This window comes from Ictidomys tridecemlineatus, chromosome 3 (genome assembly GCF_052094955.1).
Source record: "Ictidomys tridecemlineatus isolate mIctTri1 chromosome 3, mIctTri1.hap1, whole genome shotgun sequence".
NCBI lineage: Eukaryota > Metazoa > Chordata > Mammalia > Rodentia > Sciuridae > Ictidomys > Ictidomys tridecemlineatus.
Window position 1 is genome coordinate 171,255,423 of NC_135479.1, and position 72,089 is coordinate 171,327,511.

General features: G+C 36.1%; 2 pseudogenes; both read left to right on the top strand.

The window, feature by feature from the left end:
* Positions 1 to 1,366: 1,366 nt before the first annotated feature.
* On the top strand, positions 1,367 to 4,744 carry LOC101967696 (RNA cytidine acetyltransferase-like; annotated as a pseudogene).
* Positions 4,745 to 46,189: 41,445 nt separating this feature from the next.
* LOC144375752 (gametocyte-specific factor 1-like) lies at positions 46,190 to 58,133 on the top strand (annotated as a pseudogene).
* Positions 58,134 to 72,089: the final 13,956 nt, after the last annotated feature.

Below are 72,089 nucleotides of genomic sequence, written 5' to 3' on the forward strand. Positions count from 1 at the left end.
TATGCATGTTTTAATATGAAATATTTTAATTTCCCATTCCAATTTTCAGTAAGAATACAGATCAGAGTCATAAATAAAGTGATATGTTCATGTAATCACAAACACATACACACACACACACACACACACACACAAACACACACAAACCTCTTTTTTCCCCCTTGGACATTAGCATTAGCAGCAATTAAATGTGTTTGTTGATATAAATAAATAAGCTGATTTTGGTCTACTACCTAGGTCTTTGAGTTGAATTTTGTACAAGGTGAGAGATAGAGGTTAAATTTCATTCTAATACACAATGACTTCCAGTTTCCTCAGTACCATTTGTTGAAGAGGCTATTTTTTCTCAATGTATGTTTTTGGTGCCTTTCTCTACTATGAGATAACTGTATTTATGTGAGTTAGACTCTGTATCTTCTATTCCATTCCATTGGTCTTCATGCCTGCTTTGGTGACAACACTGTGCTGTTTTTGTTACTATAGCTTTGTAATATAATTTAAAGTCTGGTCTTGTGATGCCTCCTGCTTGGCTTTTTTCATAGGCCCAACTCTTCAACATGTTGGCTTGGGAAGTGACTTCCTGCCACAGTCTGGCTGGGCACAAAAATCACGAGCCACTCACAGCCTTGTAGATTCAAACAGCAATTCTTTACTCCTGAACTCTCACCGGCACTCTACACGCACGTTCTGGGGAAAATTCCACACCTCCACCAGGCTCTGCATCCCAAATACTCTCTGAATCGGCGAGAACCCAACGGGAACTCAAGGAGCAGGCGCCTGGAGGCAGCAGGATACGCCCTATTCCCAGCAGGATACACCTTAAACCCGGATCCACCCTAAACCCGGATCCGCCCTGGTCCTTGAGCAGGGTCACCTTTCTCAAACATTCATGCAATGTCACTGCAAATGACCTGGGTCCAAGGCAAGCCCATTTCCACAATGGAGAGTCCTCCCTCTAAGCAACATGGAGTAGGCTGACAAGGAAATCGCCATGCATCATTCCTACTTGGCTATGACTCTCAGCAACTTCCTTAACAAGACTCCAAAAGCACAAGAAAGAAAATCAAAAATTAATAAATGGGATGGCATCAAACTACAAAGCTTATTATAGCAAAGGAAACAATCAAGAGCCTGAAGAGAGAGCCTATAGAATGAGAGAAAATCTTTGCCACCCACACCTCAGATAGGGTGTTAATTTCCAGGATATACAAAGAAGTCAAAAAACTTAAGACCTAAAAAGTAACAACCCGGGAGTTGTTCCGTTTCCCCACGTGCTTCAGCTTCACGCTGGGCTCCCGGCGCAGCCTAGGCTTTGAATGGAAGCTCTCTGATCCAGGATTCTCCAGTGCTCTGATAGTTTTTCACCATGCATGGGAAGAAGGTGGATAATTGAATCCAGATTCTCATTGAGAATGGGGTAGCTCTACAACAAAGGTCTCTCTTTGTTGTACTTGGGGATCATGGAAAAGATCAGGTGGTAATCCTCCATCACATGTTGTCCAAAGCAACTGTGAAGGCTCGGCCTTCAGTGCTGTGGTGCTATAAGAAAGAATTGGGATTTAGCAGTCACCGGAAGAAGAGAATTCGACAGCTGCAGAAGAAAATTAAGAATGGGACCTTGAACATAAAGCAAGATGACCCCTTTGAGCTCTTTGCAGTGGCCACAAACATTCGCTATTGCCACTACAATGAGACCCACAAGATCTTGGGCAATACCTTCGGCATGTGTGTCCTCCAGGATTTTGAAGTCTTAACTCCAAACTTGTTGGCCAGGACTGTAGAAACAGTGGAAGGTGGCGGACTAGCGATTATCCTGCTCTGAACCATGAACTCACTCAAGCAGTTGTACATGATGACATGGATGTGCATTCCAGGTACAGGACTGAGGCCCATCAGGATATCGTGGGACAATTTAATGAGAGGTTTATCTTCTCTCTGGCATCTTGTAAAAAGTTCCTTGTCATGAATGACCAGCTCAACATCCTGCCCATCTCCTCCCACATTGCCAGCATCGAGGCCTTACCTCCAAAGGCTCCAGATGAGAATCAGTCCTTCTGCTCTGGAGCTGCAGGAGTTGAAAGAGAGCTTGCAGGACACCTAGCCTGTGAGTGTGTTGGTGGACCGCTGCAAAACCCTAGACCAGGCCAAAGCCATCTTGAAATTCATCGAGAGGATCTCGGAGAAGATCCTGAGGAGTACTTTTGCCTTCACTGCCACCTGTGGGCGGGGAAAATCTGAAGCCCTGGGATTGGCTTTTGCTGGGGTGGTAGCATTTGGGTACTCCAATATTTTTGTTACCTCTCCAAGCCCTGATAATCTCCACACACTGTTTAAATTTGTATTTAAAGGATTTGATGCTCTGCAGTATCAGGAACATCTGGATTATGAGATTATTCAGTCTCTAAACCCTGAGTTCAATAAAGCAGTGATCAGAGTGAATGTCTTCCAGGAACACAGGCAGACCATTTAGTACATACACCCTGCAGATACTGTGAAACTGGGCCAGGCTGAGCTGGTTGTGATAGATGAAGCTGCCGCCATCCCGTTGCCCCTGGTGAAGAGCCTGCTCGGGCCCTACCTTGTTTTCATGGCATCCACCATCAATGGCTATGAGGGCACTGGCCAGTCACTGTCCCTCAAGTTAATTCAACAGCTCCGTCAGCAGAGTTTCCAGAGCCAGGTCAACACCACCGCCGAGAACAAGACCACGATGACAGCCAGACTGGCATCAGCACGAACACTGCACAAGGTTTCCCTCCAGGAGTCAATCCGATACACCCCGGGGACGCTGTGGGAAAGTGGCTGAATGATTTGCTGTGCCTGGATTGCCTCGACATGGTCTCTGGCTGCCCCTTACCTGAAGCCTGTGAGCAGTACTATGTTAACAGGGATACCCTCTTCTGCTATCACAAGGCCTCTGAAGTTTTCCTCCAGTGGCTTATGGCCCTCTAGGTGGCTTCACATTACAAGAACTCTCCCAATGATCTCCAGGTGCTCTCTGATGCGCCAGCTCATCTCCTCTTCTGCCTTCTGCCTCCTGCCTCCCGTGCCCCCCACCCAGAATGCCCGTCCTGAAGTGCTTGCTGTTGTCCAGGTGTGCCTTGAGGGGGAGATTTGTCGTCAGTCCATCTTGAATAGCCTGTCTCGAGGCAAGAAGGCTTCAGGGGACCTGATTCCATGAACAGTGTCAGAACAGTTACAAGATCCAGACTTTGGTGGCCTTTCTGGTGGAAAGGTCGTTCATATTGCTGTTCACCCAGATTATCAAGGGATGGGCTATGGCAGCCGAGCTCTGCAGCTGCTGCAGATGTACCACGAAGGCAGGTTCCCTTGTCTGGAGGAAAAAGTCATCGAGACATCCCAAGAAGTCCACACCGTAAACAGTGAGGCTGTCAGGGCTGGGGATGTGGCTCAAGCGGTAGCGCGCTCGTCTGGCATGCGTGCTGCCCGGGTTCGAGCCTCAGCACCACATACCAACAAAGATGTTGTGTCCACCGAGAACTAAAAAATAAATATTAAAAAAAAAAATTCTCTCTCTCTTCTCCTCTCTCACTCTTTCTTTAAAAAAAAAAAAAAAACAGTGAGGCTGTCAGCTTGTTGGAGGAAGTTATCACTCCCCGGAAGGACCTGCCTCCCTTACTCCTCAAACTGAAGGAGAGGACCGCTGAGCGCCTGGATTACCTGGGTGTGTCCTATGGCCTGACCCCTAGGCTCCTCAAGTTTTGGAAACGAGCTGGATTTGTTCCCATCTATTTGAGACAGACCCTGAATGACCTGACTGGAGAACACTCTTGCATCATGCTGAAGACTTTGACTGACGAGGACAAGGCTGATCGGGAACCTGGCTGTCAACCTTTTGGAAAGATTTCTGAAGGCAATTCCTTGCCCTGTCCTACCAGTTCAGCACCTTCTCTCCTTCCCTGGCTCTGAACATCATTCAGAACAGGAAGATGGGGAAGCCAGCCCAACCTGCCCTAGGCCGGGGGGAGCTGGAGGCACTCTTCCTCCCCTATGACCTGAAGCGACTAGAGATGTATTCATGGAACATGGTTGACTATCACCTCATCATGGACCTGATCCTGGCCATCTCCCGCTTGTATTTCCTGAACCAACTGGGGGACCTGGCCCTGTCTGCTGCCCAGTCAGCTCTCCTCTTGGGGATTGGCCTACAGCATAAGTCTGTGGACTAGCTGGAAAAGAAGATTGAGCTGCACTCGGGCCAATTAATGGGACTTTTCAACCAGATCATCTGCAAAGTGGTGAAGCTGTTTAATGAGGTGCAGGAAAAGGCCATTGAAGAGCAGATGGTGGCAGTGAAGGATGTGGTCATGGAGCCCACGATGAAGATCCTGAATGATGACTTGGATGTAGCAGCAAAGGAATTCCAGGAGAAACACAAGAAAGAAGTGCGGAAGCTGAAGAACATGGACCTCTCTCAGTACATAATCCGTGGGGATGATGAAGAGTGGAATGAAGTTTTGAACAAAGCTGGGCAGAATGCCTCGATAGTCAACCTGAAGAGTGACAAGAAAAGGAAGTTGGAAACCAAACAAAACCTAAACAGAACAAGAAGTTGAAGAAAAACAGAGATCTAAAGAACAAAAACAGATATGAAACTGAAGCGGAAGAAATAGTGAAGAAAAACTTGGGTCTCAGTGGCCGCCTGTGAGGAGGTACCTGACTTCCTGAGCCATCTCTGGGTGGCAGCCTGGACGATTAGAAACAATCGGGGCCCCAACAAACGCACAGGTGGGCTGTGATGAAGTCTGTAGGCCTGACTGTGCCCCCCTGTGGGCCCTACTGACTGAAGACCCAGTGACTCCCACACAGTTCTGCTTCCAGCGTGGTGGCTGGGCCGCCTCTGGCACCACCAGGGGTACATCTCTCTCAGCCTCCTTCCTGTCCCTCCTTTCCCATAGGTTTGGATTTCACTGTGGCCAGCTTCTCAGCCTGGTTCCCACATGTGGGAAGGCCATGCTGACTGTCCCTTCCCAGGCCCTTAAGTATACAGCTTCCTGGTGATGTTCAGGAGGATGCTCAGTGGCTGCTGGGTCTCATCTTGGACTTGTCCCAGTGCCCTGAGGCCTGGAAAAAATGGACTCTAGTGCACCCAGTGGCCGCTGTTGTGTGCACTAGGGTTTGTGGATGCCATATCCTGTTCCACTCCTGCCTTAGGCCTGCTGCCCTTAGAGTCTCAGAAGAGCTCGAGCCCTTAATTTAAGTCATATGTGACGTCTGAGTCCTCAAACCTGTTATATCATCATTTGGGAAAAAATGTTGGGCAAGGCCCTTTTGCTAGCAGGGTTGAGGGGAGGGATAGACAATCTATTTTTAATAAATAACATCCTAGCAAGACTAAAATAAAACTAATAACCCAATCAATAAATAAGCAAAGGAACTAAACAGATACTTTCAAAAGAATATGAACAGTCAACAAATATATGAAACAAATGTTCAACATCATTGGCAATTAAAGAAAGGAAATGTAAAACTACACTGTGACTTTATCTTATTCCAATCAAAATGGCAATTATTAAGAATACGAGTAACAATAAATGCTGGTGAGGATGTGGGGAAAAGTGTATACTCGTACATTGTTGGTGAGATTATAAATTAGTGCAAGCACTCTGGAAAGCAGTATGGAGATTCCTCAAAAAAACTAAGAATGGAACCACCATTTGACCCAGTTATCCCACTCCTCAGTATACAGAAAGAATTTAAATTCAGCATACTAGAAAGATGAAGCCACATCTATGTTTATAGCCGCACAATTCACAATAGCTAAGCTATGGAGCCAACCTAAATGCCCACCAATGGATGAATGGATAAAGAAATTGGGGTATATATACAAAATGGAACATTACTCAGCTATAAAGAAGAATGACTTTATGACATTTACGAGTAAATGAATAGATATGGAAAATATCATGTTAAGTGAAATAAGCCAATCCCAAGAAATCGAAGGTCAAATGTTTTCACTGATATGTAGAAGCTAACCCACAATAAAGAGGAGTGGGGAGAAAAAAAAGTTCAGAGAATTACACAAAGAGGGGCAGGTAGAAGAGAGAGATAGGAATAGGAAATACAGTGAAATCTAACATAACTTTCCTTTGTACATATATGAATACACCACAATGAATCCCACCATCATGTATATCCCCAAGATTACAACACTAATTAGAACATGATATATTTTGCATATCTATAATTGTATCAAAATAGACTCTACTATCATGTATAATTAAAAAGAACCAACAAAAAATACAAAAAAAAGAGCTGATTTTAGTGGTTCAAATCTTCAATACCTTCTCTTATGAGATAAGCAAAGCCTGAAATTTTATACACACAAACACACACACACACACACACACACAGAGATACAGATAGATCAATGTCCTGATTAACACATATTTGTGGCACATAAGAGTTACACCAGCAAGAAACACATGTAGTCTACTTGCCAGCTTTAGGGGAGGTTGGCCTTGTGACTACATTCATGTTTAGGTGATTTCTTTCCTGTTGACATGGATCTCTTCAGGTGCAAGAGACTTGAAGAGCCTGTCCATGCATGACAAGGGTACATGTGTTTCATTTCATGCAATCAGGTAGCTTGTTCTAGAGTCTAAGTCCTCTTATTACCCTTTTCTCTCTTGTTTCATTTCTTTCAAATTTTTGTTCAATTAACTTATCAGAGAAAACTTTCCCTGACCATTCTACATGAGCAAATCACCTTCACATCCACATTTCCACAGACCTTCAGTATCCCACTATTACCATGATGACCCTCCATCCCAAGTATACTGCTTTATTTTCCTCTAAAAATGTCATATCAGTATCTAACTTGTTATACTTACATGTTATCACTCCCCTCAATAGAACAAAAGCATCATTGCAATAAGAACATTTTTCTTATTTGTTCACCGCCAAATCGTTAGTTGCCTAAATGCCTACCATGTAGTAGATAAATATTTCATGGTTAAATGAAAAATTAAATAAAAGCTGGATTTTTTTCTAACTAAAACTTATCATTACAGATTAATGAATTGAAACTACAATAGGTGTTTCCAAAGCATATTCTTTCACTGGCCTAATGAAAGCTACTAACCCACCAGGTATGGTCATTCCTCAACATATGCAAGTTTCAGTTCTGAAATAGCACTCCCTGATGCTACATCTTGTTCTGTAATCATGAGATATGTCCCTGGTGGTTTATTTACCTTTACTCTTTCCACACTCTTTTAGGCACAACTGAAATACAAAATCTTAAACTCCTTAAATAAACTGTTCCTCATCTTCATAACTATACATCTAGATATAGATATCTAAAGATATAAATTATGTCTATATAGATTATATCTATCTATATATATTTTGTTGTTGTTGCTTCTGGGTTTGTCTTCCTTTTATTTTTACTTTCATTTCTGGTACAGATAATTATTTCTTTAACATATTTTTTTATATTTTCCCCACAGAGAGTGTGAATCAGAAAAGACAAGTATGTTCTAAGTCTACTAAAATCAACTATAGTGTGAGTGGATTTTATCCATCTCCATCTCCTTCAGCATAATAGTAGATAATTGCCTGGACCTTAGAGCCAGACCACCTGCATCCCTGTTCTAGCTCTACAATTAACTGCATTTCCTGGAAAAAGTAACTTAAACTTCCTATGCCTTAATTTCCACAGAGTAAAACAAAAATAATGGTACCTTATCTGTCATATAGGATTATTATAAGGATTAACTGACTACACACACACACACACACACAAATATATATATATATATATATATATATATATATTATATATATATATATATATAAATATATATATATATATACAACATATGCTTGGAAGAGGCCGCTGAATGTGGTAAGAATTCTATAAAAATTACCTAAGTTTTGCAATTTTATGCAGGAGATGTTATAGAAAACATCTTTCCCAGTCCTATATCTCATCTTTACTGTACCTTCCTTATAATATTCTTTCTCAAAGTATGTTCTCTGAGTTAAAAGCATCAACTCTATCTGGAACCTATTTGAAACTCAGATCTTGGTCTTTACTTTAGATTTATGGATTGGAAACTCTAAACTCTAGGGGTGGAGCCAATTTGTTTTAACCACCTCTAAATATCATTATGATAAGTTTTAAAATCACTGCCTTTGATTTTTTTTGTGTGTGTGTGGCGTGGTGCTGGAAATTGTATTTAGGGCCTCCTGTATGACTGGCAAATGTTCTGCCACTGAGGTACAATCCCATTCTCTACTGCCTTTGATTCAAATTCAATAAATTTCTTAACTATGTCCTTTCATTGAATGTGCAATAACCTTATTATAACTTCATTACTTTGAAAATTGTGCTTTTTTTCTCTCTCATATGTTTATCTTCTTGGTCTTTCACTTTCAAATCTGCTCTGAAACACTTGGTATGGCTGTTGCAATCTTCCTTGAGGTAGTTCCCCCATTATTCTGACACTTGTGTCCCACTTCAGAGATTACGATTTAATTGCTCTAGGTGTGCCATGGCCATTAGAATTTTTAAATGAGGATTTCTAACATACAGCCATTGTTAAGAGCACTGATATATTCTGATTTAGTCACAAATGAGTCTGAATTTTCATTTTCTGGATCTTAATATTATAACAATGTATCCCATCCATCTCTGCTGATTTAAATTATTTAAGTTCTTAAAAGTACAAATGCCTAGATTCCTCCACTCATAACTTACAGAGAAAGCCATGGGAAGTGGTATTTTTAATAAGTACCCAGAGTGATTCTTCTCATTATGGAAAAATTTAGGAAAGAGTGATATATCATAACTAGATAAATATGTATGATTCTTTCCACTTCTAATTGTGGGACAAGAATATTGTTTAGATAGGTGCAATGCAACCCCTTAGTTTTGACATATTTTAATTTTTTACTCATCAATTATAATGTCATACACCAAATGATTTTTCTATTTAGTATCCCTAGAGGAGAAAGTATGTGACTTGGATTATGCTTTATGAAAAAAAAAAAAAGAAGAAGAAGAAGAGGAAATTCAAAGCAGTTTTTGGCAACCTAGATTTTTTTGTTGACTATGAAAGGAGATTATTTGCTTACTCACTTAGGAAGAATGACCAAGTTCAATATCCTATGGGAAAAATTCTCACTGATACTACTCTAACATTTTTTAATTAAAATAAAATAAAACTTTATTTGGAGATTTTAATCTTATTGATTATATGAGAATTAAATATTAATTAATTATTACAAAACTAGCATTTGTAAGATTAAGTAACTATTTTGCAAGAAAGATTACAAAATCCAAATTAAAACACTAAGAAATTTAATTTGTCAAAATTACCATAAAACTTGCAGTGTCTCTTTAGAATTAATGAGACAGAACTCTGGGTGATAGTGACATTACAGGATAACTTTATGTATTTCTAATGCAATCAATGGCTTTTATGAATTAAATACACAGCTTTGAGTATTTAGCTTGTAACAGTTATCTTGCTAAGTGACAAGTAATATATTCATTAGGTTATGTGATTTAATTTATTATCATAGAATTTATTCTACGATGCTTAAAATAGCTGAACTCATTTCACTAGATTTAGGACTCATTCAGAGAATATAGTTGGTATGTTTTGCTTGAAACTTCAGTGCTAATTGAGATTATTTGGCTCAGGCAGAATGCATCTGTAGCAAGGCTTAAAGATCATGACTACCTGAGGAATATAAGATATTTTCTCCTTGAATTATCCAACACCTATAACTGTGCCAATCTGCACACATTTTCATAACAAGGAGAGCTCAGAAAGTGAACCCTCAACTTTCTATCTGTTCTAACCATCAAATTTAATACATAATGAATCAACCAAAACAATAGTGTATCAAAATGACTTTATGAAAAATCTAAAGTGTGAATGAGTTATTATTACATGAGAGTCTTTGTTAGGGGCACTAGGGATTGAACTCAAGGGCATTCAACCACTGAGCCACAACCCCAGCCCTATTTTGTATTTTATTTAGATACAGGGTCTCACTGAGTTTCCAAGTGCCTTGATAAATTACTGAGTTTGGCTTTGAACTTGTGATTCTCCTGCCTCAGCCTCCCAAGCTGCTGGGATTACAGGTGTGCACCAATACACCCGGTTACATAAGAACATTTTTAAACAAATGAAAAGCAAAACAGCTTAACACTTTTTAAAACTGAGCTAAAGTGCCCCTGGAATCATTATAAAATCTGGTCCTGCTTGCCCTAATGAGGTCACCAAAGTGCCTGAAGTCTTTCACCACCTTCCCAACTAATGCACACACTTCCACCCAAACTTTCCCCACCCGTGCTCTACTCTCCCTTCTGTCTTCACAGTGACAGTGAATCTAATGAACTATGAGGACATAACTAAATCCAATGTGTTTGCTATATTAATCATCCTAGGATCTTGTCAAAATGCAAATTCTGACTCAATAGATAGGTTGGTATTGTGATTTTGCATTCTATCTTGCTCCCAGGAGACACTAACATCCTGCTGGCCAACAGTTTACACTTGGAGTAGAACGAGGCTAAAAGATAGCTTTTGTGAAGTTAGAGCAGTGTCTTTCCAGTCCAGTCAAGTCCAAGGACTCAGTGTTTCAGAAAAATGTGGATTGCTAGGCTTCATTCCTGACCTACTGAGTCTGAATCTGTGAGGGCTAAACCCAGGAATCCTCAGCTTTAATAATCTCTGCAGGTGATCACCGTACATCCCAAAGCTCAACTGCAGATTCATTTTCAACTGTTCACAGCTGCTCACTTTGTGAATTGCTCGATACAGAAGATGCCCTAATGCAAAGGAGCCAACCACACAGTGGAAACAGCAAATAAAATGACAAATTAGGCGAGAAACAATTTTGAAAGAGTAGGATGTTCAAATCATCAACGAAGCCACATCTTCATTCCAAACAAAAAACAGCCCTTTAGTTTCTCTGGTGCAGAGCACCTTGAAGAGAAATGTTTTCATTTCTTGTACATAAAATTCTTTTCTGCCATAATATGTGAATCTCTGAGTTATCTCACTTGACCATCTCCAGCTTGCCAATCTTCCATTTTGACATTGCTTCCATTTGCCATTACGTGGCACCACATGGCAGGTGTTAAGTCATCTCTGGTAATTACATGCTTCAGTAGAAACTTAGATCCTGCATGCTCAGGAGAGTGTAAAAGCTGTCATGAAAATTTAAAAATAGTCTAAAGCTGGTGACCTCTCAAAAGATCTGCATGCAGCTTTCAGCAGGAACATTTCAACAGGAATGTACATGCCCCAAATTGAGCAGTTTCCTCCTAAAAATGTAAAAATTAAATGTATCCTGGTTACTATTTTATAAAAACATCTCTCAAAAAAGAAATCCATAAATGAAATTACTTTCTGAAAGAACAGCTGCTGAAAATACCCCACAAGTATGTAAAGATGAACCTCACATAGCATTTACCCTCCATTCATATGGCACCCTCTTCCCAAAAAGAAGGGGCAGCTAATATCAATTTCATTCACTTGCACAGCTTAGAAGTTTGCTGCTTTGTAGATAGGCATATTGAGTATATTGAGATATTTCTGAGAGGAAATTATATTCTGAGTGGCATTTCTTTCAGACATTAGTTTGTGTTCTTCAAATGAACTCAATTTTAAACATGGTATGTTTTGTTGCTCAAAGCAGAATCTGGAAGTAAGTCAAGTTTTTACAAATCCTGTACAGAGGTACACAATTTAAAACTTTGACATTTTCAGAAATGGGTTAGGATTCAAGTCAAGTTTAGTTTATTCTAAATTACTCTGCCTAACCCTAGGGAAAATCTAATAGAGGAAAAATTCTTCGACATCAGGAAAGAGAAATAGTCATTGCTCAGTCTCCATGAAGATATGTACAGCAAAAACAAAAGGAAGAAAAAGGTTAAAAGAAAAAGAAAAAATGTATCTGACTATAGCAACTTCAGGAAATTAAATAGTTGAACAGCAAATCTTCTTAGTATATTTGGTACCAACTAAATAGCTTTTTAACTTCTGTGTATTTCAACTTTTTAATCCATTTTATAAATGGACTATTTTTTTAATGTATGTCAATAAATGAAAATCCAATTCCATTTCTACAAAAAAAATAGTGAATCCAATTATAAGATACAAAATTAGGCATGGTTGAGGATGGAATTATAAATAAGAAACTACTCACAAAATGATCATCAAATAGTGCTTGGAGATGGGGATAGTGTTGTTAATAATATAAGCCCACAAACATATATATTAATAATCAGGTTATAGTTGATGAAAGACAGTAGAGAATGTTAATGTGGCTCAGAGGAGTGACTTCATCAGATTTGAAACATTGAGAACTGCTTCCTGAAGTAGATGCTTTATAGATGGAACCCTGATGCTTGTGTAAGATTTTGTAAGGATGAATTAAGAAACCAAGATATTGAAGAAAATATAATAGAAACACAAAATTTGAAATGCAGAGAATTTGTTTGGGTTTGACTTCTTTGGGTCCACATAAGGAAAAAATTGAGATGTTGCCAATGAAGTGTTGGGGTGGATATTATAGTGGCATTTTAGCAAGCAGAGGATTTTTTTTATTGATTTGACCATGGAAAAATCTTTCAGTGTATTACAGTACAGAAATGGCATAAATAATCTCTAATATGAATGGCATGAGAAGACTTATGAGAAGTTATTATGAAGGACTGACTTGACAGAAATAAACAATGAGGAATCAGATAGGTATTGAAGAATTGCAAACTATTGAGATAGAAACTACAGAGATGAGCAATTTAGTAGAGAAATTAGCAGGAGATGTGGTAAAGGAAACTCAAAACTGCTGCAACAGTTTCAAGTTTATTTAACTAAGAAAATAGACTGTTTTCTCTTAAACTATGAAAAATTACAAAGTAAAATATATAATTTTTTTCTATTTCAATTCAGATTTTAAAAATTTTCCTCATGTGGCCACTTGCTTTGCTTTGACCATCTACATAAACGTTTCAATTGTCTACTTCTTTAGAAAGCATGCATGTATTTTTTTAAAGATATGAATTGATTCATTGTAAAGCACATAAATAAATTTAAAATAAGGCAATATCATGATAGATGTTATTTTTACATTTATTGGTTAAGTTATTCAATGATTTGTACTTTTTAATTATCAATGTACAAATCAACCAAAAATATACATGGTATTAAACTTGCTTCTCTGATTTTGCTTTAACAAATAAGACCAAAAAAATAGGAACTGAGCTGATACACAAACAGAATATATAAGAGATCAATATTCCCCAAAAATGTCTAGACTAAATTTAGTTATATAATTTCAGTTCTGAGACAGTACTAGATATATAGTAATCTACATTATCATTGGGTGTGTGTGTGTGTGTGTGTGTGTGTGTGTGTGTGTGTGTGTGTGTGTGTGCGTGCGCGCGCGTGTGTGTGTTGCTAGGGATTGAACCCAGGGCCTTGTGTATATGAAGCAAGCACTCTACTAACTGAGCTATATCCCTGGCCCTACATTATCATTTTATATATGAGGATTTTATCACTGAAATGACCATTTTATAGGAATAAGTAAAATTGTACAGTAATTAGAATACTTAAAAGTATTAATAATAACTTCTTCCTAAAATGTTTATGCACTGTCAAGCAGTGTTTAGAACTAGAGGCATCACCATTGGAAAGGAAGCAGTCACACCCTGAAGGAAGTTATTATCTATAAGAGTTTCTAGAAAAGTCATTCAACTCCACTTGGTTTAGGAACTCAAGACACAGTGGATGGATGAAGGACAGCACCTAAGCCAAGTTTGATGTATCAGAGAAGACATATCAACCGATAAAAGAAACAAGCATAAATGGAAGCATTTACTAGGCAGAAGAGAAGGCAGGAAGGAGACATGGAGGCAAGAATCCTGGTTATTAATGACTGGAGTGCTGAACCATGGATAGGGTAAAAGAGGAGGTTGTAAAGGTGAGAAGAGGAGGGCAATGGGGAAAAGGCAGATAGGGAAAGGTCTGTATGCCTATTAGAGTTTGATATTTAACTCAGAAGAAAAGGAGTCATTGCATTTTCAAATAGTAAAGTGACATAATAAGATGCATGTAGTATAAAATCACTTCAGGTGTTATGAACAGAAACAAATACTAGGTTGAAAAGAGAGATAGGCTTTGAGGACAATATAAAATATAGAGAAATATGGGCAGTTAATTAAGGTAATTAACTGTGGACAAAAAATAAGATAATACTAGGAGGAAATTTTGGTGAATAATTAAATGTGACTGATAAAGGAAAGGGGAAAGTCTAACAGAAAGTTAATATAAGGTGATATCAGACTCCTTTAATTGGCTAAGTAGAGAGATAATGGTGAAATTCACTAAAATGGAGAGTGTAGGAAAAGACGAAATCTGGAAAGAAAGAATAAATTAATCTTTATGTATATTGAATTAAAGTTGCCTATTGGCCACTTTATATTGGCCACTGGATATACAGATTTGAAACAAAGAAGAAAGGTCTGGCTTTTAGATTGATTTTCAGCATATATACATGGCAACTGAAATAAAGAGGGTGATGACATTGTTCTAGGAGAATATTTACAAGGGAAAAAAAAGGGACAAAGATAGAGCCTTGAATAACCAAAATTTCATAAAAATAGAACAGTCATGGAAGAAACAGGAAAATGAGAATAAAATGTGATGAAAGCTAAAGAAATTGTTGTTTGCAAAGAGAAGGTGTTAATGTTACTGAGGAATCAAAAGTGATAGCAAAAAAATATGTTTGTTGGACTCAAAGAAGAATGTTGTGGGCAAACATGTCAATAATGTTCCTGTGGATTAGTAGGAGCAAGCTAGTCTGCAGTGAAGTAGAGAAGATGAATTCAAGAAAGCAATTATAGATAACAACTCTTTGAGATAAAGCTAAGGAGACATGTAAAGGAGGACAAGAAATAGACACAGGACTGTCTTAGAGAAGAGGATGCCTGGCCTGGTTAACTATTCACTAGAGTCAAGATCATAGAAAGAGGTTAAAGACACAGTAGAATCAAAACACTCTTGTGTGAAATAGTTAACTTTAAGGAGAGGAAATATTTTTCTTTATAGAAAAAAGAAAATGAATTCATTTTTTTTTTTAGTCACATGTTCTCGTTTTCTTTTACTATAAAACAGACCACTATAGATGTAGAGGTTTACCATAAACAGATGTATTCTCTCACAGTTCCAGGAGTCTGGACACTGGGTGTCTGAGTCATCTTCTCAGGCCTGACAGTGAAATCAATGTGTTGGCTGGTGTATGTTCTCATCTGAGATTCCGGCTCTTCCTCTATGCTTATTGTTTGCTGGTAGAATTCAGTTCTTTGCAGCTGTAAACCTGAAGTCCCTGTTCTATTGCTGGCTGTTCTGCTTTGCCCTGTCTATGTGGTGGCATTTTGCTTCTTCAGGGCCAAGAGAACATCACTGCTGCTCCAAGTCTCTCTAATTATCAGGAAGGACTCAGATTCTACTAATGGCTCATCAGACTCAAGTAATAACTCACCTGAAGAATGTTCATTCTGATTAAGTCAAGGTCACCTGATCTGCAGTCTTAATCCCATCAGTAAGATTCTTCCACTTTTGTCATGTAACAACCTTGTCAGGAGTGACAGTAACAACATTCTGTTCACACTAAAGGGGAATAGACTACACAAGTTATATACTACAGGGAATGGAGAATTTCAAGGAAAACCAGGATTCTGCCTGGCATGCCAAAAAAAAAAATTGCCTGAATTTAAACATTTTTCTTTTCTTTCCCAAAGAGAGATTTATCTACTATTCACTTAATATTTGTATTCTCATGTCTCAAATAATAAAAAAATTGAAAGCAATAATTAAATTCTCTATGAAAACTCCCCCCTCCTTTCTTTTATGTATTTATTCATGCTCTTTTATTTTGGGGTATCAAGGATTGAAACCAGGGGTGCTCTAACCTTAAGCCCTTTTTTTTTTTTTTGAGACAGAGTCTCACTAAGTTGCTCAGGGCCTTGCCAAGCTGCTGAGTCTGGCTTTGAAGTTGAGATCCCCCTGCCTCAGCCTCCTGAGTTTCTGGGATTATAGACATGTGCCACCATTCCTGGCCTTGTTTAGTTTTCTGATGGTGGAGATCCAACCTAGAGTCCTAAGCATGCTAGACAAGTGCTATATCACTGAGGGGTACCCCTAATTCTCTCTCCTTTCTTAAAGACACAGTCTTTGGAGAACTTTTGCTTCAGGTTTATACAATTGCTGCCCCACTTTTGAGCAATATAAGTCTGATACTTGAGGCAGCTCTAACTCTCCCCATTCTCTAAAGGTTACGGCTTCTATAAGTACATGTGAAGTCTGACACCATCACAATCCATTGCTCTTTGGATTCTGTATTTCTTTCTGAAGCTAGTGGAGATCAAGCACTTGCAAATTAACCTAATAGGTTATAACTATGACCTGTTCACAACAGAAACTGATTTCACCCTGGCACATAAACAAAATAATTTTCAAAACATTGGTGATTGGGCTGGGAATATAGCTCAATGGTAGAACCCCTGCTTAGATTAAACAAGACCACAGGTTTGATCCCCAGCTAACACAAAAGCAAACAAAATTTTAAAACATAATGGCATAAATCAATTCTTATTTACTTTATTATCAGAGTCTTATAAAAATTCAACTTTAGGCTAGGGATGTGGCTCAAGCGGTAGCGCGCTCGCCTGGCATGCGTGCGGCCTGGGTTCGATCCTCAGCACCACATACAAACAAAGATATTGTGTCCACCAAAAACTAAAAAAAATAAATATTAAAATATTCTCTCTCTCTCTCCCTCTCTCCCTCTCTCTTTAAAAAAAATTCAACTTTAATAAAATTCAAATATCAAAATGGAGAAACAATTCAGTTAATTTCTTTTTTTGAATGCAATGCATAGTAGATATTACAATATTAAAAAAAAAAAAAAAAAAAAAAAAAAAAGCACAATGCAGTCTCACACCATACTAAATACAATGTTAGTAGCTTATGTAGAAGAAAGTTCAGGCACCTCTGGCTCTTTGATCACTAGTCTCTTTCCCTGGCCTCCTGTGGCATGTCGTCCCTAAGCTTCCTTTTCCCATGGAAGCAAGATGGTTGCAGTGGCATCCATTGCATGCATTAGAACTACATGCTCCTCATTCATACTCAGTAGCCACTTTCTAGACTCTCTGGACCCTTCCTGAAGCTTCCTATATCGTAGGTTAGAATTTGGTTATAGGCCCATTTCTAAAAAAAATTACTGGCAGAGAAAGTAGAATGACCATGACTGATGTAGACTAATTCTGATCTTTGCAGATGTCATCAAACCCATAATCTACCTTGCTACCACTCAGTGGGCAAAGGTGGAATAAGTGTAAAATTTGAAAGCCATACCACCTTGTTTAAGAAAAGGAGGATTTACCCTGAATTTAATTTTTGAGTGGAATTAAGCAAATGGGGTTCTCTCATCATAAAACTTTTCAGTTTTTTTTTTTTTCCTTTTTGTCAACATTTTGTTTAGGAACCTTATTCTAAGATAACGCTATAAACTCCAGACTTGAAAGTATTTTTAATATGTAAGAAAACATCAAAGAGAAAGGTTTTGTTACTTAGTGAAGGTTGTATTAGGATGTATAATTAACTGTGTCACATGCATGTTACACTCCGATTGCTCTTTTCAGTGACTTTCATTATTGACACTGCTTGTGTCAGAGACCAGCTTACAGTTACATGAGTTTTGGGGGAACATTCCAGATCCAAATCATAACAATCACATTATCTCTGGTAGGAATAAATGCCAGTGAGGTGCCTGATGTCATAAGTCTCCAGAGCACTGGAGCAATACTTGCAACAAGACCTTTAGATGCTTGTGGTTACTTACAACCTTGCATTTTTTTACAAAGTACATAAAATATAATCTGAATATGTCCTATAACTCTCCATATGATGAGATTATGTCCTTTAAACTAGTTTATTTTTATAATATTTCTTAGTAACAGATTTTTTATAAAAGCTTACCCATAAAAATCTTTTGCATCCGAAGTTTCATGGCTGATTAAATTCTTGGATTTAGTCATTTCTTTTTTTCTTGTTAAAAACAAAACAAAAAGACCTCAACTAAATAATGCTCTGAATAAATAATTCTCAATACCTCCATTTCTCAGCTTGCTTCCTACGTCTCAGCTTGTATAAATGTGTACTACTCTTCTTGGAAAACAAATTACTTGGGCACAAGAAAGAAACACACTACTTCAGTAACATAGATATGAGTACAGGGAGCAATTCTATAGCTGTTGTATTATTATATATTGATCTAATTGCTGTTTCCTCTAGTGTTTCTCTCCTTCCCCATTGAGAAGCCAAAGTACGAGACTTCTGCCTGCATGTCCAGAGCCAAAAACTCATTATGATAGCAGCCCTGCAAAGCAGTGCTGGGAACCAAACTGTGAAATTGTGATTCCTCCTGTGGAGTGTGGGCAGGGATATGTACTGCTAGTTTTCTAATGGATTAAACCACACAATCACAGCAAATAGTTAGAACACCCTGGATATTGATTGTGTGTGCATGTTCGTGTGTGTGTGTGTGTGTGTTCATTTTCGTGCCATTAAAGAGAAAACTAATCAGAGAAATGTATAAAAATAAACATTTCTTTGACTAAGCAACATCTGCTCTAACATTTGCTTTTCTAGACATTTGATATGTATCTGGACTTCTCTATTATGTTTTTATTTTCCTGAGGAATATATTTTGAAAAGGGAAGAAAGTGGTGGGATTTGTCAGCTGATTTTTACAGCATCTTTTATAATTCAGAACTTTTGTTGCCCCCCACCAATCGGTTTTGGAATAAAGTTTTCAGAAAAAAGATATCCTCCCCTCTAAATTTGCATTCAAAAATTAGATCAGAAAAAATGATGAATAGTTTCAAATAAGGATTATTTTTTATATTGAGCCTGGGTATATACAAATGGAATTGTGAAGCTTAAGAATAATTTGATATAAACTCCAAGCCTGGCCGATTTAGTGAATAAAACTGCAACTTTCAACTTCAAAAAAACTCATTTCAAACTATGATTGCCTAATATAAATAAATTCACAAAAATTGGCCCTAACTTCTTGTTTTAATTATGTTCTTATAGCTCAGAAGGCACACTTACATATAAAGTGACTTAAAAGTAAATAATACATCTATAATTCTTAAGCCAGGCAATACTATTATGGTTTAGTATCAGCCATGAGATGTTAGAAAGATTAGCATAACTCAAAGGAGCATGTATGAAATGCTCCTATACATTTAAGCCTGAGAAGTAATCAAGAGAACAACCATGACAAATCTGAAACATTATTTCCTAATTATTTCCCCTCTTTTTGCCATGCATCTTTCTGAGTTAAATTCTGTCTTAAAAATTCTAATTTCCCTCTTCTCACTCCTTTATCTTCTCTTAGTCTCTAGAAAAGAGGATGAAAAATTTCCAGAGGGTGTTTTCTGGTTATATGCCAATAAAAAACAAGGTGAAGCTGCTTTGGGTAATGAGTTTGGACCACCTCTTCCATCATATAAGTTAATTTCCAAAATAGATGGTTGGTGATCAGATAACCTAGTCTTAGAATAATGGACAGATATTTAAGTGTGAGCCTTTAACATTTGAGAACAGAAATTGTCTTAGGAGTTTTCTGTAGTGGTACTGCTGCTACTTCAAAGGGAGAATGGTTGTTTAAGGGGGCTGCTCTACTTCCCTATTATACTATTCTTCTATTCAAAAATAAATAATCTAAAATATTTGTGGATCTCTCAAAAGATTTTTTAAAGAAAGATTATGGCAGGTGTGTTGGCTTTCAGTCACTGTGACAAAACAGTGACAGAGATAAATCCACTTAAGAATAGGAAATGTTTTGGCTCATGGCTTCAGATATTTTAGTCCCTGGTTACTTGGCTCCATAGCCTTTGGGCCTGTGGCAGCATATAGTCTGTCCTAGCTGCACCAAGTGGCAGAGAAGCTGCTTACTTTATGGTAGTGAGGAATCAAAGAGAGAAACTGAGCCATGGTCCCAATATCTTCCTCAAGGGCATTCCTCTAATGACCTAACTATCTCCAAATAGGCCTCACCTCTTAAAGGTTCTGCTACTTCCTAATAGTGTAATGAGCTGGGAACAAACCCTTTTATATCTTGGTCTTAGAGGGTCAGCTGAGGTCCAAACTATGGCATCAGGTAAAATAAGACCTAGCATTATTCACTTTTGTCAAATATTTGTAAGCATCATTGAATCAGTGGAGATCATTGCAAAAAGAAAATGAGAGGAATCCATGATAAAAATAAAAATTTTTTGTTACACCTACAAGCATACAAACATATACATCTATGTATCATAAATGCTACATCATAAGTGTAAAGGGAAGAGATATTTTTTAATAACTGATTAAAATTTGGAGAAACAATATATATCATGCAATATATAACTCCATATGTATAAATAAGGTAGGTAAAAAGATTGTCAGACTACATTATTATAAAAAAAGATGATGATTTCATTATACTAATTAGAAATAGATTCAAATGTGAAAATTTTATGTACCAAAGATTCTATTATAATGCATACAGAGCTCATTAAAACTGGTAGAAAATAATAGTAAAATGAAAAAAAAAGTATAATGAACAGTTGAAGTTGAAATTAGTAAGTTAAAAAATCTTCATAGAAATGTTTAACTCTATTAATTATCAAAAGAACACAAGGAAGTAAGAGTTATGTGTATTTTTATCCTATAAAGAAGGAATTTGGTAATCAAGCAGATACATAACTTATACATGGTAATAAATGAGTTTTCATTTGCAATATTATTTTTTAAGACATAAAATTATCATACCCTTTTGACTAAACTATCCCCTTTTGGTGAACAGATAAAGGAAATTATTCCAAACAACAACAAAATAATATATATGCATTATAGCATATTTAAAGCCATTAAAATTGTAAAGATTCTATAACAACATACAAAATACTTATCATGCTAAGAAGAAACTATTGCATCTACTAATTGTAACAACATATAAAATCTTTCCTAGAAAAGAACTATATGAGAAAAAAAGTACAAAAGGAGTTTATACTTTGTTAAATCTTAATCCATGTGTCATTTTTAATGAGTTTTATTTTTATTTCAGTAAGTCTTACAGACTAGTCTACCAATACCAAAAAAAAAAAAAATTAAGCAAAAAATCCTAAGAAGGAATAACAAAAGCTATAGTAGTCCCCTGTTTTAGTCCGCTTTTTCATCACTGTGACCAAAAGACCTGACAAGAACAATTAGAGGAGGAAAAGTTTGTTCGGCTCATGTTTTCAGAGTTCTCAGTCCCTAGATGGCTGATTCCATATCTCTGGGCCTGAGATGAGGCAGAACACCACCATGGAAGAGGGTTGGGAGAAAAGTAGCTCAGGACAGGGCAACAAGGAAGCAGAACAAAGAGCTTCACTCTCCTGGACCAAGGCACAGCCCCAGTGACCCTACCTCCTCAAGTCATGCCCTACTTGTCTGTAGTTACCATCATTACTGCACATCCATGGATTAATGCACTGATTAGGTTGAGGCTGTCACAACCCAATCATTTAACTTCTGAACTTTCTTTAATTTTCCCACACATGAGCTTTTGGGGGATACCTCATATCTAAGCCAAATCATCCTCCAACAGTCAACCTCTCACTCTTCCATTTTTAACTGGGAATATGGCAACCAGAATAGATGATATTGCCATGGAGCCACATGTGGCAGTGTGACTCAGTCCTGAGCAGTGTGTTATAAATCAGAGTAATGTGTGGCTGCTTTCTGGATATTTACCTTAAGAGGCAGCTGTCACATGACTCTCCCCTTACTTCATGACTGTTTCCTCCTCCAGATACCTAGATTGTGGAAACCAACTTTAACAAGGGACACATCCTAATTTGACAGAGCATTGTGAATTGAAGGCAGAGCCTGAGTCCTTCAAGACAACACTTTGCAGTGTTGTAATTCCAGAGTGAGCAATTAACTATCTTGTGTAAGTTGTTCTTACTTTTAGTTTTCTGTTAACTCAGAAGTATATGTGCCAACTCACTACAAATGGGTTATTCCAAAAGCCAGTCAGTTGCAATATTTAAGCCATAATCAGATTAAAATAGCTAGCTGAGAACAAAGAAGGGACAATAATTTGAGAGCAGTAGGACATGAAAAGACTGCCAGAATTGACCCAAGGGGAGTATAATTGTTTGACAAGATCTAGGCATGCCACTACCACTGTGTTAGGCACTCTCAATGGCAACCATGTTGTCCCAAGAGGATGAAAATTAGTTCTTAGAGGTTGAAAAAAGTTTAGATATTGTAGCGACTTGTAGCTCTCCAATAGGTCACAGCAAATAATGAGACATTCATGTATCTGTAATATTAAGATTTCTTGCCCATGGAGGTTAGCTTTTAGAAATAAAAGGATAAATATAAAGAATCTTTGGTGTGTATGTGTGAGAAGGGTCATAATGAAAAAAGGAAAACAAGATTGAGAAATACTGTTCAATATGAAAAATCCTCTCTTCCCCATTCCTACTGAACAAAACCTACTTTGTGCTTTTAAACTCTATAATTTTCCTAATTATACACTTGCCATCTTGTTTTATTCGTGATCATTATTTTCTTCTACTTCACTACTAGATTTTTTACTTATCACAGAAAAAGAAAAAAAATGATGATTTTCTAATCTTCATCTGTTACACATTTCCTGGCACATGTTAATATCACAAGAAATGAGTACCCCGGTGGCATTTTTCATTTCAGTCTGCAGTCCCAGCAATTCTCATTTCTTAACAACGGACACTATCCTTCCTCTGCTTGGATGTCAACAAACTAAGGCAAAGTGTAGCAATTTTACTCCACTGAGAATACAAAGCACTTCTCAAACACTATGTAGGACAACTTGGTAAAAGAATCCAGCTTAGTTGCAGGAACACCTCCTCCCACTTGTTTGTACTAATTTAGATTTTTCTGGAAAAAAAATGTTAAACCTTCTTTATATTCATTAGTACTTAGCATTTTTCTTTTGAATTTCAAACAAGCTGACTTGAGATCTGATGATATAACAATAGAGCATAGTTTGATATTTGTAATTTACATAAACATCTCTGAAAAGGCCATAGCTAAAAAGAATCTAAACTTCCAATTTTATAGGAAATATCATCATGAACCAAAAAATATATAAATATTAATTATGAACTCAAGTCTGTTTACCTGTGGTTCTTTCTGTTAATGTGGCTCAACTATGTGGAATAATTTAAGTAAAATTTATGGAGTACCTACTCCATGTAAAGTAGTTCAGTACACAAGATCTGTAGGAGATATGGAATGAAATAAAGCAGCAACCCCAGTTTTCAAATTTTGCATCCTATTTTGGAAACTATCATGCAAAGTAATATAGATGAAGTATCATGAGATACACAGAGAGAGAAAGAGAGAGATGTTTGGAAATTTGGAAGAAGGACATATAAAATTTATGCAAATAAGATCTCATGGGTAGTTTGGCTTCTGACATGATGCTTAAAAAAGAGGAATGGAATTATAGTAGAGGATGGTGCAACATCAAAGCGTTACAGACAGTGAACAGCACAGAATCAAATGCACATAAAATTCAGAGAACAGTACCTGATTTATGTTTGATTTGGTTGCACATTAAATTCGAGAGCCTTTGTGTAGACTATGTGTGGAAAAGTGAAAGAAAGGACAATGGCAAGGTAGTTTGCAGCCATTTCCAGGGAAACTATTATGTTTTAGGAAATTCTACTTTTAGTCAGCAGGGACTGTTGGCAGCTTTTGAGGACATGAGTTAAAGCTATATTTTAAGTAAATTAACATATGTTTGTAGGGTAATTTACAAAAATGTTCACAATCAGGGAGAACAATACTTCACTCTTTCTGGAGTCTATAAAGAGCTAATGAAGAGATGAATTAGGATTGCAGGAAGAGGTGCAAAATTGAGGACAGATGAACATTTCAGAAGTAGAATCTGCAAGATCTGACAACTGTCCTATTCTGTTAGGGCTGTTACATCAACATACTTTAGGCTGATCATTTATAACTACAGAAATTTGCTGCTCAGTTCTGGAGGCTGGAAAACTCAAGAACAAGGTACCAGCAAATTTAATGTTGGGTGAGGGCCTATTCCTCTTAAATAGAATATTCCATGTGTCCTCACATGTTGGAAGGGAAGAGGCAAGCAAGTTCCTTCAGACTTCCACAATCCCATTGGTAAGGATTCCACCCTCGTGACCTAGCCATCTCCCAAAGGTCACACCTCTGATGCCATTACCTTAGGGATTCAGTTTCAACAAATGATCTTGGGAGACAGGGGATTGAAACATTTAGATCACAAAAACTCTGAATGTCTGGAATAAGAGAATGATACCTAACAGGGAAGTTTATTCTGAAGCTTTGATCCTGAGCAGCTGAAGAGAAATAACTTGAAGAAACCTGTGACATCAACAGAAAGGGAGAATAATGTGATTACGATAGTTTAGGACACTGAGGAGGGAATAAATTCAGGCTTGGGAATACTGAACATGATCTACCAACAAGCATCAGAGTGACAGGTAGTTGGAAATGCAGTTGAGAGAAGATTGAAGCTGAAAATATAGTACTTGAAATCATAAATACAGAGACAATTATTGAAGTTGTGAAAATATTTTAGAAATGTTATGAAGATAGAAATTTTAAAAATCAAGGGAAAAGATTTGAAATGTTTAATTTTTAAGTGAGATAGGAGAGAACAAATAAGAGATAAAGGTCCAACAGCATATTAGGGGAGTAGCACATGCCACCAAGAAAAAAGAAATCCACTTTTCCAAGAAGATTCATCAGTACAGCAAGGTTGTGAAGAGGTCAAGAAGAAGGGTATTTTAATATGATAAAATCAGTTTGGGTAATCAAGGACTCCTTAGTATTTTAATTAAAGTCCTTTTACAAACTGATACCATCTGTTTTTCCTAGTATTTCTAAGTATAGAGAGTATCTCTAGTGTATGGGTATATTATGGAACAAATACCAATGCAACAATCCTAAATCATGTATCCATTGTTTGGTATCCTTTCCATGCTTCTAGAAAACTAATTATACAAATCAGCAACTCTATTTTCTGCATGTAATTTTAGAGGATTAGTACTGATAACTTATTATCTTGGAAGTCATTAATAAGCCAGGGAATTATTTTCTTTTTTTATTTTTTTTCACATGAAGTATAAGGTAAACTATTCCACATCCTGAGTAAAGTTATAAAAAATATCAGATCTGGGCTCACCAGTGTACCCACCTGTAATCCCAGTGACTGGGAAGACTGAGGCAGGAGGATTACAAATCTGAGACCAACCTCAGCAACTTAATGAGGACCTAATGACTTAGGAGAGACCCTGTATCAAAAAGTAGATAGATATTGAGGCTGGGGATTTAGCTCAAGTGGTAGTGCGCTCGCCTGGCATGCGTGCGGCCCGGGTTTGATCCTCAGCACCACATACCAACAAAGATGTTGTGTCCGCCGAGAACTAAAAAATAAATATTAAAATTCTCTTCTCTCTCTCTCTCTCTCTCTCTCTCTCTCTCTCTCTCTCTCTCTCAAAAAAAAAAAATAGATAGATAAATAAAAGAATTTTTTTTAAAAAAAAAGGATTGAAGAAGTGACTCAGTTTTAAATGCTCCTGGGTTCAACTCCTGATACCAAAATAAATGTTTTTAAATAAATCAATCAGCTGTGAACTTGTGAACATAGAAAGTAATAACTTCTCTGGCCTTATTTCATTCTGCTTTATATAAACTGTAGGTCCTGAAAAAATCTTCAGTTCTAACTTACTGACTGTATATATTCTGAGATAATTTTGAAGTATCTTTTAATGAATTAGATGGATCAGATGAAATAAGTAAAAGTACAAAGAAAAAAAACAATATGAAGAACTACACATCTCTCTTACAGAGAAAGAAAGTTGTCTTAAGTTCAAAATTCTGCATTGGAGAGAGACATCGTGTTCTTTTGCCCCAGGGTGACAGACTGAAATAGCAAGAACTACTTTTAAAAAATATATTAGGCAAAAATGGAAATCTACTGGGAAATATCCTAAAAATATTAACAAGAGACTATTGGAGCTCAGCCACTGTTAAAAATTCGTACTTTGTCCTTTTAAAAGATGCTGTGTGCACGATTAGTTTCTTCAAGGATTCCCTTATGCTTCTATGAAGCCAGTCTAAATTCACACTTGGGTACCTAGGAGTCAGTTAGAGCAGTCACTGTCAGGAAAGGGGATAGTTGCCCAATCCTAGCCACAACAAGCCCTCATTATCAGGGCCTGCATTATAGAAATCTCCTAACCCACAGCAGGTTATGAATCCACCTTAAGTACATGTCAAAGATGGTTTCAGGGGGGGGATTTTGGTGTTCATTCTCAAATGTGTACAGTAATTTCCAGAAAATTTTTAAACCCAAGCGGAAGTTTCCCTTAGCTTTTAGCTCTTAAGAGCAGAAGCTGATGAAGAGGCTAATTGAACCAACATTCATCATAGTAAATGCTTTGTGGTTTACCTTAAACACTTTGTTAAATTCAGTATCTGTCCCATTTCTAGACGAATTTGAAATTGTTTATTGTCCTTAGTGACTGATAAATTATTTTTGCAAATAAATGAAGCCAAATAAAACACTGTATTTTATTTGACTTCATATATTTTATTTATGTTTCACTAAGATTTAAGAGTAAAAAGTATTGTAAATAGTGAAAAGAGATCACTGAAGGCTTTATTTGGAGTAATACAAAACCAAACATTACATACATAAAAAGAGACACTAAACATGTGATATTATGAGACACACACGCATACCTAGTCCCTAACATGAATGACAAAAAACCCTGGTATACAGGGGCAGTAGAAGAACCTTTTGTTCTAAGATTTTGTGCTAATATTTGGTGTTTGACCCCAGTTTCTAACACAGAATTCCTGAGATTTTTGTAATTTCCTGAGTGACTGGAATACTGAAACAAAGCTTCTGAATCCATTGGTATTTCCTGGGAGCTAAGAGCACCTTTTGTTTTAATATGGTGACTCTTTGTGGGTTCCTGGATACCTCAGTATGGGTGCTGGTTGTCAGGAACCACCCTTATGATGAGAGGGTTAGATCTTTCAGTCCCATCTCCTGACCTCCATGGAGAGAAAGGGACTAAAGTTTGAATTGATTATCAATGGCTAATGATATAATCTATCTTGCCTACCTAATGAAGCCTCCATAAAACCCTAAAGGACACATTCAGAGAGCTTCTGGCTAGTTGAACTTGGAATGTGGCATGTCCAGAAAGGACACAGATACTTGGTACACTTTCCCCCATACCTCCTGTATATTGCTTCCATCCAGCCATTTATCTATATCCTTTAACATAACCTTTAACAAAATAATAAGCTGATAAGTATAAGTATCTCCTTAGGTTCTCTGAGCTGTTACATTAAATTAATTCAGTGTAAGTAGGAAGTCATGGGAGCTCCCAATTCATAGCCAGTTAGTTGGAAGTATAGGTAACAACTTACTACTTGCAATTGGTATCTGAAGCATCAAAAATGGGCAGGGGGGGGGGGTCCTCCTTTAAACAGATTATTTAAAGTTACAGATGAATGAAATGTTTGTAAAATAAAACATTTGTTCTCAAAATTATATTCAAATAGAAAAATGTTTCCCCTAAAACATAATATAGTTTACCCAGTTTACTAATACAAACTTACACAAAATGCAAACATAAAAAGGATGTAGCGGGAGCCGGATGTGGTATGGGAGTCTATACCCTATTAGTCTACTAGTAGATATATAAACTTGAAAATTTGGGGGGACAATTTGACAATAACAAAATCAGTGAGTATATTTGACTAATAATTCTGCTTTCCTAAGAAAATAGCTATGGTTATAGCAAACATTCTAGCACAAAAGGGTTTGTTGAAAACATATTCATAATGAAAAATAAGTACCTAAGACAAAAAAAGTAAGTGTTCAATAAAAATAGCACATTATTTAAATTATGGCCCTGATGTTATATGCCTATATACTAGATTATGTAGTCCTCACTAATGTAGTGATGTATGGTAAATGTATAATAAAAGAAAGAAAAATGTTCATATTAACTTTTTTAAAATATGCAAAAAAGATTATAGTGTTATTCCAGTTTTATAAATAACACTTATATTACATATTTTATTTATGTAGAGAGAGAAAGGCTAATTCAGCAAGGAGTTGTGAGAGAAGCTACCGGTTTCCTTTATATTGTAAGTGAAATAATTTACCCAGGACTTCACTCTGTGATAATATGTGTGTGTGTATATATATATATATATATATATATATATATATATATATGATATTGTAAATCTATCATTTCTTAAATTATCTTAAAATAATTTCATAATTTTTTTCCTTTGCCTACCATTTGGTCACCTATTGGTGGAGTTCTTATAAGAAGGCAACATAAATACCTCTCTCTCTAAACAAAGAGTAAGTACCATTCCTCAAGATACATATTCATTCTCTTATATTTTTAACAAGTGATTAATTACTTTTACATCATCTGAAATTCGTGTATTTAAACATATTTTATGATTTCAGCATATTTTCTATATATTGTATTTCTTAGCCTTATGAAATCAATCCTATATCTGGCCAGTGGGAGGCAATTCAAAGTAAACATAATTATTTTTGACATGATTTTTAAAAGTCTCTACTAACTGTCTTGCAGCCTGGTGTAAAAATATTTTCCAAACTCGGCTTGTACCTCTTTGGCCCTCTATGTAGAATCTGACATCCTACATATAGAAGCCATCATATTTCAAGACAGTGTGGTCACCAGATTTACATATTGCTATTGTATTGACACTGAGTCATTGATTTAGGTCTTTTCAGTGGAGATATATTATATATATATATATATATATATATATATATATTACATACACACTTATACACATGCATGTAGTATACATATATGCAGTCTCAAATACATTAGTTTTACTTAACCTCTTCTACATTAAATTTATATCTCTTTTCTCTCATACCAAGAATCTTTGTTTTCAAGTAAAGAGGAGATGTCCCTGCTTTATCCCAAATTATATACAGACTAGAACAAGAATAGTAATATTAATAATACCACCACCAGTAATAAGTGTTAGAAATAATTTCAGCCTGGCATAGTGGCACACTCCTGTAATCCCAATGGCTTAGGGGGCAGGGGGAAAAGGATTGCAAATTCAAGGCCAGTCTCCCCAATTTAGTGAGACCCTGTCTCAAAATTTAAAATAAAAACAAAAACAGGCTGGGAATGTTGTTCAGTGGTTAAACACCCCAGGGTTCAATTTCTGGTACTGAAGAAATTAAAAAGAGAACTAAGAATAAAATAGTTTTTAAAATTTTTACATAGCCTATTCCCTTCTCCATTTCCCACTGATAAGTTTGTATTATAATCTCCTTTTATGATGACTCTCCTTTATTTCTAGTTTTAGAAGTATGTATTTTTATCATCATTCCACATTTTAATATCACTTGTGTTTTGTCATCTGAAACTTGCTCTCCAACAGGTTCCTCTTGGAAGTGCTCACAAGAACAATATTCTCTCAGTTTCTGAGTTCATGTGTGAATCAGTTTGAGTCTATTTTAGTTATAATTCTTCTCAATATAAAGCTCTTATTTTACACTTTCTGTCCTTGAGTTATTAAACATATCTATATATAGCTGTCTATTCCTTTTCTGGAATAAAACATTGCCCTTGTTGTATGATGGTGTAAGTTATATGCTTTTGTTTTTCAGATGCCCAAAGGATACTTTTTCCCTTTTGACTCCAGGAGTTTTCCTGAAGTAAGTCTTGATGTTAGTCTTACTGGGTGCTCATTCCATAGTATGTTAGTTTATGACGCACTCTTTCTCCCCTCCCCCCACATGGGAAATGAATTCATTGTCAGTTTGAACATTTACAATCATGTTTGGGACAATGGTGGAGATGAAACCAATGTCAGCCAAGGACAGGTTGAGAAGGAAGAAGTACAGGGGGATATGGAGGTGGGTGTCAGAGTGGACGACCAGGATGATGAGCAGGTTCATGGACAGGAATAGTCCAAAGAGGATTGGACTGTTCCTATGAGAAGGTCCTGCTCCTATGCGAAGCTCATGAGTAGAAGTTCAGAGACACAGGTTAAATTTTGATGATGCACTCTTTCAATAAGAAGTTTCACATTTTTTTTTTAACTTCATACAAGTTTTCTTTAATTACGCTTTTGAGTATTTATTCTTTTTTCTTACTTTGCTTTTTTTTTCTCCAGAGATCATCATCTATGTGGTGTGTCTTCTCTGCCTATCTTCAGTGTTCCATTTTTTTTTAAGTTGGATTTTAAATTTTAATTTTAGTCTTTTATTTTCTTAAGGTAGTATGAGTTATGCTTACTTTATCCTTATATGATCATTCTTTATAACTAATTCTATCTTAAGTTCTCTCACATTATTTCTGGCTTTATTTTAATTCTAATGTATGTCATGCATTTAGACCTTATGTCACATTTGAATGTTTTTAAACCTGTTTGGAAATAGCAGATTATAATTTTGATCTGTTTTATATGCATATAATTCTTCATGCTTATGTCTTTTGTACGGATATTATTCTCCTCCTTATTTTCTTTGCATCTTTGAAACTTTGAATGAGATTTAACTCTGACACCTTTTGTTGCTCATTTTTAAGTAAAATTGTTTTCCTGAACTTTTAGAAGGGATCCTGGTTCAAAAGGTGTTTTCCAGCTTTACAGAGCTGTTGCTTCTAGTGTTTGTGTATAATATTCAAAAACCTGGTGGCTTGTCTTCTGAAACTTTTTGGTTCTGTTTCCTTTTCCCACTCTGACATCCTCTTTCCTCCCTGCTATTGTCCATAACTGGGCCAATTTTGAATCTTCTCCTGGCAGTTTGGTGCTCTGCCCTGGAAGGAGATTCTTATAGGGAGGTGACCAGCGCCTCCTTAGGGGGGTTCTTCTTCCTGCCAAGGAGGGTGTACGTTACCTGAGAAATTAAAATCTAGAATAATTAGTGAAGAACAAACAACAAAGTCAGAATTAGACTTAAAGAATGGAGCACCTGAAAGATCCAGTCCACACAGGAGTTGTGGCTAGACAATTAATATGGCTCCTGTAGTTTTTTTTAAGGGGGTATATCAAGGGCAGGAATAAGGTTCCAGGGGTAGAGTCTTGCTTTGTGATGTCTTGCAGCCAGCAAGTTGATTGGTATCTTGGTAGGCAGGTCACACCCATCTCAGAGGTTCTTGTGGGGCTACAGCAGGTCACCCCATCTCTGGTGCTGTGTGGGACCAGGCAGAGCCTGAGTAGGGTTTACAATGTGTTTGGGCAGTCAGCCAGAGGAAATATCCATTGGAAGTTCCCAGACACCAGATTCTCCTATTCATTAGGCTGTGGTGAGCGATATATTCACACACAACCCATGGATGGCTCTGGACAGATTCTGGTTGATCGTTTTTCAAGAGGTCACAGGGGCTAGATAGCTCCACTTCCTCAGACCATAATATGGGCCCTTCCACTAACCACTTTGGCACAAGTAAGCCCTCTCCACTTGCAGCTGCTGTTCTGTAATTGACCCACTTCATGTTCCTAATGGCTATTTTACACATGACTGTACCCAAGAACACTAGTCACCTCATTGCTCCTTTTTGCTGCTTCTGATAAAGTTGTTGGAATGGAGGTGTTGCATCTGTTGGGGATTTATCCCTGCTTATATTTTAGGATTCAAAGGAATATTGTGTGGCCGAATGTTTTTATAAATGTCAACTGTTTGTATTTTTATTTTTGCTTTCCACTATCACTTTATTCCCTGAATGTTCCAGTATAGGCTACTTTTAAAATCAGATAAAGGTATAGCTAAGGTATAGATACAAATGCAAATAAAGCTACAGATAGAAGTACAAGTACCAATATGGATACACACAAATAATCATCAATATGCATAGATATAAATCATAAGCAGAATAAACTTTGAAATACATATTATCTGGTTGATGAGATTATGGATGATTTTTATTTTTTATTATAGCTGTTTCTTTAAATTCACATAATAAAAACAAAAATACAAACTACTGCTCACAAGTCTACAAGAATGGCTTATAACTGCTCAAGGGTATGTAGCAATTGCCCCTTTCCAGGATTCTACCAGCAACTAAGCCCCAATCATATCAAATCCAATTATCTCCCCGAATTCAAATAGTTGTACTTTAACCTCCTTTAGAGTAAAGGAAATGGCTCTGTTCATTTTCTCCAGCCCTATGGTTTTTCATGTAAATTCCATGTTTTCAGTGTGAGTATTGAAGCCCACTTCTGTTATTCCTTTAAAAGCCTCTTATGTCTCAACAATGCGTAGTTTTTGCTTTTCAAACATTCTTCAGTTTTTAGACAAATATTTTCAATAGAATATCACAAAAGCTTACTTGGGAGCTATAAAGTCAAGAATTTGGCTCTCTTCCAGAGTTCTTTTTTGTTCTTTTTACCCTAGGGCAACCAATCTTACACTCAAGTTCTACTTTAATCATGAAAGCTACAGATTTCAAAGACCAAGAAGAAAAACAAACAGAGTAATATTTCAAAATGTTACCGATTTTCATTTCTTATACAAGTTATTTTCTGAATGGTGGCTTTTACCCCTGTTTATAGTTAATGCAATGTTGACTTTAACTTTTTGGTGGATATTAGTTAATTAACGGTCTACTGACTAATTGTTTAGAAAATTAATCATTTGGTCAATATAAGACCACTTCATAGAAGTTAGAGTCTTTATTACAGCATCTTCACACCTTCCTACCTGTCATCAATTGAATTTAACTGTTGATGCTCTAAAGAGCAAACTGACAGAAGCAGCATTAACTACAAAAATAACACATTTTAAGGTTTTCCTTCTTCTCATGATATTTCAAAACGATTTTTAAGATGCAAAGTCTTGAGCTGGAGTTGTGGCTCAGTGGTAGAGCACTTGTCTAGCATATGTGAGGCTCTGGGTTCAATCCTCAGCACCACATAAAAATAAATAAGTAAAATAAAGGTATTGTGTCCACCTACAACTAAAAAAAAAAAAGTCTCCAGAAAAAATAAATCTTGTTTTCCCACTACCAATTCCACCCAACCCACTTTTCCTATAAGTTGTCATTTTTTAGTGCAGAGTAATACTCCATTGTGTATAAATGTGGGAGAGAAAGCACAATGTAATATAATTGGTACGAATCATTCAATAGGTTTTTGTAAGTGGATGTTCTGGAATTCTCAGCTGGAGAAAAAGGAACTGCAATGGTTTCAAAATGGTTTCAAAAAGTCTATAATGTCAATCTCAATAGACTGCTAAATGGAAGGCTAACAGCACTGCAAATCAGCTGGCAAGGATGTGGGGAAAAGGGCACACTTGTACATTGCTGGTGGGACTGCAAATTGGTGCAGCCAATTTGGAAAGCAGTATGGAGATTTCTTGGAAAGCTGGAAATGGAACCACCATTTGACCCAGCTATTCCCCTTCTCGGTCTATTCCCTAAAGACCTAAAAAGAGCATACTACAGGGACACTGCTACATCGATGTTCATAGCAGCACAATTCACAATAGCTAGATTGTGGAACCAACCTAGATGCCCTTGAATAGATGAATGGATTTAAAAAATGTGGCATTTATACACAATGGAGTATTACTCTGTAATAAAAAAAAGACAAAATCATGGAATTTGCAGGGAAATGGATGGCATTAGAGCAGATTATGCTAAGTGAAGCTAGCCAATCCCTAAAACGCAAATGCCAAATGTCTTCTTTGATATAAGGAGAGCAACTAAGAACAGAGTAGGGAGGAAGAGCATGAGAAGAAGATTGACATTAAACAGGAACAAGAGGTGGGAGGGAAAGGGAGAGAGAAGGGAAATTGCATGGAAATGGAAGGAGACCCTCATGGTTATACAAAATTACATATAAGAGGAAGTTAGGGGAAAGGGAAAAAACACAAGGGGGAAAAATGAATTACAGATGGGGTAGAGAGAGAAGATGGGAGGGGAGGGGAGAGGAGGGGGGATAGTAGAGGATAGGAAAGGCAGCAGAATACAACAGACACTAGTATGGCAATATGTAAAATAGTGGATGTGTAACCAATGTGATTCTGCAATCTGTATACGGGGTAAAAATGGGAGTTCATAACCCACTGGAATCAAAGTGTGAAATATGATATGTTAAGAACTATGTAATGTTTTGAACAACCAACAATAAAAATTAAAAAAAAAAATAAAAATAAAAAATAAAAAAATTTTAAAAAAGTCTCCAGAAAAAAATAAATCTTTTTCCTCTTTGTGTTTTCCCACTACCAATTCCACCCAACCCACTTTTCCTATAAGTTTAATTATGTAATATAACTGGTATGAATCATTCAATAGGTTTTTGTAAGTGGATGTTCTGGAATTCTCAGCTGGAGAGAAAGGAACTGCAATGGTTTCAAAATGGTTTCAAAAAGTCTATAAGGTCAATCTCAATAGACTGCTAAATGGAAGGCTAACAGCACTGCAAATCAAATGTTTTTGTCATGCAGTTTTAATTGTTGACAGTTTTCAAAAGCCCCTATTCATATCTTAGAAGACAATAACAATGTTAATGAAAATGAAGCAAGCCTAAAGTGGAACCACTCATGCTACATTCCACATCACCAAACCAAGACTTAAGTTGTTGGCTTATAAGGTCTCAACAGATAAATCAAGAGAAAGATGATAACCAAGTCCCCAAACAGGCCAGTTTTCAAAATCAAACAAAACAGAAAAGACAGGTAAGTTACAGCAATCAATCAAAAGAAGCCCAGTGAACCTGAAGTGGCTTAGTAAGGATCTCCCTGTGCTTTAACCTGTGCAAGGAACTTAGCCTGATAATAACTAATCAGCTTTTGGCAAGTGTGTTTCCTCATTTCTGCTAAATCTGCCTTACAAAAGACAGTCCTCTGCCACACCTGGCAGAGCTCACTCTATTTTCTAGACTGAATGCTGCCTGATTCCTGAGTCACTACATGGAATCCTTATAATGCTTCAAGCTAATTGCATATTTATACTCAATATATTGAATATTAAACAATGATAATACTTACATTTGTGTAGTAATTAACAATGCTTTGCATATATAGAAATCATTTGATTCTAGCAGTATATGCAATCTAAGTGATCACTGAGTGTCTTATCACATATCAGGCACTAAGTTGGGCATGGAGAGGAGAGAAAACTTCCTGTTTTCCTTAAGGTTCAATAATTAAGATTATTAAATATACTCACAATAGACAGATTAACAGTAGAAAAAGCATTTGCATTACATACATATGGGAGTCTCACAAGCAAATTCTTGAACAAGAGTTGGATTACTAAAATTTTTCCAGCTAGCAGTAGGGACTTGGGACTTCTGGGTGGAGATGGTGACAAATTATGGGAGACTGAGGAGAGGAAATGTGTTGAATAAGATTGTCTATTTATGCAGATAAAGAGTCTTTAGGTAATAAAATTTGTCTCAGAGGAACCCACCAGGAGAATAAGAAGTATTCTGTGACAAAGTCTGTCTGCATGGTTTCCCCCCTCCTGAGCTATCTTCCCTGGTCAATGGGATTCCCAGGGAGGGGGAAGCTGGTCCTTATATGCTAAAGAAAATGTATCTTTAGCATATAAGGGAACTTCAGAGAAAATCCCTGCATTTGCTGTTCCTCAATGCTGTCAGACAGAGGTAATCAGCATACAAAAGTAGCATGTTTGGGGGTGACGTTCTTGAGCTCATTGAAGTATAAGACAGAGTGAATAACCCAGTGGAAAAGGAGACATATCACTACTCTTGAAAGAATGAGGAAACAGTGCCAGAAAGAATAAGAGATCTGACTAGATTGCTGATGGGAAAGTTGGTTGTGTTCACTGAGGGAGAATATGATTTCATATCAGCTACTAAAACTCCCATTAAACCATTTACTCTAATAACAGGTCTCTATATTTATATTTTTTTCATCTATATTAAAATCAAAAGTAATGCTTCTGGCTGCAGAAAATCTGCTTTTGATGGAAGAAAATTTTCATGCAGATTTCTGTCTCTAGAATAAAAATATTTTTATGCCACAGTCAAATGAAAACAAATCCCCAGTTCTGAATTGGCAAACTTCTGTCTATGCCGAATGTGAGTATGTTGGGGTATGAAGAAGCAGAGGAAGGAGAGCCTTTTATCCCTGTACTGGGTTTGCTAATCCGACACTATTCTGGTGCTCATTACCTATTCAGTGACTCACTGGCCTATCAGTCTACTGTAGAAATAAAAGCTGCATTTACTTTCCTTTCTTTAATCTCCCTGTTCTTAATTGCCATATTGACAAAAAAGAAACAGTTGTTTACTTTCCAAATTCTCTGGAGCACCAGCCAAATTAATCCTTTTAAGCAGTGTTTCTTCAGCTCCAGAAACAAGCAGCATGCAAAGTAGCAAGAGGCTCCCTTAAGAGGCAACAAATACAAGATGCCTCCACATTAACCTTCACAGGGAGCCCTGAAGGCCTTTGCTTCTACCTGGGAAAGAGCCAAAATGTCCATGAGGCAGAGGGTCCAACAGACTGCATTAAGGAGCAGGATAGTTAGGCAACTACCTGAGTGTCCATCTGTCAGCAAAAGCCTCAGAAATACAGTGCATCTCCTCCCCTAATGCCATTCTCTCTTCTTTTTTTGAGAATAGGATCCTCATTTTGTTCTCAATAGCAATTTGTTCATTGAATCGTGATCTGTCTGGATTGATCTTAATGTTACCTTAATATTACCTTCTTCTTTTTCTCTTGGCTACTGTCTAAGATGGTATTTTGCATTATAGCTAAAGGTGGCTTTTGAACCAATTCTGGAAAATAGTATGAAAGAAAATGTGAGAGTAGTGCTGGTAGGTGTTGGTACCACCCCTTCTTAGTCCTTCAGGTTTGTGTGCTATGATGCTCTGCCCACACCAGCAGGTGAAGAGAAAGGCATTCCAGAAGAACCAAGACCTCAGGGTCACATAGACATGATCAGGGCAAAGAGGGTGAGAAGAGATTCCAAGAGGAAAGACTACTCTATGTACACCCAGAGCCAAGAAGCATCATAGAAAGCTGAAGAACTACTATATAGCAACAGATAGCATGACTGAAGCATGAGTCTGGGAGTGGCAAGAAACAATAGGAGAGATGGTGATCAGATCAGGATGGCATTATAAGTTATACTAAGGAGTTTATATTTTACACTAAAAGTAAATTAAAGCAATTAAACACATTTATTCAGAGACAGAACTAAATTAACATCTAAGAATGGGAGTGCATTGGATTTTAATATGGAAGGGAGAAACATAGAAAGCGCAGTTGTAATGATTTTAATGACAGGTGATAGGGGCCAGAGCAAGGCTAGTGATGGTGGCAGCAAAGAGAATTGGATGGGCTGTACTGCTATTTAGAAGGCAGAAAGAACAGTAGCCTAAGAGCAAATGCATAAAGCAGGAAGGGACAAAATTCACTCCCCTGCCCCATTTCTGGTTCTGGCAGCTGGGTAGGTATAACAGATGCCAAGAATCTCAAAATCAAAATGTAGTCTCCATAGACTCCATGGAATGAGCTCCATAAACTAAAATCTTAAAAATCGTGTTATGTATTAAACATGAGGAAAAAGAAAAGTTATGAGGAAGGTTATGATAGTTTGGCTTAGAAATAATTAAGAAAATACATAGAATATCACTGAGCAAGTTTTTTAGAAATAAAATTTTCTGGTTTTTTCTTCTATGGTATGAAACAAGAAAATCTGAGTAATGAAGCATGAAAAATAGTGACAAAAGGAATTGTAGAGTGTAGTTCAATTTTCTGGGAAAAAATTTAAGTCAAATATATATGGGTGCTAAGTTCATATGACCAAAATTTGAAAGATAAAAGTAATAATATAGGAGATAATGAAGCCAGATAATATTAGCATCTATGATTTTCATACTGTAGAGAAGGGAAGAAATTATTCTACTAATTTTTCAGTACAGTCAAGTCAATTTACTGACCTCAATTTTGCTCTCTAAATATCCTTTTTGCCATATTACATAGCTCTACTATGAAACAGATTTTAATATTATTCAGTTTGATGATCAACTTGAGTACATTGTTCTTACACTCTATTTCTAATAAGTGTTGCAATCATTCCAGCACCTGTTCAATAACAAATATCCATCAGACAATATTTTTAAACACTAGCTCACTGTGAACTTCCATTATTTGGCTGAGAAACAGTGATAGGTTACCATAACTAGACATCCTTTATATCATGACTTCAACATAACAGGGTCATTCAGATCAGAATGACATTACGAGAGCAATTGTACTGGTCTCTCCCCTGTTACAGTCATTATCTTTGGTCATTCTATTTAAATGCATCATTTAGTTTGACAGCAAATTGTATGACAGAATAAAAGGGACCTTGGGGTAAAAAAAACATCCCTAAGTCAAACTGATTTAACATCACATAACTTCAAGGTTAACTCTGCACAATCAGTGGCTATCTTGCCATACCCCTGTACCAAGAATGCTGGCATTGCTGAACCTGGTCACGTAACCTTGAGAGTTAGAGAAACAAAGCAAGAGGTTGCTAATGTCTTTAAGGATGTATATCTATAAAACTCAACAATTATTAAAGAAAAAAACTGTCCTTTTCAAAAAATATATTTCAAAAATAGAAGTAAGAACCACTGGTGTTTAGGATTTTTAATGTCCTTAAGTGTAGGTATGAAGTTACATATACTTGAACTTATTGGCTTTTGTCACTGGCAAGCTATATAATTTTCAGGGCAAAATGATTCAATTGATTAGTGTCACTATCCTTATCTTTAAAATTGAGACTGTAAAACCTATTTACAGAGTTATTTTTAAGGATTAAGTAAAATTAAAAACTCTACACAACACTGAAAGTTACCAACAAAAATAAGGGAGTAGTGTTTATTAATAATCTGATTGTTATACAACTAATAAGGGAAATGATACCCCTTAGTCAACAATAATATTTAAGTACAAGATTAAGTTTAAGAAATGGGTAATTATTTCTGTATTCTCTCTCAAATGGTGCATAAATCTAGAAGTGTCTTCAATTAACATCAATTCTCATGTATTTCCATTTTCTCAGTTTTAAAATTTAAGTAAATAACACAAATTTTTAAAAAAGGAAAATGTCACATACATACATGATTCCTTACAAATTGACTCCTGTGTCAGTAAGAAACTGTATCTTAAATTTCAAAAACACAGGGCCACTTAAGTTCTTCTTTTAGGAATTTATCCCTTGATAATTAATAAAACATTGTTTTCAAAATACCTGGGACACTTAACATATCCATAAGTGTAAGATATGGATGTTTCACTGTAAGCACATGAGGTTTTCTACTGTCTTGTAGAAAACAGAAAAGGATAGCTCAGAGTGACAAGACATTAGTAGAAGAGATTGGGTTAGGTTGGTGCCTTAGTAAACATAGGATCACCACAGACTTGGAAATAGGGGGAAAAAGAATACATTCACACACATGCATGAACATATAAACCACATATACATTTATTCATGATAGATGGATTAATTGATTTCATAATTTTGCCTAAGGTTTCAAAATCTTAGGTTGGGATAAAGTCTTGATACTTGCTATAAAGGATCATTCTTGTGAAGTTGTGCACCGAGTTTGTTGAGGGCCAAGAAACCACCTTCCACATGCAGCATCTCGTAACTAAGGATGCCCCCAATGATCCAATAAGGAACACATGACTGAAGTGGCATCAACTGCAATTTCTTGTGAACCTGAATTTTTCTCTAATCTAGTTCAATTTAGTGGATTCAAAAATACAATCATCTTTGAAGTAAACTCAGTCTTTTTCAGATTTCACCTCAGTTCTGATTCTTCTTTGTCCCCAGGCTACTTTCTAAGTTGGTATATTGCAGGAGAGAATATCAAGCAAATTTTATTTATTGAGGGCCAGCTAGTATAATGTAAGCTTTATTGGCCAGAGTGTCTCTATTACAATTGCTCAGCACTGCTGTTATAGCAGGAAGCAACCTTAGACAAGATGTAAATCAATGGGTGCCACTGTATTCCAATAAAACTTTATTTATAGATACTTAATATGAAGTTCAGTTTTCATATAATATTCAAGTGTTACAAAGCATTGTGATTCATTTTCAACCATTTAAAAATATAAACAACTATTCTTAGCATACAGGATATTCAAAAATAGGAGGCAGGCCCTGGATTGGAATTGCCTTGCCCTGGCATACTGTAAACTGAGTGGGTGTAGTGTACTGGTTCTTGGATTATGGGAGAGGGAGAGTTTATAACCTCAACCTAATCTTGGGGCATGTTAGCTGGTGACCATTCACCCAGGGCTCACCTATTTGTTCTGTAGCCATACCCCTGTGATCTTAAAAGTTCTCTTAATACAAACCCTTACTCCTTCAGACCGACACAGCTTCCTTTCCAATCACTGTTTCTACAGATCCCATTGAATCTCTATTATATTCTCCATCTTTTCCTCATTCCTGTACAGTTCTGACCACATCAAGACCTTAAACTAGTGTCCATGTACTTTGGTACTGAAGGAAATAAGTACATATAAATGAGAATCTGTCTCTACCAGACCAACCACCTTCTGTCTTAATCATGCTAGGCTGTGGCATGTTGGCCAGAGTAGCTCTGGAACATCACCTTCCCAATAGAGAACAAAATGCTGACCACAGCTACAACCCCTCTACTTAGGTTTTCTGCCTACCTGTGCACTGAACTTCCCCTGACCCTGCAGCTTTGAAGCATTAAAAGATAGATTACAAATTCTATTACCTTGTTTCCCAAACTCACATCCTCATTTCAGAGATAGCATTGGATTTGTTGTTGTTGTTTTGTTTACTTTTTTGTTGTTGTTGTTGATGAACCTTTATTTTATTCATTTACTTATATGTGATGCTGAGAATCGAACCCAGTGCCTCACACACGGTAGGCAAGTGCTCTACCACTGAGCCACAACCCCAGCACAGCACTGTTCTTTTCTTCTTAACTGATGTCAAAATAAGGGATAACTTGAGAAGAAAAATCCTTTTATTAATAAAAAGTTTACTTGAGCAAGTTATAAATGTGATACCCTTAGTATATAGGATTTGATGGGTAGAAATGAGGATATTTAAAAATACTTGAATTTGTAAATATCACATTCAATATTAACCTTTAATGAACAAAAGTTTATTTCTCACAATTCTGGAGGCTGGGAAGAACAAGATCAAGGTGATCTGGCAAGAGCCTTCTTGCTGTATCATAACATGGCAGAAGGCATCACAGGCCAAAATGAACAGGTTCTTGACAGGCGTAGTCCACAAGCAGATTGGTTTTCTTATAGGCAAGGCACAGTGAAGCACGTCTATGAATCTTTTTTAAACCCTTTAAAATATTTGTCCTGTGGGACTGAGGTCTAATCTCTCACAATTAATAAGGACTAAAGGACTTCTGTACTTCACTAGTGAAATTATTTTACATGTTAAAAAACTCTAGTTAAAATTTTACTTCTATAGTTGATATACTAAGTTTTTAATTTCTTAGCTCTTTCCCTTTTACTGAAAAATTTAAAAAGCACAGTAGCTGAAAATTAAATTAGATTAAAATAGCTGAAATAATCTATTTTCTAAGTCTATTTTGTTTGGGGGGAAAATACATTCTGAAAGACCACATTGATCTGTATCTTATTTTATATTTTTTTAAAAAATACTATTCAATTCTAAGGTTACAGAATTTGAAAATTCTTTGATTCTAATTAATCAGAACATTTTCTTTAATTTAGTTTTGGAAACCAATAAAAAGTTATTAGCTGTCAGCAGCTTTAATGCCAATTTATTAGAGGCCCTCACTCGGTGCCTGCTGATAGTTATTGTGAAGGCTGAAAGGTTAACAAGAACGGGCTGCTACAAACCACCTTGCCAGGTGTTTTTCCCTGCAGTTAATGGACTTGAGCCAATTGAAATTATCACTCTAGAACAAGTCATAGACACTCTTAATCCTCAAACACAAACATGGATACAAGAAAAAAAAAAAGACTGGGATTTATATTGTTGCTTTTTACCATTGTCAAACTTGGAACAATTAAAATGTACTATAATTAATCTCCTATTTGTAAATGCAGGCCTGACAGCTCAAAAAAAGAAAGAAACCTTTTAAAATAATATGCATATATAACATGTTCCATTAAAATAATAATAGTCCCTTCAATGAAACAATGTCTTGTAAAACCTCTCACACTCTTTAAAGACAATATGGTTAAGGTCTACATACATATTAGCATCTCTAAGTTCTTTTAATTGCTGGGTGTTTGAATCCAAATAGTTGTAATGACATAATCAGAATCAGCCAGAATGAATTTGAGCCAGGTACCATGGGTATTTGAGAAATGCATGCTGTTTGGGGGGATTGAATATGTATTTATCCAGTGCAGAATGGAACAGATGGCAAAGCAAACAGGTAGGAATTTGCTTTATCTTACAGATATTAAAGTCCACTGATTATCCCTAATTATTTTAGGACTTCAGTATATCTGAAGAAAGACAAAGGTAACTGAGAAAGAATTGAATGAATATGGAATTCTAGGGCTTTATGCTGTCAGATGAAAACAGAGGGATTCTATCCCCTGTGCCAGTCTTTAAGAAGCACATGAAAATCTAGATAGCAGCATTTGAAATTCAATACGTAGATGAAAATGCAAAGAAAAGAAGTGCTTTAATTGTAAAATCCAAAACTAAACAAGTGGGAACAAGAGAAATGAAAGTAGACTGGATGTAATAGAAAATTGTTCACGCCTACCCTAACATTAATGTGCTCATCTAGTGCCAACATCTTGGTTTCTAAATACCATTCTCCCCATAAAAGAAATAGAGTTTCTTGAAGAAATGGCTTATGCAAGGAAAATCACATGGGAGTTTAAAGGTTCTTACACTGTCAGAAAGCAAGAAAGTACTCAATGATTATAAGGGACATGAAAATTTGTTTTTAAAAAAGCATAGGGACTAGCTTGAAATATCCAGCTGACCAAATTTGGGACATTTGAGCATGTAAGAAAAGAACATAATAAATTATTACATAATGGAATTTTTAAAGGTCAATAAAATATACAGAAAGTAGGGGAGGAAAAGCTCTTCTTAACAAAAGAATACCAGCTAAAAAAAATCTAGAGTGGAAGGATTCCCACATTCTGCAAGTGTCACCCAACAGATTATTTATGGATTCTGAAGAAAAAAAGATACTTTTATAATAGTGGCAGCATCTTAACCAAGAAATTGAAGTAAGCATCATTAGTCATGGAACAGAATAGGATATGTACCTTCTGATAGGATGCAATAGGAAACCATAAAATCCACTAAGGCTACATAGTATTTCTGTAAAATAATATTTAACCTGAGACTGATGAGAAAAAACAAACCCAAATTGCAGAACATTTTACAAATCAATTGGCCTGGATTTATCAAACTTATCAAACTATGAAAGATTTTTAATGGCTATATATTAACTATGGAGACACAACAACTAAGTATGCAAAGTATGATTCTTGACCAGATACTAAAAAAAGTAAATAAGTCACCAGGTATGGGAGCTTTTGCCTATAATGGCAACTATTCCAGAGGCTAAGGCAGGAGAATCATTTGAACCCATGAGTTCCAGACCAGCCTAGGCAATATACTAATATTTGATCTTCAAATAAGTAAGTTAATATCACATTTGCCCAACTACAAAAGGATGCATGTGGGACAATCAGAGAAATTTGAATAGAACTGTATATTAGATAGATACTATTATTAACATGATATTTAATGTCTTAGAAATGCAAGTTGATATTATGTCCCTGTGAAAGGATGTTCCTATTATGAGAAAAATGATGAAATATTTAGGCTGAAATAATGTGATGTTTGCATCTTACTTTCGAATGTTTCAGCAAAGTAAGAATAAATTTTAAAAATTATATATTGACAGAGATTTTAAAGCAAATGTGGCAAAATGGCAAATATTAGAACATTGGAGAGAAAGATATATTTATGCTTATTATACTACTTTAACTTTAAGACTTAATTTCCTTAATATTGAAAAATAACATTCTTTTCTATATGGCTTAATTTTGTAGATCATTGTCCAGAAAATAGTCTGCACACAAACTTCAAAGAGATATAAAGGGTCTTGACTTCTGAAAAGGTAATCCTTGAACAGAGACCTGAAGAAAGTGAGAGTGTGAATCATATAAATATTTTGGTCAGAACTCAAATGGAGGAGCTCACAGCAAATCTAAAGGCCCTGATGAGTTAGTTTGCTTACAGTGCATGACATGCCTGACTGAGAAAGAGTGTTAGGTGGCTTCATTATTATAATACCTAAGGTAAATCAATTTATAAAGAGCAAATGTTGAGTAATACTCCATTGTTTATATATACCACATTTTCTTTATCCATTCATCTGTTGTAGGGCACCTAGCTTACTTAGTTCCATAGCTTGACTATTGTGAACTGAGCTGCAATAAACATTAGAGTGTTTACTTCACTCCAGTATGCTGATTTTAAGTCTTTTATGTAGAAACCTAGGAGTGGGATATCAGGGTCAAATGGTAGTTCCATACCAAGTATCCTAAGGAATCTCCATACTGCTTTCCAGAGTAATTGCACCAGTTTGCAATACCACTGGCAATGTGAAAGTGAACCTCTTTCCCCACATTCTCATCAACATTTGTTGTTGCTTGTATTCTTGATAATTGCCATTCTGAGTGGGGTAATATGAAATCTCAATGTAGTTTTGATTTGCATTTCTCTAATTGATGAAGATATTAAACAGTTTTTCATATATTTTTTTGACTATTTGTATTTCTTCTTCTGTGAAGTGCCTAATCAGTTCCTTAGCCCATTTATTGATTGGGTTATTTGTTGATTTTGTTTTGTATTGTTTTGGTATTAAGTTTTTTGAGTTCTTTGTATATCCTGGAGATTAATGCACTGTCTGAGGTGCTGGCAGTAAAGATTTTTTTCCCATTCTGTAGGATCTCTATTCACATTCCTGATTGTTTCCTTTGCTATAAATAAGCCTTTTAGCTTGATACCATCCCACTTATTGATGATTCTTGATTTATTTCTTGTGCTTTACGAGTCCTATTGAGAAAGTCAGTTCCTAACCCAACATGGTGTAAAGTTGGGCCTACTTTTTCCTTCTAGTAGGCACAGAATCTATGGTCAATTCCTAAATTCTTGATTCACTTTGAGTTGAGTTTTTAATTAAATTATGGTATTTGCTAGTAAATGGATGGAACTGAAGAATATCATGCTAGGTGAAGTAAGCCAGTCCAAAAAAAACCATAGGCAGAATGTTCTCTCTGATATGTGGATGCTAACCCACAACAAGGAAGGGGAAGAATAGAAGTTGATTGGACTAGACAAAGGGCAATAAAGAGAAGGCAGGGGGAACAGTAATAGTTAAATGAATCAGACATCTTTCCTATCCTCACATGCAAATATACAACCAATGTAACTCCACATCATGTAGAACCACAATGATGGGATCCTAATTGGAACAAGTTATGCTTATTCTATGTATGTATAATATTTCAATGTATGTATAATATATCAAAATATACTTTACTTGTCATGTAAAATAATAATAATAAATGGTAAAATTAAAATTTTTTAAAAGAGCAGAGGTTTATTTGGGGTCCTAGTTTTTGGACATTCTAATCCATGACTGGGTGGACACAATTTGTTTTAATCCTTAGTGAGGAGGAATCAGATTATAGCAAACACATATGATGAAAAACACCATTTATCTCAAGGACAGAACATGAAAAAGAGGGGAAGACACTGGGATCCCACAATCCCCTTTGAGGGCATACCCCCAGTGACATAAAAACTCCCACTAGGATTTAACTCTTAAAGTTTCCACCATCTCCCAATAGTGTCAATCTGGAGACCAAGCCTAAAACACATGGGCCTCTGGGAGATGGTCCAGATCCAGGGTATTATATGGAGTGTGTAAGAGAATGATGGAACAAGGGCCAGTTTTAGTCTGTGTGGGATCTTTACAGATATACCACAGGAAAACATGGACCTATGCAAAGAAAAAGTTCTCTCTTCAAGGAGATGGAGCTCATGCTGGACTTGGAGCAAGAAGCATTTTCCCAGTTGCCTTCAACTGGTACCTTCTGCAGACATAAACTGCACAATCATGTGCAGTGACTAAGTAGAACATGGTGGTGGGGTGGGGGATGTACCAAAAAAGCAGGTCCATCCAAACAAATAAAGGATAGGATTCTCATCTATGTGTTACTGTCCAGAGTTCTAGTGGGAAGAACAACATATACTTTACACACAATAAACAGATCACTTACAAGGTCAATTTCTACTTAAGCCATCTTCTACTTAACATTATCTACCACCACTTTTTAGTACTATCATTTTTTTACTTTCATCATTTTGCTTTTCATTGAGTGTCAATCTACAATGCAGATTTGATACAAAGTACTTTATATGTAAAAAATGCAAAAATTGATGAAAATGATGCAAGCAAAAAATTTCCCTAAATCACAAGAATAATCTTCAACAAATTAGAAAATGGCCAGGTAAAGACATTTAATAGTTGAAAGTGAGAAGTTAACTAGGGTAACAACATAATTTAAAAATTTTTTTGTTGTTTTTATGGGTTTGTTTTGTTTTCTCTTTTTTGTTTCTTGTTTTCATATTTGGGGAGTTTGGTTGGTTGTTTGGGTGGTGATACTGGCGATTGAACCCAGAAATATTCTACCACTTAGCTATATCCCTAACCTTTACTTTTTATTTTGAGATGGGATCTCCCTAAGTTGCTGAGGTTAGCTTCAAACTTGGAAGCCTCCTGCTTCAGCATCCCCAGTGGCTGGGATTATAGGCTACCAATCCTGGCACAATCTATAAATTTAAAAGGAATAATATGAATACTAAAAGATTTTGAGAGGGTTTGGAAAATCTGATGAATAATTTTGCAAAATGAAGATAAAAAATTTCTTTGTTCCTCTAGTAACTAAGAATTAATGTAAATGTTATAAAAAAATTCATTGTCACTTATCGAAATAATGTCTCAATTATATATTTTAATACTATTTACTATTAAAATTTGTTTTCCTTTTAAGTTAGATTGGTTTTATTTGGCATTTCTTAAAAACCAATTATTCTTCTATTGGAACTCCTGTTCTTTAGCTATAGCATATCACACTTCATTCCACCATCTCCACAAGGGATCAATTTACTACTCCTTAGCTAATCTGTTTCCAAAAGCACAAGCTATTTCCCTGGGTCTCAAGGACCTTCAATTAGAAAATATAGACATGTCTGCAATAAACATAGTACTTGACATGTATTATAAAATAAGCACAATATATTAAGGTGTTCAGTAAAAGAACAGGTCATTTTTATTTGGAGAAATCAATCACTACTTTATAAAGGAAGAAGCATCCTAGAATAACGAGTAGGATTTCTAAGAACAAAAAGAATTGAAAACCTAATGAATGTCCACAAAAATAATGTATAGTCTGCTTTGGTCTTGCATAGCATGCATAGAGAAGAAGCGGGATTTAAGATTGAACCTGGGACTTGGAAGTCTTGAATACCATGCTAAATTCACTGGGCTTCAAACAATAAGAAGCAAGTATTTTAATCAGTGTTAGCCTGTCTTCACTGTTTTCCAATGAACTTGATGCTAAATATTGAAGTTTCAAAAATTCAGTTTCTCCAGATCTCAAGGAGAAAGCAATTTAATTTTCTCTATAGCCATTTTTTCTTTTGATTACCCAATATATATTTTCTATATAGTTGTAGGTTATTTTCAATTACCTATAAAATATGGGAGCACAAGAAAGGATAACCAAAAATTTATTCAAAAATCACACTGTTGAATTGGAACCACAGCTTGATTCCCTGAAGAAAAATTGCTACATGGAGCAGGTTCATAAAGATATCTCTCAGACAGCAAGCCAAATTCTCTTTAAGGAATTATCCTGTTACCAATGTGAATGTTTTTACCGTTCAGTCAGCTCAGGGTTTTGATCCAATGCCCCTTAACAAGAGTCTCTGTCAAGAGAACCATGATAAGCCAGATAAAAGAGGTACAAACACATTTTCTTTTTTGAGATAAAATTTGTTTTAATTTTTGTAGAATTCAAATTTAGAAGTAGCTGGTTCCACTAAATGTTTCCCTCTGTTACTGTATATAAGCAATAAAGTGTGAGGGAAGGGAAGATAAAATCTAATGGTTTTTTTTTTGACATTTTAAGTACTGTGGGTGACAAAAACATTTTTTAAAAAATTAAATAAATACCATAGGTTTGTAAGAAGATGGCAGATTAGAGAAAGGGTATACTTCCCAGCCATTTCTTAGTTCAAGATTTGAAAAGTGTGAAACGTGCTCTTCAGCAAGGTCAGTAACTGAGGGAATTCACTGAAATTCAATATTGAACAGTTAAAGAAACCACACAGAGAGAGTCAGAAATTTCAACCATAAAATAAGAAATAATAAGTCAAAGATGTGCCAGCTTGGCTGGTGGTGGTAGTGGTCATGGCTGCTAAGAGGAGAGGAAGTACAGGAAGAGAGAGAGAAAAAAAATGTGCAACAACAACAACAAAATGTCCTGGGGGAACCTGCAAATTAGAAAGGAAGGCTATCTTAATAAACCCAATGTCAGTGCAGGAAGCTTTTGAATGAAAGATGACCAAAATCACTGTGCCCACGGGTGGAATGGCTGGCAGGAATCAGGGTTGCCAGCAGTATGAACCACTTTTTTGCCTTGCAGCAGCAAACAAAGACAGGAGAACAGGAACTCATAAAGAAAGTTGCCAGTCTGGCCAGCAGTGGCCTAGCGTAGAATCCAGGGTATGGCTGGACCAGTGTGACTGAAACAATACAGAAAAAATTGTGCCTGGGAAATCCGGAAACAGGAAGGAGAGAGTGCTCCCTTTCTTCTGGTGTTTCATAAGATCTATTGGGAAGATGCCAATAACAGGCAGACAGAAGTATTTGAACTCCAGGTCTTATCCTGACTAATTTACATACATAGTGGCGAATGTGATACCTGTGGAGGGTTAGACTGCACACTCTGACAGTGAAATTTACAAAAAGTCCCTGAGACCTAGACATGCAGTAGAGATCAGCATCTCCCCAGCAAAAGAAAGTGGGATCAAATCTCAAATACTCTCCAATAGAGTCCCAAAGGTCGCAACAACTGAATCCCAATTAAATTCCAATTTAGAACTCTGTACCTGTCGCAACAACTGAATCCCAATTAAATTCCAATTTAGAACTCTGTACCTGCCCCATTATTGGAGTACATCATTTGTCAGCATTTCCCAGACTATACCATCCTATGGGAGACAGGAAGCTGAGACATACTACAATAATAAACATCTATCCATAATAAAACAATACAGATGGTCTTAACTCCCCAAATAAAAGACATAGATTGGTGGGATGGATTAAAAGACAAAATCCAACTATATACTGTTTGCAAGAGATTCATCTCATAGGCAAAGATACAAATAGGCTAAAATTAAAATTATGGAAAAAATGTTCCATGCAAAGGAGTTTAAAAATAACCAGGATAGCTATTCTCACATTAGAAAGAGCAGAGTTCAAGCAAAACTTAATCAGAACAAAAAAAGAAAGCTAACTACATACTGGTAAAGGGAATAATCCAACAAGAAGATATAATTTTACTATGTACCTATGCCCCAAATGACAATTACATTTAAAAAAATACTTCTTGGCAGCAGAATAGAATAGAAATTATGATTGCTGTATGTATATAGGTGACTGCATGACCAATGTGATTCTGCAATCTGTACAATCAGAAAAATGAGAAATTATACCCCAATTGATTCAAATATATGAATTGCCAAGATCATTGTAATGTCATGTGTAGCTAATAAAAAAACAATAAAAAATACTTCTTGACATTAAGTCACAGATAGACCCTAATACAATAATATTGGGTGATTTTAACACACCCTTACAACCAATAGACAGGTCATCCATATAAAATCAATAAAGATAGGGTGAGTGTCTCATATTATTTTTTGTGCAGTTCTGTTTGGTGCTTTATAAAGAAAAAGGCCAGGTTTAAAGATGGACTAATTATGCCAAATGCTAGTGTTTGGAGAAAATTTATTGAAAAGATTATTCAGCAGTCCCTCCTGTGAGTTGGAGGAGCCCTTCTAAAGGTATATAAGTACACACATAAAGGCCTAGTAACCCTGAGTGCAAACTAGAATCCCCTGAGGAATGGAACCCTTTTTAATTTTCTCTTAATTTTATTTTTATGGATTTTATTTTTTAAGAGAGAGTGAGAGAGGAGGGAGAGAGAGAGAGAATTTTTTTTAACATTTATTTCTTAGTTCTCGGCTGACACAACATCTTTGTTGGTATGTGGTGCTGAGGATCGAACCCAGGCCGCTCGCATGCCAGGCGAGCGTGCTACCACTGAGCCACATCCCCAGCCCATTTATGGATTTTTTAAATAAATGAAAGCGGAATGCATTACAATTTCTATTACACATATAGAGCACAATTTTTCATATCTCTGGTTGTGTATAAAGTGTGTTCACATCAATTCATGTCTTCATACATGTACTTTGGATAAAGATGTCCATTACATCCCACCATCCTTGCTAACCCCGTGCCCCCTCCCTTCCCCTCCCACCCCTCTGCCCTATATAGAGTTTATCTATATCTCCCATGATCCACCTCCCTACCTCACTATGAGTCAGTCACCTTATATCAGAAAAACCATTCGGCATTTGGTTTTTTGGGATTGGCTAACTTCACTTAGCATTATGTTCTCCAATACCATACTTATACCTAAAAATGCCATGATTTTATTTTCTTTTATTGCTGAGTAATTCTATTGTGTATATATGCCACATTTTTTTTGATCCTTTCATCTACTGAAGGGAATCTCGGTTGGTTCCATAGTTTAGCTATTATGAATTGTGCTGCTATAAACATTGATTTGGCTGTATCCCTATAGTGTGCTATTTTTTAAGTCCTTTGGGTATAGACCAAGGAGAGGGACAGCTGGATCAAATGGTGATTCCATTCCCATTTTTCCAAGAAATCTCCATACTGCTTTCCAAATTGGCTGTGCCAATTTGCAGTCCCACCAGCAATGTATGAGTGTATCTTTTCCCCACATCCTCACCAAAACTTATTGCTATTTGTCTTCATAATAGCTGCCATTCTGACTGGAGTGAGATGATATCTTAGAATAGTTTTGATTTGCATTTCTCTAATCGCTAGGGACTATGAAAACTTTTTCTTATGTTTGTTGATTGATTGTACATACTCTTCTGATAAGGTTCTGTTCATGTCCTTGGCTATTTATTGATTGGGCTATTTTTTTTTTGGTATATAGCTTTTTGAGTTCTTTATATATCCTAGATATTAGTGCTCTATCTTATGTGTGAGGGGTGAAAATTTGTTCCCAAGATGTAGGCTCTCTATTCACCTCACAGATTGTTTCTTTTGCTAAGAAGAAATTTTTAGTTTGAATCCATCCATTTATTGATTCATGGTTTTAATTTTTGTGCTATAGGAGTCTTATTAAGGAAGTTGGGGTTTAATCCCACATGATGATGATCAGGGCCTACTTTTTCTTCTATTAGATGCAGAGGCTCTGGTTTAATTCCTAGGTCCTTGATCCACCTTGAGTTTTGTGCATGGTGACAGATAGGAGTTTAATTTCATTTTGTTGCATATGGATTTCCAGTTTTCCCAGCTCCATTTGTTGAAGATGCTATCTTTTCTTCAATGCATATTTTTGGCTCCTTTGTCTAATATAAGATAATTTTAATTTTGTGGGTTGGTCTTTGTGTCCTCTATTCTGTACCATTGGTCTTTCAGTTTGTTTTGGTGCCAATACCATGCTGTTCTTGTTACTATTGCTCTCTAGTATTGTTTAAGGTCTGGTATAGTGATGCCACCTGCTTCACTCTTCCTGCTAAGGATTGCTTTAGCTGGATCTCTTATTTTTCCAGATGAGTTTCATGATTGGTTTTTCTATTTCTATGAGGAATGCCATTCAGATTTTAATCAGAATTGCATTAAATCTGTATAGTGCTTTTGGTAGTATGGTCATTTTGATAATATTAATTCTGCCTATCCAAGAACAAGGTAGATATTTCTATCATCTACGGTCTTCTTCGATTTCCTTCTTTAGGGTTCTGTAGTTTTTATTGTATAGATCTTTCATCTCTTTCTTTGATTCCCAAGTATTTTTTTATTTTTATTTTTTTGAGGCTATTGTAAATGGGGTAGTTTTCCTCATTTCCCTCTTAGAGGATTTGTCACAGTTATACAGAAATGCCTTTGATTTATGGGTGTTGATTCTATATCCTGCTACTCTGCTGAATTTATTTACTAGTTCTAGAAGTTTTCTGGTGGAGCTTTTTGGGGTCTTCTAGGTATAGAATAAAATTATCAGCAAATAGTGCTAATTAAAGTTCTTCTTTTCCTATATGTATCCCTTTAATTTCTTTCATCTGTCTAATTGCCCTGGCCAGTGTTTCAAGAACTAAATTAAATAGAAGTAGAGAAAGAGAGCATCCCTGTCTTGTTCCAGTTTTTAGAGGAAATGGCTTCATTTTTTCTTGATTTAGAATGATTTTGGCCTGGGGCTTAGCATAGATATAGCCTTTACGATGTTGAGATATGTTCCTATTATCCCTAGTTTTTCTAATGTTTTGAACATGAAAGGGTGCTGTATTTTGTCAAATGTTTTTTCTGCACCTATTGAGATGATCATATGATTATTATTTTGAGTCTATTGATGTGATGAATTACATTTATTGACTTCCATATGTTGAACCAACCTTGCATCCCTGGGTGAATCCAACTTGATTGTGATACACAATCTTTTTGATATGTTTTTGTAATCAATTTGCCATAATTTTATTGAGAATTTTTGCATCTTTGTTCATTAGAGATATTGGTCTGAAGTTTTCTTTCTTTGTGTGTCTTTGCCTAGTTTTATGATCAGGGTGATACTGGCCTCATAGAATGAGTTTGGAAGTGCTGCCTCTGTTTCTATTTCCTGAAATAAATTGAAGATTATTGGTATTCTTCTTTAAAGGTCTTGTAGAACTTGATTGTGTATCCCTCTGGTCCTGGGCTTTTCTTGGTTGGTAGGCTTCTGATGATGTCTTCTACTTCATCACTTGATATTAGTCTGTTTAAATTGTATATATCATCCAGATTCAGTCTAGGAAAATCATATGACTTAAGAAATTTTTCAATGCCTCCAATATCTTTTATTTTATTGGAGTATTAGATTTCAAAATAATTTCTAATTATCCTCTATATTTCTGTAGTGTCCATTGTGATATTACCTTTTTTATCACATATGCTGGTAATTAGATTTTTCTTTCTCCTTTTCATTGTTAGTGTAGCTAAGGGTCTGTCAATTTAATTTATTTTTTCAAAGAACCAACTTTTTGTTTTGTCAAATTTTTCAATTGTTTCTTTTGTTTCAATTTTATTGATTTCAGCTCTAATTTTAATTATTTCGTGCCTTCTACTGCTTTTGCTGTTGATTTGTTCTTATTTTTCTAGGGCTTTGAAATGTAATGTTAGGACATTTATTTGTTGACTTTTTCTTCTTTTAAGGAATGAACTCCATGCAATGAACTTTCCTCTTACTACTGCTTTCATAGTTTCCCAGAAATTTCGATATGTTGTGTCTATGTTTTCATTTACCTCTAAGAATTTTAAAATCTCCTTCTTGATGTCTTCTACAACCCATTGTTCATTCAGTAGCATATTGTTTAGTCTTCAGGTGTTGGAGTGATTTTTATTTTTTATTTTGTCATTGATTTCCAATTTTATTTCATTATGTTATGATAAAATGCATAATGGTATTTCTACTTTTTTGTATTTGCTAAGAGTTGCTTTGTGGCATATTATATGGTGTATTTTAGAGAAAGATCCATGTGCTGCTGAGAAGAAAGTGCACTTGATGCAGGTTGAAATATTCTATGTATGTCAGTTAAGTCAAAGTTATTAATTGTATTATTGAGATCTATATTTTCTTTCAACTTTTGTTTGGAAGATCTATCCAGTGGTGAGAGAGGTGTGTTAAAGTCATCCAAAATTATTGTGCTGTGGTCAATTTGACTCTTGACTTGAGAAGAATTTGTTTGATGAACAGAGCTGCCCCACTGTTTGGGACATATGTATTTATGATTCATATATATTGTTGGTGTTGGTTCCCTTGAGCAGTATGTAATGTCCATCTTTATCTCTTTTGATTAAATTTAGCTTGAAGTCTACTTTATTTGATATGAGGATGGAAACCCCTGCTTGTTTCTGCAGTCCATGTGAGTGGTATGATTTTTCCCAACCTTTCACCTTCAGTCTGTGTATGTCTTTTCCTATCAGATGAGTCTCCTGAAGGCAGCATATTGTTGGGTCTTTATTTAATCCAACCTGCTATTCTATGTCTTTTGATTGGTGAGTTTAAGCCATTAACATTCAGGATTAAGACATGCTTTGTATTCCTAGCCATATTTGTTTATTTTTGTTATTTAACTCGATTTTTTTCTTTGATTAGTTTTTCTTTTAGGGTACCACCTCTCTCTGCTGATTTTCATTGTTTTTTGTTTCCTTTTCATGGAATATTTTTCCAAAGATGTTTTGTAGTGCCAGTTTTCTAACTATAAATTCTTTTAACTTTTGTTTATCATGAAAGGTTTTTATTTTACCATCCAAACTAAAGCTTAATTTTGCTGGATATGAGATTCTTACTTGGCATCCATTTTCTTTCAGAGCTTGATGTATGTTGTTCCAGAATCTTCTAGCTTTCAGGTTTGTGTTGAGAAATCGGACATTTTTCTAATTGGTTTTCCCCTATATGTAATCTGATTTCTTTGTCTTGTGGCTTTTAAAATTCTCTCCTTATTCTGTATGTTGGGCATTTTATTATAATGTGCCTTGGTGTGGATATGCTGTGATTTTGTACACTTAGCACCCTGTAAGCTTTTTGAATTTGTATTTTCAATTCATTCTTCATGTTTGGAAAGTTATCTAATATTATTTCATTGAATAGATTGTTCATTCCTTTGGTTTGGACCTCTATGCCTCCCTCTATCCCAATGACTCTTAAATTTGGTCTTTTTATGCTATCCCATATTTCTTGAATATTCTGCTCATGGTTTCTTAACATTATCACTGTGTGGTCTACATTCTTTTCAAGATTTTTATATATTTTGCCTTTATTGTCTAATGTCCTATCTTCCAAGTGGTCTATTCTGTTGGTAATGCTTTCATTCATTTGAGCTTTTAATTTGGTTTATTGTTTCTTTCATTTCAAGGAGATTTGTTTGTTTGTTTGTTTAGAACCTCTATCTCCCTTTTGAGGTGATCTTTTGCTTCCTGTATTTCTTTATGTAGTTCCTTGTCAAAGTGATCTTTCACTGTGCCTGTATTTGCTCTCTTATATCTTCCTTGAGTTCACAGAACATTTTAACTATGTACATCCTAAACTCCTTCACTGTCATTTTTTCTGCTGTGACTGCCAATGATTCTAATAATGTGGTGTCTTGATGTGTTTGGGGCACTTTCTTCCCTTATCTTTTCATATTGTTTGTGTGTCTTCCTTTCCAGCTCTGTGGGTCGAGTGTGTTATAGTTTTTACCCTATAGTTTTATAGTGCTCTTGGAGGGTCCCAAAACATCTCCTTTGTGGGGAAGGACAATGTTAACAGATCCCAATATCAACAATATACCACTTATGGACAATTCGTTGTTATTAAGGTATTTACAGTTTAGTCTCAATGTACAGAAATGTTAGATTTAATTATTATCTATCATATAATCAGTAACTTTGTAAAAGGTTTACAGTTTCTGTTGGTGGACAATGAACTGGGGGTGGGGCATAGGATGATATACTGAGGAGGTAGGATGTGAGGATATAGAGTTAATATATCTTAGGAAGTGTGAAAGATAAATCTAATGAACAGGGTTAGTAGCAAGAGAATAGATATTATGTAATTTAGGATAGACAAGTATGTGGGAAGAGAGTAGAGTACCTAAAACAAACACACATATGTATTTAAAAAACTACAAGCTGTTAAAATAGTAAAATCTGGAGTGGCAAAGAAAACTAAAAGAAGAAAAAAGAGACCAAAAAAAGGTCATGTACAGCACCACTATATTATATTATTCAGATGACTCAGTCCTCAAAATCCTATTTCATGCAAAGTTCTTGGTTTCACATATGTTGGGGATGTGAGTGCTGGCAGATAAAGGGGTAGAAGAAAAAGAGAAAAAAAATAAGGAAGAAACCAGGATTGTTGCTAGTTTTAGAGATCCATATCTTTCCTGCTTCTCTTCTCATCCAATAGGTGGGGTTGTCTGTTTTAAGCTGGTGTCTCTGCCCTCAGAATGGTGGAGATAACCAGGGTGGGAAGGCTGGTCCTGGTTCAGGGTACCTGGAAGCAGGAAGTGACATCTGCCAGTCCTTGCAGGGAGACTGCACCTCACTGGTCTCTTTTTGGGGACCACTTGTATGACTTGAGCGCCTTGTATTATAAGCTATCTTGCCTGAAGATTTCCCAGTTCCTGGACTCTCTGTTAGGCTCCAAACTTTAGCCGCATCTCCCTCTCCCTTATCAGTTCCTAATTGAGGGACCTCTCACACTGGGGCTCCCATGTGCGGCGCCCTGGTCACACTGCACACCTGTTCAACTGAGAGATGTTTTGTGTTGGGAAGCTACTGTGTTGGGTTACCACTGCTGGGGAGAGGGTAGAGTTGGAAACCTAATACCTGGCCAGCTGGAGACCCATCTGGGAGCTTCCCCCATCAATTATGACGAGGGAGGTGAGCCAAAATGGAGACAGTCTGCTTCCAGTGCCAGGGTGTCTAGTGAGGTGGGGGAAGTGAGGCGATGGCATTGTGCTAAGGGTAGGTAGCAGCTAAGTGACCTGTGTAGGAATGGAGCAAAGTCTGAGAGTTCTGCAGAGGTGCTGATAGATGATTCTGCTAAGGCCTCTGTGAGCCCTGTGTTGGCTAAAATTTGGGGCTTTGGGTGTTGGGAGCCAGGAGTCTGAAGTTCTGCTGGAATGCTGAGGCTCAGAGCCTTGTGCAGGGTCACAGTGCTGGTGATCTCTGTGGAAATAAACTGTGTAGGGGTCCTATAAAACTCTCTGAGATGTAATATTCCATCTAGGTGAGATCTGGATCATGGAGCGACACAGAATGCTGCCTCCCTCTGGCCCACCATCTTTGTTCTCCCTGGAACCCTTTTTAAAAGCTATGCTCAGCCAGTCTCTACTCTTGAGATTCTGATCCAATACTTCTGGAGTGGCACCAAAGGATCTGTCACTTTAAAACTACTCAGTGATTCTCATGTACAGCAAGATTGAGAATCACTTCTCTAAGACTTCACTGTGACATTAAGACCTTCCAAACTCCTGAGAAACCATAGAACCTACAGTGGGAGGAGAAGAACTAATCAGAAGGCTTGAAAAACACATTGATTCTCATTGTTGACTGGAAGTGACACTTCCCTTAGGATTCTTGAGAGATGTCACTTTGAGAATAAGGCCTCATAGTGCCAGAAGACTTAAAAACATGTCCTTATGTCCTGAACCACAGGATGCCAGCCAGCAGGTTACAGTACCACCTAGCATGCAAAAGAAAAATCCAAAGATAGCTAAAAAGATGGCTAACTGCAAATACAATGCTTGTCATGTGGTCCCAATTGAATGGCTCAAGGAGCATGAGGCTAACTGTACGGAAAGAACTGCAGTAAATGACTAGCCATTTAATCTTCCAAAGGGTAGTTCTCCAAGTTTGAACCCAAATGAAAAACCTTCTAATGCTGCCCATCAGATTCCTGACACTGATATGTGGAATGAAGATAACATGCATCATTCTCCTTCATTCATTCTTCAGACTTTTACTCCAAAACTACAGGTTTGTGAAAGTGAACCAAGAGAACTGAAAAAAGAGGCTATGGATAATAATGATCCCAACAACTATAAATTCTGGAGAAAAAGTCAGAAAAACTGATGGAGAACTTGTAAGTTGAAGAGCTAGCAAATAGAAGATTAAATTTTTAGTGTTTTTTTAACTTTAGGGAAATCTTAACTGTCAAGTTTTAGGAAACAACTTTTGTCATTGGCATCTTAACTTGTTTATTTATTTAAATAAAGAATATTTTTCCAATTAAAAAATATTTCCAACCAAAATAATACTATAAATCAAAAGACCTAATAGGCATCTATAGACTATTTCACCCACAAACAGCTGAATTTACTTTCTTCATAGCAGTTCATGGAAGCATTTCCAAGACAGACCATATTCTAAGTCACAATGTAAGTCTTAGCAAATACAAAAAAAATCTAACCAAATAAAATTCTGTGCATTCTATGAACTCATAATGAAATAAAATAAGAAATCAACAGCAAGAAAAATGATTAAAACCACATAAACACATGGAGAATGAACAATAATCTTTTAAGTGAGGACAGATCATAGAAGAAATGAGAGCCAAAATCAAGAAATTCTTAGAAAAAAAACAGAAACAGAGATACAACATATCAAAATCTTTGGGGCAGTATAAAGGCAATTCTGAGAGGAAAATTTATAGCATTGAGTTCCTACATTTAAAGAAGAAGAAGAAAGGAAAAAAAAGATTCCAAAAGAAAAATCTAATGTTCAATGCCTTAGAAAAGGAAAAAGAAAAAACGAATTCCAAAATCAGTAGAAGATAGGAAAAAACAAAGGTCAGAGGCAAAATTAATGAAGTTTAGAATTTAACAAAAAAAATACAGAGAATGAAGGAAATAAAGAGTTGTTTCTTTGAAAAGATGAATAAGATTGATAAAACCTTCAGATAAATAAAATTAGAGATGAAAAAGGAGATATCGTCACAGACACTTCTGAAATTCAAAAGATTATTTGAAACTATTTTGAAAAATTTATACAATATCCTGGAAAACATAGAAGACATTGCCAAAATTTCTGGACACACAACTTTCCCAAATGAAATGCAGAAGACACAAAAAACCTAAACAGACCAATATAAAGTAATGAAATTGAAACAGCAATGTAAAACCTTCCAACAAAGAAAAGCCCAGAACCAGATGGATTCTCAGTCAAGTTCTACCAGACTTTTAAAGAAGAACTACTGCAAATCCCCCTTAAATTATTCTATGAAACAGAAATGAAGAGAACACTGATAAATTCACTTTATGAATCCAATATCATCCTGATACCAAAACCAGGCAAAGATACAACAAAGAAAGAAGACTACAGACCAATATTCCTGTTAAATATAGATGCAAAAATTCTTAACAAAATATTAGCAAAACTTAAGGCATTAAGAAGATAATATGCCATAAGCAATTGAATTTCATCCCAGGGATACAAGGTTGGGTCAACCTACACAAATCTATACATACAATTCACTATATAAATAAAACTAAGGACAAGAATCACATAATCATCTCAATAGATGCAGAATTCAGCTTTGACAGACAAAATGCAGTACCCATTCATGTTAAAGAATGCTGAAGAAACTAGGGATAGACTATTACCTTAACATTACAAAGGCTAACTCAAAGCCTACAGCATACTTAATGGAGAAAAACTGAGAGAATTTTCTCTAAAATCAGGAACAAGACAAGAATGTCTACTCTCACAATTTTTATTGAATATACTACTTCAAATTCTAGCCAGAGAAATAAGGCCAGAGGGAAGGAAAAAGGGATATAAATAGGAAAAGAAGTCGTCAAATTATCTCTGATTGCTGATGACATGGTTCTATATCTAGAAGACACAAAACCTCTAGCAGAAGTTTCTAGAGATGATAAATGAGTTCAGCAAAGTACCAGAATACAAGAACAACATTCATAAATCCATAGCTTTTCTATATCCCAACAGTCATTCTGCTCAAAAATAAATCAGGAAAACTATTTCATTCACAATAATCTCAAAATAAAAATAAAAACTTGGGAATTAACCTAACCAAGGAGGTGAAAGATCTCTACAATTAAAATTTTAAAACACTGCAGAAAGAAATTGAGGAACACCCCAAAAGATAGAAAGGCCGTCCATGTTCTTGGATAGGCAGAATTAGTATTGCCCAAATGGCCATACAATCAAAAGCAATATACAGATTCAATGCAATTCCCATCAAAATAAAGGACATTCCTCAAAGTATTAAAAAAAAAAAAAAAAACAGTCCTTTTAGTGCATTTGGAATAAGAGACCCAGAAGAGCCAAAGAAGTCCTGAGTAAGAAGAGTGATTCAGGAGGCATTTCAATACCTAATCTCAAATTATATTACAGAGCTGTAGAAACAAAAACAACATGGTATTAGCATCAAAAAAACATAAACGAGTACAATTTGAACTGCCGAGAGGCATTGCTCAGGGGAAATCTGGTCTAGCAGGAGAAACCAGGACTAGCAGGAGAAACCAGGGGACTAGAGGCCAAGCCCGCACGACTGGGCGGCTGGAGTCCGCCCCCTGCCTGCGACCAACCGCACAACTGGGCAGCTAGATATTGCCCGCCCACAAGCAACAGCCGGCCCATTGCTCCTGCGACTGGGTGGCTGGAAACCGCACACCCGCCGGCAACAGCCGGACCATTGCCCCTGCGACTGAGCATCTGGAAACTGCACGCTCGGTGGCGACCAATCGCCCGCCGGCTGCCCACGCGACTGGGCAGCTGGGGAACACCCGCCCGCCTGCGACAGCTGGCTCATTGCCCCTGTGATTGGGCGGCTAGAGATCGCCCGCCCACCAGCGACAGCTGGCTCATTGCCCCTGCGACTGAGTGGCTGAAGACCGCATGCCCACAGGCGACCGATCGCCCACCGGCTGCCAGTGCGTCTGGGCAGCTGGAGACCGCCCAGCAGCCGGCAGCTGGGAACTGAAACCAACCAGAGACAGTCCACCCCTCCATTTGGACACCCCAGTAAGGAGCCTGGGGCCCGCCATAGCAGAGAGGTGACGTCACTGGAGCTCAGCCGTCGGAATTCCTTCCCAGCAGAATCCACTTTAGCAAGCATAGTCTACCAACACAAAGGAGAGACAAAAGAGATACAAATTTATAGAAGAGAGCAGAAACACAGCAATCAAATAGAGCTGGAAAGTAGCATGAACATCATGAAAAAACAAGGGAAAAAAGGAGTACAAACAATGCAGGACAACTTAAAACTACAGGAGGACCTAGAGGCATCAGAAACAGGGATAGGGAAAGAACTCAAGGCATACCTAACTCAGATGGAAAGGAATATTAGAGAAGACATGAGACAGCAAGTCCAAGCAATAAAAGTATATTTTGAAAATGAATTAAACAAACAAATTCAAATGGCAAAGAACAAGCTTTACCAGGAGATAGAGATCTTTAAAAAAATCAAACAGTAATCCTAGAAATGCAGGAAACTATAAACCAAATTAAAAACACAAACAAGAATATTACAAATAGACTAGATCAAGTAGAAGTCAGAACATCAGATAATGAAGACAAAGTTTATCACCTTGAAAAGAATATAGTCAACACAGAAAAGATGCTTAAATTCCATGAGCAATCTATTCAAGAGATATGGGATGTCATAAAAAAACCAAATTTGAGAGTCATCGGGATAGAAGAAGGCATAGAGAATCAAACCAAAGGAATAGACAACCTATTAAATGAAATAATTCTAGAAAACTTCCCAGAGATGAAAGATGGAATGGATTGCCAAATCCTGGAAGCCTACAGGACCCCAAACATTCAAAACCGTAATAGACCAACTCCAAGACATATAATTATGAAGATAGCCAACGTACAGAACAAGGAGAGAATATTAAAAGCTACGAGAGAAAGGAGGCAGATTACATTCAGGGGTAAACCAATTAGGTTAATGACTGATTTTTTTATCACAGACTTTGAAAGCGAGAAGATCCTGGAACAATGTGTTTCAAACGCTGAAAAATAATGGATTCCAACCAAGAATACTGTATACAGCAAAATTAAGCCTCAGATTTGACAATGAAATTAAAATTTTTCACGATAAACAAAAGCTAAAAGAATTCGCAGTCAGAAAACCAGCACTGCAAAGCATTTTGAGCAAAATACTACAAGAAGAGGAATGGAAAAATAGTGCCCAAAACTAACAGCGGGAGGTATCTCAGTAAAGGGGGAGGAAAATAACCAAACAGTAAAAACTAGCCAAACTAAAATAAATAAATAAATAAACATGACTGGAAGTACAAATCATATTTCAATTGTAACCTTAAATCCCCAATCAAGAGACATAGGCTAGTAACCTGGATCAAAAAAACAAATCCAACAATATGCTGCCTTCAAGAGACTCATATGATAGGAAAAGACATACACAGGCTGAAGGTAAAAGGTTGAGAAAAATCATATCACTCACATGGCCCTCAGAAGCAAGCAGGAGTGGCCATACTCATATCGAATAAAATCAACTTCAAACCTAAGTTAATCAAAAGGGATGAAGAAGGACACTATATACTGTTAAAAGGAACCATCCACCAACAAGACATAACAATTATCAATTTGTATGCACCAAACAATGGAGCTGCAACGTTCATAAAACAAACTCTCCTCAAGTTCAAGAGTCAAATAGACTATAACACAATAATTATGGGTGACTTCAACACACCGCTCTCACCATTGGACAGATCCTCTAGACAAAAGCTGAATAAAGAAACTATTGAACTCAATGGTTGAGAATTTTAAAGTTGGAGTTTAAAGTTCTAGGATTGCTGCACAATCCAAACTTCTTTAGCATTGTCATTTCATGTTGAGGCAGGACCCAGGTAAGTTTTCCAAAAAAATGCTGTGGGACCTTGAGAAAATTGTTTAGATCTATAGGGATTATAAATAATAATGCACCTATTCTATAAAGTTCTGAAGAAGATTAAATGAAATTGGGCCAATAATAAATTTATAAAATCTGTCACCAATAAGTCAGTGCTGGTTTGGATGTTGAACGTCCCCGACGGTCCATGTGTTATATAAGCTTGGTCCCCAGGTTGATATGTTAGATAATATGGTGGATATTTAAGAGGTGAAGCTTGAGGAAGGTACTTAGGTCACTGAAGCACAATCTTAAAAGAAATTGTTGTAGGACACCTCTCCCTGATCCATCCTCTCTTTTGTTGCTTCCATGTGAGATTTGACCACTCACTCTGATACACACTCCTGCCCTGGCTATCCACCACCTCCATCAAAGGCCAGTTCAATAGAGCCTACCTAATCTTGAAGTCTGAACCTCTAAACTCTGTGCCAAATAAAACTTTTTCTCTTTATAAAGTTAGTTGCCTCAGGTGTTTCAGTATATGGATACAAAGCTGATTATACTCAATACATGTTAGTTATTACTATTATTTGTAATTAATATCATTAAAGACCATGCCATTATTGAAAATGTTATTATTAGAAGTTCAGATAAAGTTTTAAATATTTCAGTTATTCTGAAAAACCAGATTTATTTTATATATAATGTTTTCATATAGCAAAAATAAATATATCACAAAATACAGAGTAATGTCAAATATTTATACCTTCAAACAACAGAAAGGAATGGTCATAAACTAAAAAGAATCAAAAAGATTTTTTAAAAATCTAATTACCCCTTCTTTGAGATTAATGCTGCATAAAGTCACTTTTCCTGATCATTAGTGAGGACAGGTTTACCCATAAAAATGGATGAAATAAATAACAGATGGACTGACAGATACCTTGAGGAATCAGTTGACTCAGTTGGTCAGACTGCATATCTAAGGCATAGAATTTATTTTGTTAACTCATCATAGTTGTGTTGGCAATGAAATTTCAAACTTTTATTTTAAATGTGTTTTTTTTTTTTTGGTAATTGCTGTCAGCAACCATATATGCTTTTTCTCCTGTGTATCTGATAACTGTAGGGCAAATATTTTTCTTCTGTTCAGTGGACTGTGTTGAAAATCTCTCTAAAACCCCCGATGACTGCCTTTGAAGGGGTTTAAGTCTTCATAGGATCTTTAAATCAAAGTCATCTTATACAAGGAAAGCATGTTCTCAGCCCTTCTCCACCCTATACACACATTGATCATTTTAAACCTCCCTACAAGTATATGCCACTGTCATCTCTATGTCATCATTAAACTTGACATTTTCTTACTTCTGTATATTTGCTAGTTCTGGAATATACTCTGTGAAGAAACACTAGTCTATAGATGTTAGATTTTTTTATTGTTGATTTGTTTACTTGTTTGTTTTACTATTGTTTTATTTGCATTGGAAAAGCTTTAAATAAAGACTGTATAACACTATAGACTGAAGGGTAGAACAAGTTGCTTCTAGGCGAAATCCTTTAAATATCTTTTAAAACCCTATATGATGACAGGCAACTGAGCTAGTTCTGTAACTTGACTACTATGAATCATGCTCCTACAAACATCAGTATGCAGTTCATATGGGAGAATAAAAGATACAGAATAGACAAATCAATACTGAGCAATAACAGTGATAATGGTAATATCATAATATTTGATCTCAAATTATACTACAAAACTATAGTAACAAAAAAAGCCTAGTATTGGAATAACTACAGACATGAAGACTCATGGAATAGAGTAGGAGACACAGAGACAAATCCACATAGAAACTCTCATCTGATCCTTGAAAAAGGTGAGAAAAACAGACATTGGAGAAAAGAAATCTTTTTGAACAAATATTGCTAAGAAAATTGGATATCCATATAAAGAAGAATGAAACTAGATCTTGTTACCCTGCACAAAAACAAACTCAAAGTGGATCAAAGACCTAGGGATTAGACCAGAAACATTGCAACTTCTATATAAAAACATAGGGGCAGTACTACAACATATTGACATATGCACCAACATCCCTCATAAAACTCTCAAAGGCAAGAAATTAAACCAAGAATTCATAAATGGGATGACTTCAAATTGCTCTTCTGCAAAGCAAATGAAAAATAAGAGCATGAAGAGAGAACATAAAGAGGGTGAGAAAATCTTTGCCAGCTACTCTTCTGACAAGGGATTAGTATCCACAATATATAAAGAAATCAAAAACTTAACACCAACAAACAAGTCATCTAATCAATAATTGGGCAATTGAACTAATAGAGATTTCTTAAAAGAAGAAATGCACATAGCCAACAAATATATGGAAAACATGCTTCACAATCATGCTTCACACTGAGATTTTTATCTCACTCTAGTTGGGATGTCACTCAACAAGAATACAAATAATTAATAAATGCTGACGAGGATATGGAGGGAAATTGACTTGCAAACACTTTTGGTGGGACTTCAAATTAGTACAACCATTTTGGAAAGCAGTATGGGATTCCTCAAAAGAATAGGAACGGAACCACTATAAAACTCAACTATCCTACTTCTTAGCATTTGTCTTCACTTTTTTACGTTCTAATTACAAACACAGACTTTCAAGTCCATCAGACTAAGTTTCCAAAAATCTAATGTAGATCTTTGCAAAAGACTTTACTTTGCAAAATCTCAGCTTATTTTTCTATTTTTTCCAAAAGATGTTTTAATGAATAAATGAACTAATAAACATAACATTCTTAATATACAGATTAGGACTTAATAGTTACTCTGTAAAGCCAGTTTCCTTCTCTACTTCCATTAATCTATATTTAAGCTACTATATAAGTGTGGCTTACATATAATCATCATAAATCAAAATAATGCTTTTGAGTAGTTAAAATCTCTTTACAACTCTACACTTAGAAAGCCAGCTGGACAACACAGTGGCCTGGTATTAGCAAATAAGATACTGATAAAAGTTTGCTGGAGTCTTCTCAGAAAGTTTTGCATTTCCTGATAAAAGGGACAGAGAATACTGAAACCATTCCCTTCATCCTTCTCCTGCCTTGATGGAAGTCATGATTTTTGGATCTATAGTAAATATCCAGAGATCATGAGAGGCCAATAGAAGAAACAACCTTGTCAAAAATAAACAAGGAAACCAAGGCCAATATGTACACATTCAGTATTTCTTGGTAAAAAAAAAAAAAAGAAAATAATTGTTTAGTTTGGAGAGATAAATATTGATTGAGCTTTCTGTTATTTTTAAAGTAGTGCATTCCAATAGAGATAGTAAACCTATCTACAAATAAGTCTTAAGAAACCAAAAGAAAATATCACTGTCATTCCTGATGCTGATTTGAACTTGATTTTTTATTTTTTATGCATGCTCCTGACCAATGCTTCCTTATTCTTTGTTCTAATATCATTGAGAATTAGAATATGAAGTCAAACATGGAGATAATTAATTTAACCATCCCTCCTAATCTTCATAATTCATGAATTCTCTTGTTAGAAAAATCTTAGAAAAGGAAAGAGATAGCACTTATATTATGAATTACATTGAATACTAGACTGAGATTTCAGGTAAGGTTCTGTTATTACTGATATTTTACAGATAAAAAAAAACTGAGAAATCAAGAAACCCAAATTTTTCATAGTTTGTAAGGGGAGAACCTAAGAGACCATGTCCTTTATCAGTAAAATGGTTAGACTAAATGATTTTAAATTTGTCTTTTGTTTTTAATTTTAAACTTCTTTCAGAATATTGACCTCAAATTTTCTCCTAGTTCTGCTGTCCCCATATAGTACCATATTATAGTTCTTTCAAAGCACCATAAATTGTGAGTATAGCATAACCTAGAATGTGAAGCACACTGTCAGGGCCTCACTTCTGTCCTGGCCACTTTTACCATGGAAAGTTTAGTTAACTCTAAACCTAGCTTCCTTATTTGTGAAATCATACAAAATATGTTGATAGTAATTTTATCTAAGGATTCAATAAGATCATCAATCGGAAGTCACATACATCCTAGTACATAATTCTCAACAAATGTTAGTCATATTTTTGTTGTTGTGGCTGTTATATTACCTCTGAAAACTTGATTCCAAGCAACTAGTGAACAATAGTGCTAAAATCTAAGAAAACCACCACTGATAAATTTGGTAAGTTTTATTCATAATATTATAGTTTAAAATGTTTTCCTTAAAACAGAAATCCTGAAAAATAAACTTAAAATTCACATTTATTTTACTAGACCTATAGCAAAATAAAAAAAAATTTAAAAAAACTCAAAATAAAACCTTATAATAGCAACTTTCCAACACTGACCAGTAACTAGATTTGTGATAGGGTGGTAAAACCAGGATAGTTTCACATCAAAACTGCATTAAAAACTGGATTCCATCCAATTATCAGATCCCCAACACACATATTCTAAGGTACTTAAGGGATTGATTAAAGTAATTACTGAGGCACTAAATATTATATTATTACAGATAATAATTTATGAGTTTTTAGAGGACATAGTACCTCTGATAGTAATAACTCATCATCTTTTTTTTTCAGGAAAGGAAAGCACCATTCTAAAAGTTATAAACTATCAGTTTGACAAGTAGATTTCCAAACTTGCTCCTCCTCAGAGACTCTCAAAAACAAATTTAATCTTTCCTGCATGCTTATCCACTCCCCTATTTCAATTTCAATTAAAATTATATATGTATATATATATATACATATATATATACACACGTTCATATATATATGTACAAGTGTAAATACATATATATATATATATACACACATTCATACATATATGTACATGTGTAAATATATATATATATATTTATATGTATATATATACATATTCTTCAAGCTTTTTTTAGGAAAGAGGGCAAAAGCTAAAAAGGAAATAGCAAACAAAATTTTCTATTATTATAATTAAAAAGATACTAAAAATCTGACATTGTTTAAAATCAATAAAGAATAAGTAATGTTTTATTTCTAAGGCTTTAGATTCACAATCTTGTATCAAATGAGAGTACAACAAAGACATAAGGGTATGGAAAGTGGAATTTTGTGCTGTTTTTTTTAAATCTTCCATTCAGAGTATTGATGCTTAACTAATAGGGAAACCTACAAAACCCAAAGTTGGGATTTACCTATAATGAGACTGAGTTAATGAGCATCCCCATGATAACCAGCCTACAGAATATAGACACCACAGTGATTTTCAAGGACATTAATGATCGTTCACTAAGGCACTTTTTAAATGCCTTGCTGAAAAAGTCTCTCTAGATATATAGACAGATATGGTTAAAGGACTAAGTGAGAAGTCTTCAGTATTAAATGAATTAAATATTGATATCTCCCCTGATTTTTCAATCTTTCATCCAGTATAACGGGCAGGTTGTACCATTCCCATCTATATTGATGGCAGACCACCAATGAGTAACCTATAGTTAAACAACTTAATTGATTAAATTATTCTTTGGGTGCTTGAGCCAGGACATTAAATTCTATAATCTTTATGGGTTGTGTTAATCAGCTTTCTCTTGCTATATTAAAATACCTTAGATAATCAACTTACAAGACCAAAGGTTTGATTTGGCTCACAGGTTTCATTCCATGGTTGGCTGGCTGTATTGCCTTTGGACTTGTGGCTAGGCAGAACATCATGGCACAGATGATGTGGTACAGCAAACCTAATTGCTTCATGGTAGCCAGAAAGCAAAACAGAAAGATAGAAAGGGGTTGGAATCCCCAAATACTCTTCAAAGGCACATCTCCCATGACCTAACTCCCTCAAAGTAGGTTCTATCATAAAGGTTCCACTACCTCCCAATAGAACCACAGGCTGGTGAACAAATCTTTAACATATGAGACTTTCAGGGACATTTAATATACAAGCTATAATGTTCTGACCCTTGCACTCAATGACTCATGTTCTTCTCACAATAAAAATATGTAGTCACTCTCCTTGGTCTGGTTCTGTTTGCCTGCAACTTCCCTTAATACTAGTTCCATGTTCCTGGAATCTCCTATTTCCTGGGATCTCCACTGCATCTCTGGCTTCATTCTCACAGCTTCACTATGTATCACCCTTTCATGGGATGCCTGCAGGAACTCTTAAACCCTACCACACACTACCTGTCCTCCTAAACTTCCCTTTGAAATCTCAGTGGAAACCTCTATAGCCATGTAACTCTCAAATTCTGCATGCCTGCAAAACCAGCATAATGTGGACAATGCAAAGGTTTACTGCTGTTGCAAGCAATGTCAGTGCCTTCTTGAACCCCAGCTGCAGCAGCCTTTGAGTGTTTGGATGGTTGAACATAGCTGAACATGAAAAAACAAATCCTAGGGATATAATTCTCTAGGCATCCCTGTTTGGGTAGGGTGCCCAAGGTTCTCTTCTGAAAGAAAAGTTCTTGCAAAGAATTTACACTTTTGCACCATTAAGCCAGTGATTGGCAGGGGGTGGAGGAGGGGGGAGAAGAGGCTTACAATTCCTGAAATACCCCTAAGGCATCTTTCATATTGTCCCAGTGCAAAATATCTAGTGTCTTTTTAACAGTGTTGCTAATATCTACACTATCCTTGTCCACACCTTTAAATGTCTTTCTTTTCTGGCCAACCTACAAATTTTTCAAATCTTTCTAAGACTTCGGACTCTGCTTCTCTTTATAAATCTGGCTAAAAGCATCTAGTGGTGCCCATCCACTGCCTGAATGCTATTCTTCTCTGAAATACCCTCTGCCTATTTAACTAATCCATCACCTTTACATTCAGCCTTCTGCAAAACTTAAGTGGTCTCATATTTTTTTTTCTTGCTGTAACAAAATGCCTGAGATTCCAGTTCTCACTAGAGACCTTATTTCCATTTGAAACCTCATGATCCTGGCCTTTACTCTGCTTTTTTCTCAGCATTCTGGACTTCTGAGTGAGACATCACAATTATCAAACACTTCATCAGTGGATTCTAAGCAAGAAAGGAATTTCACATGCAATATGACTGATTTATAAAAAGTTTGATAAAGGTCTACTTAAGGAGTAGACAGGGTACATGTAGCAGATATGGGGTGAAGATGTAGTAACTCCAGATCCAGCAGTAGATAGAGAGAATTATCACCTCTGGGCTTAAAGGGGCAGGGAATGAGCACTCCTGACAACACTGAGTGGCTAGTTGTCACCTGAAAGCAGCAGGAGCAACAATTCTCAGGGAGACAGTTGAGTGTGTAAATGCCTAGAAATCACTCTGTTCCCAGATATCCCAATCTGAAGACACAAGACTCTATTACCCAGAATCTTGGTGGGGAAGATGTTTCAACTGGGTCCCTGAGGCCAAAAGTTATGAGTTTGAATTTTATTCTTACTACAATGCAAAGCCACTTAAAGTGTGTAAGCTATGAAATAGCATGGGGTTCCATTGCTGTTTTAAAAATAATTTTCTGAATGTTTTGCAAAAAAATTAATTGGAGAAGTCAGGAGAGAAAATGGGAAGATGAATTTGGAATTTACTGCAGTGGTTCAAGCAAGAAGTGATGTTGACTTGTATTAGAAAGGTGACAATACAGATAGATATAAAGGGTGTGACTTGAGGCACCTTTTAAAAGTAGACTTAAGAAGATTTAATGGCAGACATAGAATGGAAAATAAAATATCACATATGAATCCTAGTTTTCTACACTCACTAACAAGCTACAGTGTATAATTTACTGAGATCCGTTCTGTATGAGCTAGCTGAGAATTAAGTTTGAGAAAAATCTCCAAAGAGAGAAGGAGGAAAAAAATGTAGTGTGTAAAAAGCCATACAAGCTGCATAGTTTTCTAGGAACAAAGCACATTTTATTATAGTCTATTTCAGCATTTTGGAATCTATTCACAAATAGAAAATTCGGCTTTATGGCTCTCTTCTGTCACTGGCAAATGGGAGCTTTCAGGGATGTCTGCTCACCTCTTTGAGATAAATGGTATTAGTAACCAAAGGCAATAAAGTTATTTGTGACAAGTGAATTGAATATTGATTTTATTCTATATTCCTCTTGTAACTTTTTGAGAAATATTCATAAGAAGCTAGGTTTCAGGCCTAATCAATTGAAAATAACAACAGAATCAATTTATTGCTTACTAACCCCTTCCCAATATTTCCACCTTCTGCATTTATCTGGCATTAGTTTATATATTCACCATTACTCAAAATTATATTAACTCTTCCAAAGATTATGTACTCCACAGAGAATCTGAGAAATAAAATAGAGTTGAAAGTTTCAATGACTGCCTTATCCTCTTCTTGAAATACCTGAACATTTTAACTTATCAGCTTTCCTATTAGGAAGCTAATCATACCTTCAATGAGATCTTGAAGAATTCTTGAGGGGAGTTTTTCTCTCTTTCATGCTTGTAAAGTTACACTGAAATATAAAAGAATGTTTATCCCCAAGCTTGATAGTTCAGCTACTACTTCCTATTGTTTTCTTCGGATACCCTCAAATAAGCAATTTTATCAATAGCTTTTCAGTACCTTTGGCATAGAGTTTTAGCAATCATAGTCCCAACCAAGACAGATTCTGGTTCAATTTTTTAGTGGTTTCTCATAGTGATGATCACAAATAATGAGTAATTTGTTGTATGCATGTATTATAACTATTCCACTGACTAACTTCATAGCAAGAAAGTGCAGAGAATATTTGGGTTCCTTAGAGGTGAGGATAATGTTCAAAAAGCTTAAATTCCTACATTTAAGGTTTTAGTATTAAATAGCCCATCATGCCTGATAGTTGCCCCCACTGTTATGGTTTAGATATAAGGTAATCCCAAAGCTCATGTGTGAAACAGTGCAATAAAGTTTAGAGGTGAAATGATTAGGTTGTGAGAATCTTAACATAACCAGTGTATTAATCTCCTGATAGGGATTAACCATGTAGTAACTATAGGCAGGTAGGGTGTGCCCAGCGGGGAATGGGTTATTGGGAGAGTGCCTTTGTGATATATATTTTGTCCTTGTTAAGCAAAGCTCTGACTCTGCTTCCTGGTATGATGTTGAACTGCTTTCCTTCACCACAATTTTCTGACATGATGTTCTGCCCACCCTCCATCCCAGAGCAATGAAGTCAATCATCTGTGGACTGAGACCTCTGAAATTGTGAGCCCCAAAATAAACTTTTCCTC